Here is a 71,670-nt window from a genome sequence, read left to right on the forward strand (position 1 = left end):
GGTGCGCCGGGTTCCTTATCTGCCCGAACGCAGGCAGCCGGCTAGCCGGGGAAGGAATCCTACCGCGGACTCCGCGGGCTGGGCCCCACGCACCTGCCGCGCGCCAATCACAGGCCGGCGCGCAGGGGCGCACGCGCCGCAGCCCTGGGCGGGGCCTCCGAGGCTCCCGCATCTCCCCCGCCCCGTCGGCGTCGCCCGGTCCTGAGTGGCCTGCGGGGATGACGTGCGAGGCCGCCTGGGCCTATGGCGGCGGAGCCGGCCGGCGGCTTGGCGGAAGTGGTGTGGGGGAGGCGGCCCGCAGTGCAGGGGCGGCGCGGGGCGGCGCGGAGCGGCGTGGGGCTGCTGACGGGTCGCGGCTCCGGGAACATGGCTCGCTTCGCTTTGACTGTTGTCCGGCAGTGAGTATGGCTGTGGTAGGGGGCCTTTCTCTCTTCCTTGAGTGTATTGGAGCGGGCGAAGGGAACACGGGTCTGCCCCCCTCTCCCCTCCCTGCTCGCTCCGCCCGGGGAGGGCTGGCTTGGAAGCGCTTTTCCCGGGGCGCTTGCCCTGGGGCCGTCTCGTGTCGCCCCTCGTCTCACCCCAGCAGCGCCGAGGGAGGACGGCAGGTCTTAGATAGCTGCGTCCCGTGTTTCAGATAAAGCGAGACCCGGAGGAGCAAGGGATCGGGGTTCGTAGGCACTTGGTGGCTGCACCCAAAACGGTGCCAGACATGTCCACAGACTTGTCTGGGCACCGTTTTTGCTCCCCGGCAGGTTGCAAAGAGTTTGTAGAATTGCTCGTCCGTGGCTGATGCTTGTGATGCCGGCTGCCTTCTGCTATCCTCTCTGTTTCTGAGGTTCCCCCTCGTTTCCCCAGTCAGCCAGCCCCCCTGGCACATATATGAGACTTCTTTCCTTTCCCCAGAGGTTACAGTTCTGGGAGAGAAAAGAGGGTCACAACTCTGATCTCAGCAGACCGTATCATCCTAAATAAATGTTTTTTATCATCATAACATTACACGGAGCTGAATGCTGATAGGTCTTCATGTTTCTTATCTTTTTTTATCAACATGTATTTGCCAAGTGTTAACGGGAGATGAGATGAAAATCAGGGTAGTTAAGAGCATAGATTTTTCTTTTTCTTTTTTTTTTTGCGAGATAGAGCTCGCTCTGTCTGTCACCCAGGCTGGAGTGCGGTGGCGCTATCTCTGTTCACTGCAACCTCCCGCCTCCCGGGTTCAAGCGATTCTCCTGCCTCAGCCTCCCGAGTAGCTGGGATTACAGGCATGCGCCACCATGCCCGACGGATTTTTGTATTTTTAGTAGAGACGCGGTTTCACCATGTTGGCCAGGCAGGTCTCGAAATCCTGACCTTAAGTGATCCGCCCATCTCGGCCTCCCAAAGTGTTGGGATTACAGGCGTGAGCCACCGCGCCCTGCTAAGAGCACAGATTTTTCAGGCAAGGTAGACCTCGGTTGGAATCTGTTCTCTAGCTAAGAGCCAGGTAGCCTGGACTTAAGTTTCCTGATATGCAAATGATAGTGCCTATCTCACTATTTTAATGTGAGAATTAAATGGGGGACAGGTAAAGTGTATGATGCAACAGGGGAAGAAATATATCTGAGAAATAACTTCTATAAAGACAGCTCCAATAAAAGTGCAGTTTATTCCCAAATACGAACGTATAGTTTAGCACACCAGCATTTTGTGTGGGTACTATGTGCCAGTAGACTGGATCATACAGATAAATAACATACCATTTCTGCATTCAAGCTCACAAGGGACATTAATATGATTTAACTTTGTCAATTGACTTGAACTGCTATCTTTTCTGGCCTGTCCTTCCTTTATAAGAAAGATAATCTTAAGAATCCTCTAAAATTGTCCGTTTGGGATTAGCAGGATTTTAATGGCTACCTTAGAAATCTAGTTCCTCCCTATCTCTTCTCCCACCCCTTTCGGTTGTATAGAATGCCTTGGGAGAATTCTTAACTTACTAAAGGTCATACAGCTAACTGGTAGCAGAACAGGAACTAGAGGCCTGATCACCCTTTCTTCCAATGTTAGAGCACTTTCTAGATGCCTGACCCAGCCAGCCCAGTGTCATATTTATAATTGAAACTCAGACCATCAAGGTGGTTCACCCCTGTAATCCTAGCACATTGGGAGGCGGAAGTGGGTGGATCCCTTGAGCACAGGAGTTCAAGACCAGCCTGGGCAACATGGTGAAACCTCCTCTCTACCAAAAAAAAGCTGAGTGTAGTGGTGTATGCCTGTGAACCCAGCTAATAGGGAGGCTGAGGCAGGAAGATCACTTGGATCACGTGAGCCTGGGAAGTCAGGGCTATAGTGAGCTGTGATTGGGCCACTGCACCCCAGCCTAGGTGACACAGTGAGACCCTGTCTCAAAAAGAAAAAAAAAAAAAAAAGAAAACTCAGAAGTTGTACAATATTTGGGTTAAGGCAACCCCTAAAAAGATGATTCCTATTTAGATTCTTAATAGACAACAGTCATACAAATGTGGATTTTATTCCCTTCCTGCTGCTTAAAAAGGGTTTGATTCCGGAGGCCCTCATAGGAATCATTTAAAAAATAAGTCTTAATACACTGTTGTAATTAAAACCTGACAGTTTAGTGAGTTAAGGACTGATATCCTCGTTTTTCACATGAGGCAGCTGAGACAGACACCTTCTAACTTGCTTAAAGTCACATGGCACGTTGAGGAAGTAGGAGTTTAACCAAAGCAACTTTACCACTCACCGTCTTTTGTTTCCTACTTAATGTGTACCTGGTATTTGTAGATTACTTGAACATCACCAGCCGTTTTTGAGGCTACTGTTTATTCTCTTAATATAATTGTGTGGAGTTATGACAATAGTTTATTTTGTTCTGTTTTATGTGTAGGAAGATGGAGTGAGAGTGTTGAAATAATTGATAGGGCTGGTCCAATGCTTTCCTGTCTGGACCATCCCTCCTCTTGTCTTCAGAGTTCTCAAAACCAAAACCTGGTGATTCTTTCAGGAAAAGAAGTGATTTTCAATTTGACTCATTATCACCATAGTTAAATGTAATGACTTTTTGAAGAGTTAGAGAATTTTATTGGACTTACCTCTTCAGATAATGCAAAAAAATCTTGAAAGCAATTTAAGTTCAACAGAACCCATTAGGAATCTTGTGCTGTTCCTGTATGTGGTTTATCTTTCTTCATACTTCGACATGGAAGTACCAGTGTGTATCATTTCTGGAATAGACTGCCCAAGGTTCCAGAATTTAAGTCTATCATCATTGTCAGACTATAACTTCTCATGATCTTATGGCACAGCATTGTTGAAAACTCCAACACGTGTAGTTGGCATTACCATCACCTATCCAGCACTATTGAAGGGTCTGGTTCCTTGAAATGTTATTTGTAGGTGTTTGCAGTTAGTCCCAGGCAAAACCATCCATTTCACTTCCTTTTTTTTTCTGGCAGGGCGGGGGAGATATGTGTGCCTTTATTAGCTGAGCCACTACTTGAGGGGGATGAAGCGGGAGGAGTGGGTGGCCCTGAGGTCGGGCCGGCAGTGCCTCACTGGCTCGTAGGTGATGGAGAACTCGCCCAGGTAGTGGCCGATCATCTCTGGCTTGATCTCCACCTGGTTGAAGGTCTTGCCGTTGTAGACGCCCACCATGCTGCCCACCATCTCGGGCGGGATGATCATGTCCCCCAGGTGCGTCTTCACTACTTCCGGCTTCTCCACTTCCGGCTTCGTGGCCTCGCCCAGGCGCTTGGGCAGCGAGTGCTGTTTCCGCCGCAGGCCCGGGTTCAGCTTCCGCCGCTGGCACGCACTGTACGGTTGCATCAGCTGCTGGTGAGACGTGTCCAGCTGCTGGTCCGAGTCCACGCCCCGATAGGTGAATTTGCGGAACGTCAGCTTCTGCTCTACCTCTGCCATCTTGCCGGATCCTCAGAAAAGTTCATTTCGATTTTTAGGCAGCTCTTAAAACTTTAATATTTTTTGGCAAACTAAATTTAATTTACTTTTAATGATTTAAAAATGCATTAGTAAAGTTTTTTTGTTTTTGCTTTTTTATTTATTTTTTTTTTTGAGAAGGAGTTTCACTCTTGTTACCCAGGCTGGAGTGCAATGGCAAGATCTCGGCTCGCCACAACCTCCGCCTCCTGGGTTCCAGCGATTCTCCTGCCTCAGCCTCCCAGTAGCTGCGATTACAGGCATGCGCCGCCACGCCCGGCTACTTTTTACTTTTAGTAGAGTTGGGGTTTCTCTATATTGGTCAGGCTGGTCTCGAACTCCCGACCTCAGGTTATCTGCCCACCTCGGCCTCCCAGAGTGTTGGGATTACAGGCGTGAGCCACCGCACCTGGCCGAATTAGTAAAGTTATTGACAGCAAGACTCATTTGGTTTTCTTACTGTACTTCTGTTGGCAGTTACTTTTTGTGTAAGGCTAATAATCGTTCTGTATATTAATAAAGCAAGCAAATACTATTAGGTAATCTGTAATTTAGTACTTTTATAAAGCTAATACTGTTATAAAATTTTAATGCTTTATAAAAGTATAAAGGTACTTTGTACAGATACTTTATAAAGATCAAGGACAGCCAAAAGTCCTGTAATCCCAGCGCTTTGGGAGGCCGAGGCGGGTGGATCACCTGAGGCCAGGAGTTGAAGACCAGCCTGGCCCACGTGGTGAAACCTCGTCCGTACTAAAAATACAAAAAATTAGCCGGGCGTGGTGGCGGGCGCCTCTAAATCCCAGCCCCTCCGAAGGCTGAGGCAGGAGAATCTCTTGAACCCGAGAGGCGGAGGTTGCAGTGAGCCCAGATTGCGCCATTGCACTCCAGCCAATGAGTGAAAACTCCGTCTCAAAAAAAAAAAAGGACAGCCAAAAGTCTTTTGTTACTAGCTCTTGAAATTTTCTGTATTTGCAAATGAATTTATTAGTGTAAAGGAATTAGGACTAAGCTGTATTCGTGATACCGGGTGAGGGTTTACATTTTCATTTACACTAAAAAACATCTATTTTGAAAACTTGACTCAAATTTACACTGATTTCCCATGATTTGTCCCTCCTTTGTAGCAAACTGAGTATTGTGTGTTGAATTTGAATTCCTTAAAAGGAATTAAGGGAAATCGAGCTTTCTATATGATTTTTGAAGCAATGCTGCAGAGTATAAATCCAGACTAAGAAGATAAAATATCTTTTAAGTAAGAACTGGGAGATAACCTACAAAGTGAATGATGTATATTTGTAGGTCCTATAAATGGCTGATCCTAAGACTTAACATCTTGGCATAAGCCCTTGGATTCCTGCAGAGTCAGGTTTCTGTTTTGGAAATGGACCACACTGCAGATTTTGAAAATGAGTGGTGTTATTCCTGACTCCTTCAAAATATATCCCTCTGACCTTTCAGCTTCGTTCACCTTCTCTGCTGCTATCGCAAGTCAGACTTGGTTAAGGGAAATAGATTAATAATAAAACTGTTTTAGCCATCAACTTTCCCTTTCCATTCCCCAAGCATACTAATTAAACAGTTACTTCAAGGATTTATATAAACCTCTCAATAAAGCTGATAAAAGCTGTAAAATTAAATATTTATGAAAGCTTTTGGAAAAAAATCTATTTTTGGATTCCTACTCTTTAATATTTATAAAGTGATTTGAACGCAGAAATGCCAAATAGAACTAAACCGAATGCTGTGAGTGTTAATACTGTTGAGTCTGCAGCAGCCTCTGTTGATATACGGCTAAACGAAGCCTTCATTATGTCGCAGCGGTTATGCTGCTTTCACTGAAAATCGTTAGATGGTGGGGCAGTACTTTTACGAAACTATCAAATTTCTGGGATTCCATTTTTTAGAAAGTGGCATTTTGACAATATAAACCTTTGTTTTAATTTGAATCTTTCATTATCTACTTTGATTACATAAAAATGCTGAGTTAATCTTTTGAGCGAGTATACAAAAGGTAATCATCTCTGCCAAATTTCTGTGATTTGTAAATACTGAGTTTTTTGGTGGCTCTCACATGATTTCTTGGTTGGTAGATTATTAAATTTCTTCTCACCCCTGATTTCAAAATGAGGGTGTGTCTGGCTTGGCTGGAAATTGTATTAGCTATGTTAAAAGAAAAACTTCACACAAATTAGACTTTGTTTATTTGAGCAAAGAAATGATTCATAGATCAGGCAGCGCCTAAACAAGTAAAGCTTCAGAGTGCTCAACCCAGCGACATAGGCAGGCAGTATTTATAGACAGAGAAGGGAAGTGACATGGCCAGGCGTGGTGGCTCACACCTATAAACCCGGCACTTTGGGAGGCCAAGGCAGGAGGATCACCTTAGGTCTGGAGTTCGAGACCAGCCTGGCCAACATGGTGGGAAACTGTGTCTCTACTAAACATACAAAATTAGCTGGACGTGGTGGCACTTGCCTGTAATCCCAGCTATTTGGGAGGCTGAGGCAGGAGAATCGCTTGAACCCTGGAGTTGGAGATTGCAGTGAGCCAAGATCACACCACTGCACTCCAGCCTGGGCTGCATAGTGAGACCCTATCAGGAAAAAAAAAAAAAAAGAAAGAAAGGATGTGTCATATAGAAGTAGCCTGATTGGTTACAGCTCCACTTTGCCTTATTGGGACATGTCTGAGCAGTTTGCAGCCCATAATTGGCTGAAAGCTCAGCTGCCATGATTGGCTGAGACTTGGTTCTTATTACAGGAATATACTCTCAAATTATGTTGTAGTTTGTTTACATATTAAGTTAGGTGACAGCTCCCTAGGCATGGAGGCAGTTTTAGGCCAGGTTTAATTTAAGGGCTACAAGCCACTGTCTAATGAGGATGTTATTTGTATTAAAATAACAGATATTTTGTTCTTGGTCTCAGCAAGATTTTGAGGCTGAGACAGGAAGTGAATCCAATACATGGTAACTATTTTCTAGATTAAAAATGACAGGTTCCCCGTGTTTGCGCTGAATGCTTCTGCTTTATCCATCTGAATGGTAGAGGTTAATAACCTCTTTCATGCCCATTTTTTAAGATTCTGAATGACTTTTGGAGTGTAGGAAGTAGTTTTTTTTTGTTGTTGTTGTTGTTTTGAGTTGAAGTCTCGCTTTTGTCGCCCAGGCTGGAGTGCAGTGGCACGATCTGGCTCACCGCAACCTCTGCCTCCCGGGTTCAAGTAATTCTTCTGCCTCAGCCTCCCGAGTATCTGGGATTACAGGTGCCTGCCACCATGCCTGGCTAATTTTTGTATTTTTAGTAGACACGGGGTTCCATCATGTTGGCTAGGATGGTCTTGAACTCCTGACCTCAGGCGATCCACCCTCCTTAGCCTCCCAAAGTGCTGGGTTTATAGGCGTGAGCCACTGCACCTGGCCTAGGAAATCTTTTATTAATTTTAACAACAATGATAATGGCAAATCAGTGCAGTTGGTTTTTACCAAGGTATAAATAGTTCTACGTAACTTTTTTTTTTTTTTTTGGAGACAGAGTCTTGCTCTGTCGCCTAGGCTGGAGTGCAGTGGCATGATCTTGGCTCACTGCAACCTCTGCCTCCTGGATTCGAGCGATTCTTCTGCCTCAGCCTCCTGAGTAGCTGGGACTACAGGCGCGCACCACCATGCCTGGCTAATTTTTGTACTTTTAGTAGAGACGGAGTTTCACCATATTGGCCAGGCAGGTCTTGAACTCCTCACCTCGTGATCTGCCCACCTCGGCCTCCCAAAGTGCTGGGATTACAGGCATGAGCCACCACGCCTGGCCAGTTCTGTGTAATTGTATTTCTTTATCATACATTTATTTTTTAAGCTAATACATCTGCATATTTAGAAACCAAAACAATTCTCCCTAGTCTTCCTCTTCTCCCCTCAACCAGTAGGTGACCAAGTTTATTAGTTTCATGTTTATCCTTTCATTGTTTCTTTGTGCATCTCCATATGTTTATTTTCCCTCCTTTCTAAAAAGGTAGCTTTCTTTTTATATTATTCTATACCTTGCTTTTTCTACTTAATCATATATCTTGGTGAGCGTTCCGTATCTACATATAATCTCTCTCTTTAAAGGACACATTTGCATAGGATTCCATTAGGTAGATATGTCACTGTTTATTTGTTAATATAAGTAATGGTTATTTTGGCCACAGTTAAGGAAACTAATTTCCTTGTTAACGGACATTTGGGTTGTTTATAATCTGTTGCTACTAGAAATAATACTGTAGCTAATGATCTTTTTTTTTTTTTTTTTTTTTTTTTTGTGAGATAGGGTCTCGCTCTGTCACCCATACTGGAGTGCAGTGGTGTGATCGCAGCTCACTGCAACCTCTGCCTCCCGAGCTTAAGCAATTCTCATGCCTCAGTCTCCCAAGTAGCTGGGATTACAGGCACCCGCCACCACACCTGGCTAATATTTGTGTTTTTAGTGGAGACGGGGTTTCACCATGTTGACCAGGCTGGTCTTGAACTCCTGACCTCAAGTGATCCATACTCACCTCAGCCTCCCAAAGTACTGGGATTACAGGCGTGAGCCACCACACCTGGCCGCGAATGATAATGGTCTTTTAAATATGAGTGAATTCAGTTATTCCCAGTAATTGGGTTATTGGATAAAAGGGTAAACAGATTTGTCATTTTGATAGATATTTTCAGATGACCCTCTCTAGGCAAAAGTACATTCATGAAGTTCTGTCATTTCCCAGGATTTTCTCCAGACCCTGGACATGTTGAGGGTATGCAGTCCCTGCTTGTGCCTTTCAGGAACTGGAGCCAGGATAGACATAGAGCTACAAAGTCAGTTAGCACACAGATGAAAACTTACGTCGGTAGTGCCAGGGGACAGTGGGAGCATAGAGTGTGGGTATTAAATAGAGTAGGTAGATGGGGAATGGTACCGGGGAGGGAGACCACCTAAAGGAACCCGGTCTTGTGTTGGGTCTTAAAGAACATTTGTATTGGCCAAAGCCAGCAGTCTGCATCTTGGCGGAGGTTGGCACACAGCTGTCTTTGTAAACAGGCAGCAAGATTCCAGGCCGAGGCCTGAGCTTATGATTCTGACTTCCAGGTCTGGTAGATTTTTTTTCTACATCTGAGTAAATCAATCCTTTGTAACATTTTAATTATTACAAACTAGTGCTTCACTTAAAAACAATGGAACGATCATTTTCCATCGAAATCAAGGAAATGCAAATTAAAATCAAAGTGGGATGAATTGTTCAGGTACCAGATTGGCACAGATTGAAGAAACCTTACACCACTGAGTCTTGTTGAGGGTGGTATACCACACCACAGGGTGGTGTGACTTGCTGTGACACTTTGGCATTACCTAATAAAGCTGGGTATTTGCATACCTTATGGCCCAGCAATTCTAGTGCTAGGTTGGGTCAGCAAACATTTAAGTAGCGCTCAAATCTCAACTGAATTCTCCTTGATTCTACTTCATGTATTTGACAAGTGCATTTATTGTTAACCTGTTCTGCTGTCTGTCCAGTCTTGCCTATGCACTTCCGGCCCTCCCCCCCCCCCCCGCCCCCACCCCCGCCAGCCTCAGTAACCCCAGTTATTTTGTGACAAAGTTTCCAGTTCTTTTACCCTGCTGGTTGCTTCAGGTTGCTTTGATTTGTTTTGGTATTTTAGTTTTTAAAAGTGTAGTACTCAAACCTCAGTTCAGTGTGCAGTTGGTCTGCAAGATAGCCGTCAGTACTACAAAAAATAACTGCTGAAGGCCTAGGAACTAAGAGAAGGCGGGGTTCTGAAGGTTTGTGGACTTCTCTCGCATTCCATTCAGATTCTCTTTCACTTGCTCATTCAGTCCAGCAATGAAGAGACTGACTCTCACGTTTTTGGTCCTGCTGCCAGTGAGAGTAGTTTCGATCAATATATTTCTTTTAACAACATTATTTGGCTAAAATGGTATTTCCATTATATTTTTTAGTAGGATTTTCCATTTGCAATCCACTTAAGATTGGTTCCTGATCTATATGTTTTAGTTTGGAGTAGTTTGAAGTTCTTAGCTGTTCATTAAAGAAGATGATTGCAAATATTAGTTTAGAATAAATTGTTTTTTATGGGTTGGATTATGAAGTATGTTACAAGTTTCATATGATGTCTTTATTAGTATAATCACACTTCATTGCTCATTTTTTTCCTCCTCTCAAAAATAGTATAATTTGGCTAATAAGGTTCTCCTTCTCTTTCTATTTTAGTGGAGAAACAAGATTTAACAAGGAGAAGATAATTCAAGGTTGGTATAATCCGATTGTTATTTTAGCTCTCACCCTCGTGTTAATAAGATGTGTGAGTTAAGCAGATTTGGTGGGGTGGGGTAGACTGGGGGCAGCTCCATTGTGAATTGGGATTACAGAATCAAAACATCATAACCACAGAAATACGATCAGAAATATGGTCAGGGCTGTTAGTAACCAGGAGGAATAAATCTCTCAAGTGAACTGGGTGTGAAGTACAGTTCTCCAAGTTATTCTTTATGTATAGCTTCAAAGTGGTTCTGTCAGCTGATTAATTATATTGGGTCTGGGTGTCTTAAAATATAACTGTCTGGATTTGAAATTATTCTATATTTGGAAGCATGAAGTTCACTGACCAGTGTTAATGGTATTTTTTCTGCTAAGATAGTTATTTTAGTTTTAGTAGTAATAAAGGTTTTAAAAAAGAACTATTTTCATATGTGGTTGTTACTTTATTCTGAAGAGATTCTTTCTCCCTTTTTCTGTTAATTTGGACTCAGATCTTTTATTTGCCCTGTGATCCAGCTAGTCTGGCTTTTTAAGAATATCTTGGGTGAACTTTTGGCCAGACATGCTATTTCTATGCTGTGATTATAAAAGCTTTTAGTTTTATTTTTTTGGTTAGGGACTTCTGGGGTTTACAAAAACTGATTTTCATATTCCATGAGCCTGACTCCCTTTTATGGACACTAACTGGTCTGATTCTCAAAGGAACCTTTGTTTTCAGACAAAATATGCCCCACCCAGGTTATCCTTTGGACTGAGGCCTCTTACCACCTGGCCTTTGGTATTGCTCACTTCTCTTCTTTCCTAAGACATTGACAGTAGAACGTCAAGAAAGTTTTTGTGTTCACACTTGTTTTAGGTTTGTGTTCTTTTCCTGACCTTGTCAATTGGATGCTTTAGTTCTTTAAGTTATAGCCTTTTGTGTGTAAGCATTCAAGGCTCATATATTCCTTTTTTTTTTTTTTTTTTTTTGAGGGTCTCATTCTGCCACTCCAGCTGGAGTACAGTGGCACGATCTGAGCTCACTGCACCCTCTGCCCCTCGGGTTCAAGCAATTTCTCATGCCTCAGCCTCCTGAGTAGCTGGGATTACAGGCGCACGTCACCATGACCAGCTAATTTTTCTATTTTTGGTAGAGATGGGGTTTCACCATGTTGACCGGGCTGGTCTTGAACTCCTGACCTCAGGTGATCTGCCTGCCTCGGTGTCCCAGAGTGCTGAGATTACAGGTGTGAGCCACTGGACCGGTCCTCAAGGCTTATATATTTCTAAGCACTGTTTTTGTTTGCATGCCCATAGTTTTGACACGTGGTAATGTGGTAAGCATTCAGCACTAAGTATTTTAAATTCCCATTGAGTGACTTCCATTGTAAATGCTTTTGTGTTCTGTCAGTATGGTTTATTTGATGATACTTCTTTGAAATGTGTTAATTATGGTCAGTTTTTATAATTCTTCCATTGTATGCTTCAGAAAAATCTATAATCCCTCACTGTTGGGACTGGAGTTATATATCAAATAATCAGCCTTCTTGATTTTGTTTTTCAAATCTTACACACTTTATTAACTTTATAAATGCACTAGTTTGCCTGCATGTCCTAAATATCAATTTATGAGTGCAGTATTTTTAATTCCCTGCTGCGGTGGCCAGTTTGCCCTTTAATAGTTGAAATTCTATCCATTTTTGGTTTCTGTGTTCTGCTTTTGTACAGATTGAGGTTATTTTATTAGGCTTATACAAGTTTAAATGATTACATCTGAGTAAATGGGATCATTGATTTTTTTATAGTGGTCCCCAAATCCTGAGACTTTTGTCATAAAGTCTTACTTTTCTGATAGTAATATAGCTACTTGAGCTGTTTTGGAGATGGAATTTCACTGGAATGTATTTTTCCATCTCATTCCTTTCACCCTTTGTGTGTACTCATGTTTAAGTGTTATCTCATAAATAGTATGTAGCTACATTTTGGCTCTTTTAAAAATATATATAATTTGTCTTTCTTTTTTTTTTTTTGAGACAGAGTCTTGCTCTGTCGCCCAGGGTGGACTGCAGTGGTGCGATCTCGGCTCACTGCAGCCTCTGCCTCCCGGCTTCGAGCAGTTCTGCTGCCCCAGCCTCCCGAGTAGCTGGGATTACAGGTGCTCGCTGCCACACGTGGTTACTTTTTGTCTGTTCGTTTGTTTATTTATTTATTTATTTATTTATTTTGAGATGGAGTCTCATTCTGTCACCCAGGTTGGAGTGCAATGGCGTGATCTCGGCTCCTGCAACCTCTGCCTCCCGGGTTCAAGTGATTCTCCTGTCTCAGCCTCCCGAGTAGCTGGGATTACAGGTGTGTGCCACCAGGCCCGGCTAATTTTTGTATTTTTAGTAGAGACGGAGTTTCACCACGTTGGTCAGGCTGGTCTTGAACTTCTGACTTCGTGATCCACCCATCCTGGCCTCCAAAAGTGCTGGGATTACAGGTGTGAGCCACCATGCCTGACCTAATTTTTGTATTTTTAGTAGAGACGGGGTTTCACCATGTTGGCCAGGCAGGTCTCGAACTCCTGACCTCAGGTGATCCACCTGCCTTGGCCTCCCAAAGTGTGGGAATTACAGGCGTGAGCCACCACGCCTGGCCTAGAATTTGTCTTTTGACTAGCAGTAGTGGCTGTTTGCCTTTATTCTGATCACTGATGTGTTTTGATTTTTTTTCTTTGTTGTTGTTTCCCCCTTCTTTTTCTAGTCTTTCTTTTTTATCTTACCTGCTTTTACTTCTTAAGTGCTTGGTTTTTTCCTGTTCAACACTCTCTTACTTTCCCCACTACCTTTGAGTTGATGTACCATTTCCATTCTTTTCATGGTTATCTTAAAAGTTTTACCCTCATACCTGTCTTAGCCAGGGCTGCTGTAACAGAGTATCATGGACTCAGTGGCTTGAACAGTACACAGTTCTAGAGACTGAGAATTCCAAGATCAGGGTGCCAGCAGATCCAGTGTCTGTGGAGGGCCTGATTCCTGGTTTGCAGACTGCTGTCCTCTGGTTAATATCCTCACATGGCAGAGAGAGAGAACGAGAGCACTTATAAGGACACTAATCCTGTTCATGAAGGCTCCATCCTAGGATCTAATCACCTCCCAAAGGCCTGCCTCCTAATACCATCACATTGAGGGTTAGTATATCAACATTTGAATTTTGGGGGGACACATTCACTCTGACAGTACCTAATAAAGTATAATATTAATATCCCCTCTTCCAAAAAATACAAATAACTTGTCTAGTAGCTTAGTCCTGTCTTTTTTTAATTGCTTGAGGTAGACGACATTATCTTCATTTGTTTAGATGGCATTTAAATTTATGAATATATTTGCAAGTTTCTCTGCTCCTCATTTGTTTTCATCTCAGACCATTTCTGAAGTACATTCTTTGAAAAGTCCTCTAGTGTATATAGAGCAGCTGGTGGTAAACGCAGTGGCTTCAGTCAGTACACACTTTGAACTGGTGATTCTCTCAGCCCTTGGAAGATAGCATTCTGCAGTTTTTGGTTCCATTTTTCCTGGTAAGAGGTTTCTGTCAGCTAAATGGTGTTCCATGGTAGGAAATAGGTCTTTCTCTGTAACTTCGTTTAAACTCTTCAATTTTGGTATTCTTCAGTTTCTCATAACGTATCTAGGAGGGTTTTTTTTGTTAAATTTATTCTGCTTGATTTTCATGTGTTTTCTTATTCTGTGAAATTCTCAGCTATTTTCTTTTCATATTCCTCTCCTTCATTTTTTCTATTCCTTTTTTTTTTTTTTTTTTTGATACGGAATTTCACTCTTGTTGCCCAGGCTGGAGTGCTGTGGTGTGATCTCGGCTCACTGTAACCTCCGCCTCCTGGGCTCAAGCAATTTTCCTGCCTCAGCCTCCCAAGTAGCTGGGATTACAGGTGTGCTCCACCACGCCCAGCTAATTTTGTATTTTTAGTAGAGACAGGATTTCTCCATGTTGGCCAAGCTGGTCTCAAACTCCTGACCTGGAGTGATCCACCCACCTCGGCCTCCCAAAGTGTTGGGATTGCAGGCATGAGCCAGCATGCCCAGCCATTTTTTTTTCTGTTCTTTTAGCGTTCCAATTAGATGCATGTTATAAACTGAATGTTTTTCTTCCCAAAAGTTACATGTTGAAATCATAACTCCCAATATGATGACATTAGGAGGTGGGGTCTTTGGGCGGTCATTAGGCCACAAGGGTGCAGCCTTCATGAATGGAATTTATGCGAGAGACACCGGAGAGCTCCTTCCTCTTTGTGCCATGGGAGCACTGAAGGAGAAGTCAGCAGCCTGTAATGTGGAGAGGGCCCTCACCAGAACCCAACCATGATGGTACCCTCATCTCAAACTTCCAGCCTCCAGAACTGTGAGAAATAAATATCTGTTGTTAATAAGCCACCCAGTCTGTAGTACTTTGTTATAGCAACTAAGACAATGCATCATTAGGAATTCTCATTCTTTCCTTTGGAACTCTTGATGTATCTGAGCTGTGTTCTATCTCCTTGTATCTGTGCTGTGTACTGGGCAATACCTTCTGCCCTGTCTGAGTTCATTAAACCTCCTTTCATCCAAGCCTCTGTTTATCCATCAAGGGGCCCCCCCCCCAGCCCCTGGCAATTCTGATTTTTATTATTAAAAGATCTATTTGGTGATTTTAGAAAACTGTCTGCTTATTTTTGATGCTTACTGTTAATTGCTTGTTTTTGTGATTCTGTCTTTATGTTTTATTCATAGTCATTGTAAAGTCCATATTTGCTGATTTCAACGTCTGAAGTTTTGATGGGTGGCTTTGGTTTATGATAGATTATTTTCTTGTGTGTTGAATCTTTGGCTAAACAATTACTTGTTCTAAATTAGTGGAAAACCTGTTAGCCTCTTTTGAGAATGATTTGCTCTGAAAAGGATTTGTATTTTATTTTACCACAGGCCTGAGGCTGCACGTTAAGTCTCCTTACAGGAGCCCTTGCTCCCAAGAATTTTGTGTTTAGTCTTCCCGCTTGCCGTCCGCTCCAGCAGGCCTCCTCCCCTAGCCCCACCAGCCCGTCCTGATAGCCCACCACCGTCATTTTCTTCATGTTGGTTTCACAGTTGAGCGCAGGGTTTTGGGGTTGCTTTGCTTTGTCCCTTGGAGATTTTTTATACGTTCTGTGGGCCCAGCAATGCAGCACACACACACACACAGACACACACACAAACATACACACACACAGACACACACACACACACAAACATACACACACACAGACACACACACATACACAGACACACACACACATAGACACACACACACAAACATACACATACACACACAGACACACACACACAGACACACCATTTAGATCTTTTGTTGTAGGAGGTCCCTTCAGAGTGTCCAGTCAGCCGTTATCCTGGAAATAGAGGTTTCAAAGCATTTTTTAAATGAAAAAGGAAAAGAAAGGGAGGGAGGAAGGAAAGAGGAAAAGTAATACCATTATAATACTGAGCATTTGGATGATGGGAATGAAGAAGGAAAAAACTTTTAGATGATGGTCCTACCGTCCCAACACATTACCTGTAAGATCAGAGCCAATTATTGAAGAGATGGGCAAACATAAAAGAGGGAAAAGCTAAGACATTTGTGTCTCATCATCACCTAATTCCCATTAGGCAAGCATTCTTTTGGAAAATAATTGAATACCTGAGCCTTTATAGACTTACAACTTACTTTTACTTGCTAATAACTCCCTGAAAAGTTATGTGGAAAAGTCCTTAAAAAAATCTTTCATTAAAATATAGATAAATGCAGCCTATATTTTCTACATGTGATTTATACATCTCTTATATGTAGTTTTGAATGTTATTGTTCCTCTTCTTAATATATCACAGGACAAGGAGTAGATGTACCTCTTTCAGAAACTGGATTTAGACAAGCAGCAGCTGCTGGTATATTTCTGAATAATGTGAAGTTTACTCATGCTTTCTCCAGTGATCTCATGAGGACAAAGCAGGTAAATTTTTTAATTTATTTGTTTTGAGACAGAGCCTCACTCTGTGCCCAGGCTAGAGTACAGTGGTGCAGTCTCTGTTCACTGCGACCTCCATCTCCTGGGTTCAAGTGATTCTCATGCCTCAGCCTCCCAAATAGCTGGGATTACAGGTGTGTGCCACCACACCTGGCTGATTTTTGTAATTTTAGTAGAGATGGCGTTTTACCATGTTGCTAGTCTCAAACTCCTAACCTCAGGTGATCCACCCGCCTTAGCCTCCCAAAGTGCTGAGATTACAGGCGTGAACCACCACGCTCAGCAACAGGTGAGTTTAGAGTTAAGGTCTAATATGATGTACCAAAAGTCTCAACAATTGTATAATCTTGAAAAATCTGCTACCAGAGTCTGTAGGGAATTAAACCCCACACAGACATGACCTTCCTCAACAGAACTTATTTATTTTAATTTTATTTTGTACTTTTTTAAAAAAATAATTTTTAAATTAGAGTAGCCTAGAAAAAAATGTCTAACAAGAATATAAATAAGCTATTATGAGACAGCAGGGAGAAATGACAGGAGAAATTAACCCACCGTGACATCAGGTATTATGATTACCTGATAGAGTAAGAAACCACCGTGTCACTGTAAAGAAATAAAAGACTTGTTAGAAATATCTTCAGGGAGCAGATTAAACTGTTGTTGGAATTTCATCTCCCCCATAAACAGTTAGAAAATGTGACAAAATATGCGAAACCGCTGTTTTCAGACATTAGACTTCGGGCATTGTGGGCCTATGATGCCTGAATGAAGTGGAACAAAGAAGGTGAGCCCTAGGAGTGTCCTGGTTTTCTGGCTGAAGCAATTTCCAGACTCTGGTAGGCGAAGCCAAGTAGAGCTTAGAGGTCTCGGTGAGTTAAGGAGACAAAACTTGGAATTTGGGGAGGTTAATTTTTACATAACTAAAATTTGTGGGTCAGAGTACTGGAAGAAAGAGGTGGATAGAGAGAGAACTCTAGAAATACGTACAAGAATCTCCTTAAATTGAAACATTTCTTGAAACAAATGATAATTGAAACACAACATACCAAAACTTGTGGGATCCAGCAAAAACATTAGGGAAGTTTATAGCTATAAGGGCCTACATCAAAAGAAGAAAAACTCCAAATAAACATCTCACAATGCATCTTAAAGAACTAGAAAAGCCACTTTGGGAGGCCGGGATGGGAGGATTGCCTGAGCTCAGGAGTTCAAGACCAGCCTGGGCAACATGGTGAAACACTGTCTCCACTGAAATAACAAATCAGCCCGGCGTGGTGGCAGGTGCCTGTAATCCAATCCCAGCTACTCAGGAGGCCAAGGCATGAGAATTGCTTGAACCTGGGAGGCAGAGGCTGCAGTGAGCTGAGACTGTGCCACTGCACTCCAGCCTGGGCAATAAAGCAAAACCTTGTCTTTAAAAAAAAAAAAAAAAAAAAAAAAAGAAAGAACTGGAAAAGCAAGAGTAAACCAAACCCAAAATTATTAGAAGAAGAAAAATAATAATGATCAGAGTACAAATAATTGAAATTGAAATGAAAACTCCAAAAGATCAGTGAAATGATAAATTGGTATTTTGAAGGTAAAATTGACAGACCTTTAGGTAGACTTAACTAAAAACAATAAAGATCCAAATAGATAATATCAGATGTAAAAGGAGATATTACAACCAGTATCTCAGAAATTCAAAGGAGCATTAAGGGCTACTATCAGCAACTGTATGCCAAAAAATTGGAAAGTCTAGAGGAAATGCACAGATTCCTAGACACAAGCATCCTACCAATATTGAACCAGGAAGAAATCCAAAGCCTAAACAGGATAATAACAAGTAACAAGATTGAAGCCATTATAAAAGTCTCCCAGTAAAGAAGAGTCTGGGACCTGATGGCTTCACTGCTGAATTCTACCAAACATCTAAAGTACTAATACCAATCCTACTCAAACTATTCCATAAAATAGAGGAGGAAGGAATACTTCCAAACTTATTCTATGAGGCCTGTAGTATCCTGATACCAAAACCAGACAAAGACACATTAAAAGAAGAAAACTACAGGTCACTATTCCTGATGAAGATTGATGCAAAAATCCTTAACAAAATACTAGCAAACCAAATTCAACAATACCGTTAGAAAGATCATTCTTCCTGACCAAGTGGAATTAATCTCAGGGATGCAAGGATGGTTCAACATAAACAAATGAATCAATGTGATACATCATATCAACAGAATAAAGGACAGAAACCATATGATCATTTCAATTGAGACTGAAAAAACATTTGATGAAATTTAACATCCCTTCATGATGAAAACCCAAAAACAACCTAGGTATAGAAGTAACAATATAAAACAATACAATAAAAGCCTCAACACAATAAAAGCCATATGCAATAGACCCACAGCTTGTATCATAGTGAGTGAGGAGAAACTGAAAGCCTTTCCTCTAAGATCTAGAACAAGACAAGGAGGCCCATTGTCACCACTGTTATTCAACATAGTACTGGAAGTATTAGCTAGAGCAATCAGACAAGAGAAAGAAATAAAGAACATTTAAATTGGAAAGGAAGAAATCAAAATTATCCTTGTTTGCAGATTATATGATCTTATATTTGGAAAAACTTGAAAACTCCACCAAAAAACAGTTAGAACTGATACGTTTGGCAAAGTTGCAGGATACAAAACAATGTACAAAAATCAGTAGCATTTGAATATGCCAACAATTCTTTTTCAACAATCTGAAAAAGAAATTAAGAAGTAATCTCATTTACAGTAGCCACAAATAAAATTAAATACTCAGGAATTAACTTAACCAAAGAAATGAAAGAGCTCCACAAGGAAAACTATAAGACACTGATGAAAGAAGTTGAAGAGGACAACAAAAAAATGGAAAGATATTCTATGTTCATGGATTAGAAGAGTCAATATTGTTAAAATGTTCATACATTTTAGCAGTCTACAGATTCAATGCAATTTCTATCAAACTACCAATGACATTCTTCACAGAAGTAGAAAACAGCATCCTAAAATTTATGTGGAACTACAAAAGACCCAGAATAGTCAAAGCCATCCTTAGCAAAAACAACAAAACTGGAAGAATCACATTACCGGACTTCAAATTATACAAAGAGCTATAGAAACCAAAATAGCGTGGCACTTACATAAAAACAGACACATAGCCAGTGGATCAGAATAGAGAACCCGGAAACAAATCCATACATCTGCAGCAAATTCATTTTTGATGAAGATGCCAAGAAGATACATTAGGAGAGTCTCTTCAATAAATAGTGCTTGGAAAACTGGATATCCATATACAGAAGAATGAAACTAGGCCCCTGTCTTTCTCCATGTATAAATATCAAATAAAAATGGATTGAAGACTTAAATCTAAGACCTTAGACTATGAAACTACTACAATAAAACATTGGGGAAACTCTCAAGAACATTGTTCTGGCCAGAGATTTCTTGAGCAATACACTGCAAGCACAGGCAACCAAAGCAAAAATGGACAAATGGGATCACATCAAGTTTAAAAGCTTTGGTGCAGCAAAGGAATCAGTCAGCAAAGTGAAGAGACAACCCACAGAATGGGAGAAAATATTTGTAAACTACCCATCTGACAAGGGATTAATAGCCAGAGTATAGATGGAGCTCAAACAACTTTATAGGAAAAAAATGTAATAATCCAATTAAAAATGGGCAAGATGGCCGGGCGCGGTGGCTCAAGCCTGTAATCCCAGCACTTTGGGAGGCCGAGGCGGGCGGATCACGAGGTCAGGAGATCGAGACCATCCTGGCTAACACGGTGAAACCCTGTCTCTACTAAAAATACAAAAAACTAGCCGGGCGTGGTGGCGGGCGCCTGTAGTCCCAGCTACTCGGAGGTTGAGGCAGGAGAATGGCCTGAACCTGGGAGGCGGAGCTTGCAGTGAGCCGAGATCGCGCCACTGCACTCCAGCCTGGGTGACACAGCGCGAGACTCCGTCTCAAAAAAAAAAGGGCAAGATGTCTGAATAGGTGTTTCTCAAAAGAAGACATACAAATGACAAAGAGACATATGAAAAGGTGCTCATCATTGGTAATCAGAGAAATGCAATGCAGACTACAATGAGATACCATTTTACCCCAGTTAAAATGGCTTTTATCCAAAAGACAGGCAATAACACATGCAGGCAAGGCTGTGGAGAAAAGGGAACCCTTGTACACTGTTGGTGGGAATGGGAATTAGGACGACCACTGTGAAAAACTGTTTGGAAGGAGGTTCCTCAGAAAGCTACAAACAGAGCTACCGTGTGATCCAGAAGTCCCACTGCTAGGTAGGTATGTTCCCAAAGAAAGGAAATCAGGATATTGACGAGATACCTGCACTCCCGTGTTTATTGCAGCACTTTTTACAATAGCCAAGATTTGGAAATAACCCAAATGTCCATTAGCAGATGAATGAAAAAAGGAAATGTACACACACACACACACAGTGAAGTACTTTTCAGCCACAAAAGAGTGAGATCCTGTCATTTGCAACAACATGGATGGAATTGGAGGTCATTAAGTGAAGTAAGCCAGGCACAGAAAGACAGACTTGCCATGTTCTCACTTATTTGTTGGAGCAAAAAATTAAAACAGTTGAACTCATGGAGATCGGGAGTAGAAGGATGGTGACCAGAGTCTGGGAAAGGTAGTAGGGCGAGGTGTTGGGGAAGTGGGGATGGTTAATGCGTACAAAAAGAAAGAATGAATAAGACCTAGTATTTGATAACACAACAGGGCGGCTATAGTCAATAATAATTTAATTGCACATTTGAAAATAACTAAAAGGATATAACTGGATTGTTCGTAACAGAAAGGATAAATGCTTATGGGGATGTATACCCTGATGACCGGGATGTGATTGTCATGCATTGCATGCCTGTATCCAGGTGTCTCATATGCCCCATAAATACATACATTTACTGTATACCCACAAAAATTAAAGATTAAAAACAGAAAAAAGTCAAAAAATGGAAACCTCAGTGGAAGTACTAAATTATAGATCATACACAGCTAAAGTGATCATTAACTCATAGATAAATACGTGATAATAACCTAAATGTAGCACAGTGTGATAGATTTAAAATATGAGAGTTTAGCTGGGCACAGTGGCTGGGACCTGAAATCCCAGCACTTTGGGAGGCCAAAGCGGGAAGATCACTTCAGCCAGGAGTTTGAGACCAGCCTGGGCAACATAGAGACCTCGTCTCTACAAAAACTAAAAAAGTTAGCTGCGTGTAGTGGCACTTGCCTGTAGTCCCAGCTGCTTGGGAGGCTGAGGTGGGAGGATCACTTGAGCCCAGGGAGTTGAGGCTGTAGTGAATCGTGACTGTGTCACTTCACTCCAGTCTGGGTGACAGAGCGAGACCCTGTCTGAAAAAAAAAGTCCCTTTAAAAAATAAATAAAATATGAGCGTTTAGAAGACATGAAGAGCATGATGAGAAGTTCTGGTGTCATTCAGAAGGAGATAGCAGAAAGAATGGGGAATGGGGAGGAAGAGGTGATATTCAGAGGTTATAGAATATTGACAATTTTACAGAATTGTTGAAAGACAGATCCAAGAAGTGTACCAAATCCCAACCAGGATAAATAAAAAAGAAACCCATATCTACATTAATTATAGCAAAATTACAAGACTCTAAAGAATAAGGAGGAAAAAAATCATCCATTAAAGACCATTAGTTAGGCTTTCAGCAAATTTGTTCATATTGATGATTTCTTTATTGTGCTGAGAAATAATAAGGATTAACCTAGAGTTTTATACCCAGCAAGATTTTTTTCTGCTGTGTAGGTGAAATGACATTTCAGACAAAGAGATCCTGAAGTAACTTTGAAAGGAAAAATGAAAAAGAAGGAAAATAATTCCAGAAGGGAGATCTGAGTTTCAGAATACAATAGTGAACAAAGAAATTGGTAAAGGTATAGGAAAATGCAAGGAAATATTGACAATACATGTAAAACAGTATGCTGATGATGTCTAATTTGTCGGGAAATGTGTTTTTAAAAAAGGCAGATCATGGACCTAAATTATTTCCAGAGTTTTGCAAATACAGGGTCACTTTTCAATCAAAAATCGCTAGACATACAATGAGAAGGAAATGCGAATAAAAATGAGCTAAAGACAACAAACAGCCACATGACTTACCTGATGGAGTTATCAGACACGAGCTTTAAAGTAACTATATTTTTGTATAGGTGCAAGATGTAGAATTTCAGCAGAGAACTATAAAAAATAAACTGTAAAAAAGAACCAAATACAAATTCTAGAACTGAAAATACAATTGGAATTAAGGCTCAATGGATGGGTTTAACAACAGTTTAGACATATTTGAATGGCGAATTAAGGAGCTAGAACAGGGATTAGTAAACATTGTCTGCAAAGAGCCAGATAGTAATTTTTTTAGGGTTTATAGTCTACACAGTCTTGTTACACCTGTTCAAGTCTGCGGTTATAGCAAGAAAGCAGCCATCGACCATGCGTAAATGAATGCTGTGGCTGTGTCCCAGTAAAATACTTGATTTGCAAAAGCAGATGATGGTCTGAATTGTGCTGACTTCTGAACTAGAAGATAGATTAGAAGAGAATATCAAAATCAGGAATGAAGAGACACGGATGCGCAACTTTTGCAAAGGAAAATCATTTCTAATTTCTTTTTTTTTTTGAGATGGATTCTCATTCTGTCGCCCAGGCTGGAGTGCAGTAGCGCGATCTCGGCTCACTGCAACCTCAGCCTCCCGAGTTCAAGCGATTCTCCTGCCTCAGCCTCCCGAGTAGCTGGGACTACAGGCGCGAGCCACCACATCCGGCTAATTTTTTGTATTTTTAGTAGAGATAGGGTTTCACCACGTTGGCCAGGATGGTCTCGATCTCCTGACCTCATGACCCACCCACCTTGGCCTCCAAAAGTGCTGGGATTACAGGCGTGAGCCACTGTGCCTGGCTCTAGTTCTTTTTTATTCACTAAGATGACATAGATTCTTTCAGTGTTTCCACCAGAATGGTGATTGTTTTTATTAAAAAAAGGAACAATTGTCTTGATTTTCAGACCATGCATGGAATTTTGGAGAAAAGCAAAGTTTGCAAAGATATGACAGTAAAGTATGATTCAAGACTTCGGGAAAGGGTAAGTAACTTATTTACATATTATTCTTCACCATAAATTATCAGTTAGCCACCGCAGTTTGTCACTTGGCTAAAAGTTAAATGCATTTCTGCTAGGGATTTTCAATCAGTGAAAATATTTAAGAATCTACCATATGACAGTCACTGTTACATGCCCTCATATATAGCATCTTATTATTAAAATCAAGCAAGATAAGCATCTTAAGGTATAAAAGAAGGCACACTCATAAGAACTTAACACAGTATAGAAGAGTTTAAAGGTGAAAAATACGGATATTGCATAATTTATGTAACCTAGCTACTGCTGATGGACAGCTAGGTTTTCACTAGATTCCCGCTGATGTAAATAATGTTAAACTAAACATCTTTGTAGTTAATTCATTGTAGACCTGTGTATTTCTAGAAATGGACATCAGTGAGTGTGTACTTTTTTTAAGGCTTTTATATACATATTGCCAAGTTGCTTTCCAGAAAACCTGTGCCAATTTATAGTCCCATGAATGACCTAGGAGAAAGTTTTGTTTTTTTACACCAACAATTGGTATTATTAGACTCTGTGGTTTCCCAGTTTAATAGCTTAAGAATGGTGCCATGTGGCTGGCATGGTGGCCTGTCATCTCAGCACTTTGGGAGGCTGAGGTGGGCAGATCACTTGAGTTCCGGAGATTGAGACCATCCTGGCTAACATGGTAAAACGCCATCTTTACTAAAAATACAAAAAATTAGCCAGGTGTGGTGGCACGTGCCCAGCTACTCAGGAGGCTGAGGCAGGAGAATCGTTTGAACCCGGGAGGCGGAGGTTGCAGTGAGCTGAGATGGCACCACAGCACTCCAGCCTGGGTGACAGAGCGAGACTCTGTCTCAAAAAAAAAAGGAAAAAAAAAGAAATAGATCTCTCATGTTAATGTCTTAAAACTCAACTTCCTTATAACTATGGTGATATATTTATTTAGCTATTTCATAGTGCTGTCATTGGGATCAAATGGGATAATATATGTGGATGGGAGGTGGCTGAGTTGGTACCTTTTGCATGTTAATCTCTAGTCCTACAATCTGTGCAAATCTCTGTATTTATGTGTTCAATAAATTCCCACCATCTACTTAAGATTGCTTAGCAAGTTATTTTAAAATAACCCGTTTGGACATAGTGTGCAACTCAATATTTCAGTTATATTTTCTAAGGTTCATGGCCCTCTACCGAGGACATTCTCATTATCAGTTCAGAGGAGATACAATAAATGAAGTGGAGGAGATTTAGCTTATTCCTGAGATGAATGTTCTAAATTTGCCATAAACATAAACTTAATTGTTATATTGCAGTCTCCTTTGAGAAACATGTTATCTATTGGATTATTTCAGAAATACGGGGTTGTAGAAGGCAAAGCGCTAAGTGAGCTGAGGGCCATGGCCAAAGCAGCCAGGGAGGAGTGCCCTGTGTTTACACCGCCCGGAGGAGAGACGCTGGACCAGGTATGTGGCACTGCTGATGTCAGAGTGGTTGAATTAAGACTCATAAATGAGATGTTTTGGAATTTTAGCTAAGTAGTTTGAAAGTTGCTTGGTTCATTCTCTTTTCCTTTTTAAATTATCTATTTACTTAGCAAATTATTCTTTTCTATTTAAAATCTTATTTATTTTTCAGTTGCCTTTGTCATTACTGATAATGGACTTAAGGAAAGGTGTTATTGGATGGTACTTCTAAAAAAGACCTTTGAATATGAAGCAGTGGCTTAGTGGTGGGAGTGGAGTTCAAAGAGGGTGATTGGCAAGTCACTCGAGGTGAAATAACTCAAAACATGAAGTCTTCAGGCCTCCGCTGCCGCCTCAGCTCTGTTCGTGATGGCATCCCTGTGCTTGCATTTCTTCTCTGCTGCCTCCCCAGCTCGGTTCATGATGGCAGCCCTGTGCTTGCATTTCTTCCTCCGTTGCCGCCTCAGCTCGGTTCATGATGGCAGCCCTGTGCTTGCATTTCTTCCTCTGCTGCCTCCTCAGCTCTGTTCCTGATGGCATCCCTGTGCTTGCATTTCTTCCTCCACTGCCTCCTCAGCTCGGTTCATGATGGCAGCCCTGTGCTTGCATTTCTTCAGGGTTCTGCTTTGAATTGCATTATTGGTGATTCCCCCAACCCACCACCACCTCCTTAATCTTTATCTTAATTTTCTTGAAAATACATTACTTTAGTAAGGGAAGGATTTGTTGCTGCTGTTGTTCCAGTGGCACTGAAGCGCCAGAGACAGCTTCCTGTTAGCACTGTTTTATGAGTTTCTGTTGGCTTGTAGGTTTCCCTAACTAGACCGTGAGTGCTTTGAAGTCAGGAATTGGGAATTGTATCTTCTTCATCTTGGTCTGCATGGTGCTTTCATAGTTCCAGAAATGTGGTGGATACTTATATACATATATATGTCCCTGAAACTACTGATTGAAGGAATAGAAATGTAGATTGAGATTCTTCTGTTTGTGTAGTACTTGGCATTCAATATTAGAAAAAAATCCAGTCAGTTATGTTCTATGTTAACATTTTAAGGAAATCATTAATGGCACTTTATTTTGACTTTTATTTCTTTTCTTGTAGGTGAAAATGCGTGGAATAGACTTTTTTGAATTTCTTTGTCAGCTAATCCTGAAAGAAGCAGATCAAAAAGAACAGTTTTCCCAAGGATCTCCAGGCAACTGTCTGGAAACTTCTTTGGCAGAGATATTTCCTTTAGGAAAAAATCGCAGCTCTGAAGTTAATTCAGACAGTGGTGTTCCAGGATTAGCAGCCAGTGTCTTAGTTGTGAGTCACGGTGCTTACATGAGAAGTCTGTTTGATTATTTTCTGACTGACCTTAAGTGTTCCTTACCAGCCACTCTGCGCAGATCCGAAGTTATGTCAGTTACTCCCAATACAGGGATGAGTCTCTTTATCATAAACTTTGAGGAAGGAAGAGAAGTTAAACCAACGGTTCAGTGTATTTGTATGAACCTACAGGATCATCTAAATGGACTGACTGAAACTCGCTAAGGTTAAATCTGCATCAAAATTTAACCATTTTGAGCCTCGGAAGAGAGTGCCATTGGCTTTATTTACCTCTCTCTCCTCTGCTAGTGCTGATTTGGAAACAGTTAAAAGCCAATTTTTAGCTCAAATGGAATCATAGCCACATAAAACTTTAACGGACAACTATATAGAATTAACTTATTTTGTCTAAGTACAGTTGTCGTTTTCCAGAATAATTTTACCAGCCTGCTATGTGTCATCTCTGGATTGCACATGGATGATGAAAGAACTCAGTATTGAAAGTTGGGGGATTAGTAACCTCGTTAACAACGGTTTCTTTTTCATTTTAGCCTGTTCTAATGGCTGTTGGTAAGATACTGGTTTTTTTTAGTATCTCATCCAGTGCTTGGAAGAAAGAATGGTTTATAATTCCCAATACATGTTTATATTGACTATGTGTTGTATTTTTAAAATCCTTTAAATAAAAAATCCTTACAAGTTTATGTAAAGCAAAATAACACTAACATGTTTTACATATAAATCAACTGTTGGAATATTTTATTCTAGAGGGCTTGAAATGTGGATGAATACAGATTATGATTACAGAATGGTCTGGGGGAAGAAGTTAAAACATTTGATTTAAATACAAGAAAGAAGGAATCTTGGAGCAGAAGATAAAAGAACAGCCTTTTCTAAACAATACCTTGCAAAAGTCAAGTCAGTGGAAACCAGGAAAGCCAAAAAAAAAAACGAAGAATATCCACTTGCTTCTTATCTAACCTATAGGCTGAAGAATTTCCAGTTTGAGGAAGGCTCTAAAGAAAGTAAACAGTTAACAGTACACCACACAGTAATCTCAGAATAAAAGAGGGACCTTCTTTGTAAAGAATGGTGCTCTAGGCCGGGCTCAGTGACTCACACCTGTAATCCCAGCACTTTGGGAGGCTGAGGCGGACGGATCACAAGGTCAGGAGTTCAAGACCAGCCTGGCCAACATGGTGAAACCCTGTCTCTACTAAAAATACAAAAATTAGCCAGGCGTGGTGGCAGGCGCCTGTAATCCCAGCTACTTGGGAGGTTGAGGCTGGAGAATCGCTTGAACCCGGGAGGCGGAGGTTGCAGTGAGCCGAGATCGCACCGCTTCACTCCAGCCTGGGTGACAGAGGGGATGACAGAGGGTTCTGTGGGGGTGGGGAGTGGAGGTGGGTAGCGGGGTAGAATGGTTATTTTATGGCAGGTATAGGTGAGGTTGCCTCTTCTTTCCACCAGATGGCACTGGAGAAAAGGGATTTTGATTAACTTAATTTTATACACAAGATTGGTCTTTGAGAAATCTTTATCTAAATGAAGAAACTGTTTTACATGTAGTTCGCTTTTAAGTCACCATGTTGCTAAATGCTGTGAGTCTCAATTTTAAGGAGGATTAATACTAAAGTTGTCAGGTAAGGCTATAATCACATATAGTCAAAATTTACTTTGACATCATTTTAAATCATATGTAAAATTCAGTATTATATTGTTCTTAGTGTGTCTAGCGCTACCAGTTTTCTACCAGTATTGAAACAGGGCACGTATTTGAGCATCAGAGGAAGTATACTGTAAATAAATATTTGAAAAATAAGCAAAAAGGACAGATAATAATTATCTCCATTCCCACCATACTGAAGTAATCTTTCCATTTTTTTTTAAAAAGAAACAAAACATAGAGATAAAAGTAGAGTTTTCTTTAACCAGTTCTCACAGTCCTGTTGCCTCCAGAGGCAGCCACTGCAGTGAGTCTGTGTATATGTTCATCTGTTCCTTACATTTTCACCTAGTGTCTGGAAGGAGATGGTATCATTTTGGTGCTTTAAAAATAAATATCAAGCCATCTGTGTTCTTTATTTTTACTTATATCTTGGAGGCATCTCTGTGTTGATATATATAGATCAGTTAATTATAACCACTGTATTCTATTAAATATAGCACATTTTTGTTTATTCTGTTAGCAGGCATTTAGGTATACTCTTTTTTGAGACAGAGTCTCTCTCTGTTGCCTAGGCTGGAGTGCAATGGCGTGATCTTGGCTCACTGCAACCTCCGCCTCTTGGATTCAACCAATTCTTGTGCCTCAGCCTCCTGAGTAGCTACAGGCATGCACCACCACGCCTGGCCTGGTTTTTTTTTTTTTTTTTTTAGTAGAGACGGGGTTTCGCCAGGTTGGCCAGGCTGGTCTTAAACTTCTCACCTCAGGTGATCCACCTGCCTTGGCCTCCCAAAGTGCTGGAATTGTAGGCATGAGCCACCGTGCCTGGCCTATGATGCATTTTTTTTTTATATGTGTTCTCAATTTTTAAGACAAACCAATATACCTTATCCTTTTTGGGTTGTTTTTGGTGTGTATCTTTAAGAAGACTTCTCTACCGTGAGGTCATACAGTAATCTCTCCTTATAGTTTTTGAGAACTTCTGAATGTCAAATCTTGAACTTAAACTTTGCTTTTTATAGTATAATGTAAGAATTTAATTTTTTTTTCATGTGGTTGAAACAGTTATCCCAACACCATTATAAAGACTGTACTTTCTTGGCCGGGAGTGGTGGCTCAAGCCTGTAATCACAGCACTTTGGGAGGCCGAGACGGGCGGATCACGAGGTCAGGAGATCGAGACCATCCTGGCTAACACGGTGAAACCCCGTCTCTACTAAAAATACAAAAAACTAGCCAGGCGAGGTGGTGGGCCCCTGTAGTCCCAGCTACTCGGGAGGCTGAGGCAGGAGAATGGGGTAAACCCGGGAGGCGGAGCTTGCAGTGAGCTGAGATCCGGCCACTGCACTCCAGCCTGGGCGACAGAGCGAGACTCCGTCTCAAAAAAAAAAAAGACTGTAGTTTCCCAATTGGTTTGTGATGTGTGCTCTTAGGCCTCACACACCCTCATTTGCTAAGAGTCTGTGACTCTGTTCTATTTTAGTTATCTATGTATTCCCTTATTAGTGTCATACTTAGTGACTGTGGCTTTGCAGCTGAGTATCTTGAAGGGTGGATACTTCCTCTTGTTCATTTTTAAAGTTGTCTTAACTATTTGTGCACTTTTATTCCATGTAAATTTTGGAATTAATTGGTTGATTTGCAGAAAAATTGTGTTACAAATTTTATTGGAGTCACATGCGTCTCTTCATTTACGTAGTTATTCAATACTTATTTTTTGAGCATGGCACATACATGCCAGGCTATTTTAAGAACTATTACTGGCCGGGCGCGGTGGCTCAAGCCTGTAATCCCAGCACTTTGGGAGGCCGAGGCGGGTGGATCACGAGGTCAGGGGATCGAGACTATCCTGGCTAACATGGTGAAACCCCGTCTCTACTAAAAATACAAAAAACTAGCCGGGCGCGGTAGCGGGCGCCTGTAGTCCCAGCTACTTGGGAGGCTGAGGCGGGAGAATGGCGTGAACCCGGGGGGCGGAGCTTGCAGTGAGCCAAGATCGCGCCACTGCACTCCAGCCTGGGAGACACAGTGAGACTCCGTCCCAAAAAAAAAAAAAAAAAAAAAAAAAAGAACTATTACAACTGTGATAAAGCTGTGAATATGTAGCAAGGAACCAAAACACAAAGTCTCTATCCTTGTGGAACTTTTGTTCTGTCAGAGAAGACAGTGTGTTGGCTCACATTGTGGTCAGTGCTGTTGAGCAAAATAGGGCAGAGTAAGGGGGATGGAGACTGGCGGGAGGAATGCTGCTTTATCCAGGATGGGCAGGGAGGACTCGATGATGTCTGTACTGAAGGAAGGAAGATCTGCTGCTCTGGGGAGAGGAGCAGCATGGAAGGAGTAGAGTGCAGAGGCCATGAGGAGGGATCAGGCTTGACTCCTTTGAGCAAGGGGAATGGGAGAGTGATGGGAGAAGAGGACAGGCCACATGACCTGGTGGCCTGTGCTGAGGCTTTGGGCTTTCACTCAAGTGAGATGAGATGCCATGGGCCAATTTGGGCAGAGTGATGTGATCAGACTTGTTTCAGTAGGACCACCCTGCTTGCAATGTGGAGAGCAGGCTGTAGGGGGTGCTATAGGAGCACAAGGCTGGAGGCAGGGAAGATGGCAGCACTGGCTGTTGGGCCATTTGAAGAAGCAAGGACAGGGATGTTGGCAGGGACCAGGCCAGAGTGCCTCCAATGGCTGACCAAGGAGCCTGCACATTGAATTTCTAGGTTAGCTTAGGATTTGTCATCCTCCCATCTGTGAATGTCATAGAGCTCTCACTTTGCCTGAGTCTTTTATCCAATGAAGGTTTATTTGTAATATTTTCCCTGGTTTTTGTTTGTTTTTAAACAAACGAATTTTTTAAGAGACTTAATTTTGTAAGAGAAACTTCAGTTTCCCAGCAAAAGTGAGAGGAAGATACAAAGATTTCCCATCTGTCCCCTGCCCCCACACATGCATAACTTCTCCCACTGCCAACATCCCCCACCAGACTAGTGCATTGGTCACCATTGGTGAGCCCACACTGACACATCAACCTCACCTGAAATCCATAGTTTACATTAGGGTTCACTCTTGGCGTGGCATGATCTGTGGGTTTGGACAAATGTATGAAGACATGTATTCCGCCGTCATAGTATCATGCAGAGTATTTTCACCGCTCTAAAAGTCCTCTGTGTTCCACCCACTCATCTTTCCCCACTTGTCTTGCCTGTTTCTGTTAGGTTTAGTCCGAGGCCTAGCAGAAGGAATGGGCAGAAGTTTCCAGTTCCAGGCTTCACCCCAGGCTCACAGCTTCAAGCATAGCCTGTTGCTTAGACTCCCTTGCACCTGGAGTCGAAACCATGGCTCCCATTCACCTGCCTCTTATTTTCCTGTCCTTCCCACTCCTACTATTCATCTCCATTTTTGGATGAGGATTCTCCTTTATTTCGTTTTAACTAAAAACCTGTTTTAGCTAGCATCTTTATTCTAACCAACATCTTTAAATGCTATGTGTCATACTCAGCAAAGACATGCTCATATTAGGGGAAGCACATAAAGTAAGATGTCCCTGAGAGAACAGTGCATCTCACACTCATTCCATGGCTTAGGCTTATGCAGGAAGTGCAGTATTTGGCCATATCACTTAAGTAAAGATGCTTATATTTTGTATACTTGTATGCATATTACATTTACAAGTAGTTAAATTCGTGTAAGTTAAATGGTTCTATTGTATGTCTTCACTATATTAAGGCCAGTCACAACTTAATTGAAATGGATCATCCTAGGTGAATCCACCGGGCGCAATTATCAGCCCCATTAAGCACAGACACAGGAGATGCAAAGGAAAGAAGTGTTCAGTAGAGCGGGGGTGCCGTGCTGAGTGCCTGCTGTCAGACGGAGTACTCACCAGTTTGGAAATTAAATGAGGCTCCTAGAAAACATCCTTGTTTTATGTAAATGCTGCTTTTTACCCCTCTTTCTTTGGGCCCCATCAATTTGGAAGTACAGCTTTCAGATTGAAATAGATGTCAGTTCTTTTGTCTTCAAACAAGTTGCTCAAGTAGGTCATCATGACAGGTAACTACCAGTGCTTTAAAAACTTCAGGATTTCCCCCCACAGTTCTCAATCGCTTGGTTCATTGTTCAGCAGTATGGCCTAAGGGGGTGATTTGTTCATTGATAAGTGACAGGGCAGGGACACTGGAAAGATCTATTGTCAGAAGGCCTGGATTCAAGTTCAAGGCCTGGTTCTTAGTCATTTTGTGACTAAGCAACTGTCTTTAAATCGCTGAGCTGGCCGGGTGCGGTGGCTGACGCCGGTAATCCCAGCACTTTGGGAGGCCTAGGCAGGCAGATCATGAGGTCAGGAGATCGAGACCATCCTGGCTAACAGTGAAACCCTGTCTCTACTAAAAATAGAAAAAATTAGCCGGGCATGGTGGCAGGTGCCTGTAGTCCCAGCTACTCGGGAGCCTGAGGCAGGAGAATGGTGTGAACCTGGGAGGGGAGCTTGCAGTGAGCCAAGATCGTGCCACTGCACTCCCGCCTGGGCGATGGAGCAAGACTCCGTCTCAAAAAAAAAAAAAAAAAAAACAACAACAACAACACTGAGCTACTGTATCCTCATAGAGAATAATTACAGAAACGTGTATGTGCATGTGTTTTGGTAATCTTTTATTTTGGAGTTATCAAACCTACAGAAAAGTTGCAAGAACAGTAGAAGGAATGGCTATATACTCTTCACACTTACTCACCACTTGCTTACATGTTGTCCCACTTGCTTGGCCATTTTTTTTCTCTCCCTCTGTTTTCCCCTGAAACATTGGAGAGTAACTTTGAGTCCTCATACTCTTCCCCTACAAAATTTCACTGTGTGTTTCCTGAGATCAAGGATGTTCTTATATATAACCCAGAATAAATATCAGAGTCAGGAAATTTGACATTGATATTGCCTATTAGCTAATCCAAAGACCATATTTAAATTCTGTCAATTATTTTGTTGATGTACCTGTGGGGGGTTTTTTTTTTCCCTGAATCAATCCAATCAATCAGGACTGTGTGTTGTGTTGCATTTAGTTGTCATGTGTCTTCATGTCCTTCCATCTACTCCTTTGCCTTCCTTTGCTCTTCTTTTTTCTGCCACCATCTGTCTAACCAGATGAACTCTGTCTTTCTTGACCTTGTTACTTTTTAAAAAATAGGTGAGTTCTTGTGTTTTTTTCCTGATGTACCCTCATTATTAGATTTGGATTGTATACTTTTGTCAGAAGCAGCCCAGAAAGGATGTGTCCTTGGTCATGTCAGGAGGGACAAAATGTTATATCAATATATCTGGTTCCTCATTAAACTTGCAACTATTCTTTTAGCCTTTATTATTTATTTTCTGACTCTTTTTAAATTTTTTCATTTAGCCAACTCACACCATGACTCTACTTTTGCTTCTGTATTAGTTGGCATTCTGTACTAAGAGAGCTCTCCCTTCTTGCTTGCTTATTTATGTCGGTATGAACTCAGAAGTTCTTATTCAGGGGCTTATACTACAGTACTCTTAGTATTTTATGGTTACACAGTCCCAACTTTGTCCTGTGGGAACCCTTTCAGGCTGGCTCTTATGTTCTGGTGACATAATCTCATCATTCTTTAAGTACTTACTTTCTGGTATTAACAGTATGCTCCAGACTCATTCTTCCCAAACCCCAGCCCCAGAATCAGCTTTTTCTCTAAAGAGCCCTGGTTCTTTGGAAATGAAATTAAAGACACCTGGTATACATGGTATTTAGAAACCAAGATCTGGGTGCTGGGGTGCTCATTACTAATTGTGCCTTTTAAAAAAATTACTGCATTGAATTCCAATGCGTAAATATACAACAGTTTGTTTATTCTTCTATTGATGAACACAAGGACCATTTCTAGTTTGGAGCTATTATGAATAAAGCTGCTATAAATATTTTTACAAGTCTTTTTGTGGACATATGTTTTCATTTCTCTTGGGTAAATAATCTAGGAGTGGAATTGCTGAGTTACAGGTTATATGTTGGTATATGTTTAGTTTTATAAGAAACTTGCCAGATCTTTTTCCATGGTGGTTGTACCATTTCATGCTTATCAACAATGAGTTCTAGGTGCTTCACACCCTTGCCAACATTTGTTATCATTTTTTTTTTTTTTTTTTTTGAGACAGAGTCTGGCTCTGTAGCCCAGGCTAGAGTGCAGTGGCCGGATCTCAGCTCACTGCAAGCTCCGCCTCCCGGGTTCACGCCATTCTCCGGCCTCAGCCTCCCGAGTAGCTGGGGCTACAGGCGCCCGCCACCTCGCCTGGCTAGTTTTTTGTATTTCTTAGTAGAGACGGGGTTTGCACCGTGTTAGCCAGGATGGTCTCGATCTCCTGACCTCGTGATCCACCCGTCTCGGCCTCCCAAAGTGCTGGGATTACAGGCTTGAGCCACCGCGCCCGGCCATCATTTTTTAAAATTTTAGCCATTCTGATTGTTGTATGGTAGTATATCACTGCAATTTTAACTGATGATATGGAATGCTTTTTAATGTACAGTTCTTATTGATCATTCAGCTTTCTTTGTGAAATGTGTATTAAAATCTTATCCATTAAAAAAATGGTGTCATCTTTTTATTTTTGAGTTGTAGGAGTTCTTTATATGTTTTGGGTATACAAGTTCTTTGCTGTCTGTGTGTGTGTGTGTGTGTGTGTGTGTGTGTGTGTGTGTATACACATGTATCTGCATATATTATATATAATTTCATTCCAGGCTATATATTTATTATAAAATATAATTTTATTCTACCATTTATCAAATTTTTTAAGTTGTTGATTTTCATAAGACTGATTTACCATTGTGTTTGTTTTATGATCATTGCTTGCTTTATCTAAGAAATTTTTGTCTATCCCCTGGTCGTGGAAACTGTTTTCTTCTAGAAGATTTGTGATTTATAAGTTTTATATTTAGGTCTTGATCCATCTGGAATTTTTGTGTATGGTGTGAGGTAGCAGGTTGAGGCTTATGGTTGTTTACCTGGATATCAAATTGTTCTAGCAGCATTTGTTGAAAAGACTTTTCTTTTCCCTTGAATTTATTTGGTTCTTTTGTCATAAGTCAACATATTGTGTAAGTGTTGATGTATTGATGGGCTCCTTATTTTATTCCATTTACCTTTTTGTGTATCCATATGCAAATATCACATTGTCCTGATTATTCTACATTCATAGCAAGTCTTGAAATCAAGTGTATAAGTCACCTATGTACTTGTTCTTTTTCAGGGTTGTTTTGGCTCATTGCAGGTCCTTTGTATTTCCACGTAAATTTTTAAAAAATAGACTTTTTAGAGCAGTTTTTAGGTTTATGAAAAATTGAGACAATATGCAGAGTTCCCATACACCTGCATCCAGTGTCGTCTGTTATTAACATCTTACGTTAATAAATTGATATTGACACATTATTAACCAAAGTCCATAGATTATTCAGTTTTCCTTAGTTTTCACCTAACAGCATGTTTCTATTCCAGAATCCCATCCAGGATATCACATTACATTTAGTTTTCATGTCGTCTTAGGTTCCTCGTGTGTGTGTGTGTGTGTGTGTGTGTGTGTGTGTGTGTGTATACACATTTCATTACCCTTGCTTTTTTAATGTGGAAAATATACATAACAGAATTTACCAAATCAACTATTTTTAAGTAGACAGTTCCGTGTCATTAGATACATTCACATCGTTGTGCACCTACTGTTGCTTTTTAAAAAAATTGACAGATAATTGTACATATTTATGGGGTATAGAGTGATATTTTGATAACTGTATACAACATGTAGTGATCAAATTAGGGTAATTGGCATATCCATCACCTCAAATGTTGCTCATTTCTTTGTGTTGGAACATTCAAAATCCTCTTTTCTAGCTATTTGAAAATGTACAATAAAGTATTGCTAACCATAGTCACCACACAGTGCGATAGAACACTAGAATTTATTCCTTCTATCTCACTATAGTTTGGTGCCCATTGATCAGCCTCTTCCCATCCGTCTTCTCCCCTTTCCAGCCCCTGACTATTCTTCTGTTGGATCAACTTTGTTCGCTCCCACATATGAGCGAGATCGTGCAGTGTTTGTCTTTCTGTGCTTAGACTCCTCTTGGCTGTTAACAGTTGCTCAGACTTTGTTTTTTTTAATGACCCTGGGAGTTTGAGAAGTGCTAGTCGGGTGTTTTGTAGGATGACTCTGTTGGAATTTGTCTGATATTTTTCTCATCATTAGACTGGGGTTATTGAAAAGTAAAGTCCTTCCCTTCCCTTCCCTCCCCTCTCATCCAGTCCCCTCCGCTCCCCTCCTCTCTCCTCCCCTCCCCTCCCCTCCCTTCCCTTCCCTTTTAGTTTTGCCCTTGTCGCCCAGGCTGGAGTACAGTGGCACGATCTCGGCTCACAACTGCAACGTCTACCTCTTGGGTTCAAGTGATTCTCCTGCCTCAACCTCCCAAGTAGCTGGGATTACAGGCATGCAGCACCACCCAGCTAATTTTGTATTTTTAGTAGCGATGGTGTTTCTCCATGTTGGTGAGGCTAGTCTTAAACTCCTGACCTCAGGTGATCCACCTGCCTCAGCCTCCCAAAGTGCTGGGATTATAGGCGTGAGCCACTGCACCCGCCTGTAAAGTTCCATTTTCATTACATCATATCAAGGGTAGATGCTATAAATACGACTTGTTTCATTTGATTGTTGATGTTGACTTTGATCACTTGGCTAAAGTAGTGTTTGTCATGTTTCTCTCTTGTAAAGCTATTCTTTTTTTCTGTCTTTCCATACAGTACTTGTGGAAGAAAGTCAGGAAGTCACTGTGCACGCAAGGAGTAGGGATTTGTGATCTTTCTTTTTGAGGAGGGTGTATCTAGAAGTTATTTGGAATTCTTCATGCGATTTTCATGATGTTTTTTCTTATTATCTTATTTATGTATTTATTTATTCAATCATTTATATCATTTTGGACTTGTGAATAGTTATTTTATACTTTGGGTTATAATCCCATGCTACTTTTTGTTGTTGTTTCTCAGATTGCTCCAGGTTTAGCCATTGGAAGCTCTTTCAGTTGGCTCTTGTGTTCCTTTGAAATACCCCCATCAACTTGGCTTGTTTTTATTGTTGTTGCTGTTGTTTTAACACAGATGTACTTTCTGTCAGTACTAGACACTCCAGGCTCCTCTTGCATATTTTGTGTCCCATTCCTAGAACCAGCCATTTCTTCAAGGCGCTGTGGTTCCTTTTATTAGAGAACAGTTTTAAGAAACCAAGACGGGAGCTAGGTGTGCTCGTTACTGTTGAGGTGTTGTTTCTTTAGGCCCTCTCAGCTAACAGAACAAGGAAATACATGTGTGTATACTAATCCACGTATGTATACGTAGCTATAAATATTTCTGTATGTGACCATCTGTATTCATCAATGTAATGCTTATGTGCAGTTCCTTTTGGCCGTTAGTCTTGGAGACTTCACTCATTTCCAAAATTACTTAGGTCAGTCAGCATCTTTCCACACCACCCCAGTGAGGTGGTTTTATGCACGTGTAATATAGTTAGATTACCTTGTTCCATATACATTTTTAAGTCAGCTTGTTCATTTCTATTTTAAAAAGGCTGCTGAGAATGTACTTGTGGAATAATTGACATTTTAACAAGACTGAGTCCTCCAAATCAGTATCTCTCTCGATATAACGAATTTTTCTTATGGGTGTTTTGTAATATTTATGTATGACATTAAATTCGTCCCTAATTATTTTATGTTTTTGTTTATTCCTATTTTATGCTTACGACCCTGTTATAAATTGAATTTTTACATTTTAATTTACTTTTCAGTGTTTGCTGCTGGTATATAATTTTGTGTGTGTGTGTGTGTGTGTGTGTGTGTAGCTAAATTTACATGTTATTTTTAGCTGTAGTTGAGTTCTGGTAATTGCTTTGTGGATACCCTAGGACTTTCTACGTAGACAATCATGTCCTCCCAAAGTAGAGACGTTTTTGTATCTGTATGCCATTTGTTTCTTGCCTTATCGCACTGCCTAAGACCTCCAGCAGAATTAAATAAAAGTACAAGTTGAGCATCCCTAATTCAAAAGTTTGAAATCCTAAATGCTCCAAAATTCAAAACTTTTTGAGCACTGACATGAGACAGTGATACCTTTGCTTTCTGATGGTTTAATGTATACAAACTTTGTTTCATGAACAAAATTATTCAAAATATTGTACAAAATTACCATCAGATATAAGGTACATATGAAATGTAAATGAATTTCATGTTTAGACTTGGATTGCATCCCTAAGAATATCTCATTATGTATTTATAAAATCTGAAAAAGTAAAAAATGCAAAATGCTTTTGGTTCCAAGCATTTTAGAAAAGGGAAACTCAATCCACAATGAAAGAAAACATTTTTGCTTATTCCTAATTTCAGATCAGGCTGTGAGGCTGTCTTAAGATACGATGTTCGCTGTAGGTTTTTCCTAGATGTATTTTATCAGGTGGAGAAAGTTCTCTGACAGTCCTAGTTTGCTGAGAGTTTTTGTCATAAATAAATATTAAACTTTGTCTAATTTTTCCTGTGTCTATTGAACTGATACTATTTTTCTTCTTTATTTCATTAATATCTTGAATTACATTTTAAAATGTTAAATCAATCTTTCATACTATTTGGAATGAACTCGTATTATTAAAATTTTTATATATTGTTGGATTTGGTTTGCTCTATTTTGTTAAATATTTTTGTATCTGTGTTCACAAAGATTTTTAATTTGTAGTTTTTTTTTTTTTTTTTTTTTTTTGTCATTTCTTTGCCACATTTGGAAGTCAAAGTTGTTTTGTCATTATATACCAGGTTAAGAGGTGATAATGCTCTGGAAAATTTTGGGTAGGATTGGCTGAAATGTTTAGTAGAATTTGCTGCTGAAACTATCTGAATTTGGAATTTTGTTTATGGGAATTTTTTGATAATTTAACTTTTAAAATAGGAGGTATTCAGATTTTCTGTGTCATCTTGTGTCAGTTTTTATAAATTTAGATTTTTCAAGTACTTTATCTTTCATCGAAATTGTCAAATTTATTGTCACAAAGTTATTTTTAATGTTCACTTATTGTCTTTTTAATTTATTTCGTGATATCCCCCTGCTATTTTTCTGTTTTAAATATTTAAAACGATTTATTTACTTATTTAGTTTTCACTCTATTGCCCAACCTGGAGTACAGTGGCGCGATCTCAGCTCACTGTACCTCTGCCTCCCGAGTTCAAGCGATTCTCCAGTCTCAGCCTCCCAAGTAGCTGGGACTACAGGTGCCTGCCAGCATGCCTGGCTAATTTTTATAATTTTAGTGGAGACAGGGTTTCACCATGTTGACCAGCCTGGTCTCGAATTCTTGGTCTCAAGTGATCCACCCGCTTCAGCCTCCCAAAGTGCTGGGTTATTCAGGTGTGAGCCACCACACCCGCCCCCCTCTGTCATTTTTCATACTGGTATTTTGTATTTTCTCTTTTCCTTAATATTCTTGGCAAATAATTTTTCAGTTCTATTAATTTTTTCTTGAAACCAACCTTTCTGTTGTCTCTTTTCTAATTCATTGATTTCTGTTCTTATATCCTCTGTCTACTTATTTGGGACCTCATTTGTTTTTTTATGTCCTCCTAGAGTCTTAATGAATAATCTTAGATTGATTTTAACCTTCTCTCTTTTTATATATAAGTTTTTAAATTATAGAGCTTTTCTAAGCACTGCTTTAGCTGTGTATCATAAAGTTTGGTATGTTATATTTTTATTGTCATTTAGTTAGATGTACTTTCTAATTTTATTTTTGATTTGCTCTTTGATTCATGTATTATTTATAAATGTACTATTTGTTTGAAAATATTTGGGGATTTTTTTCAAATAGCTTGGTCATTTCCAATTTAATGGCAGGAGAGAATATTCTGTAAGATTTTGAAATTTTCAGTGAATTGAGACTTCTCAGCCAAGCATATAATCTATTTTGATGACTGTTTAATTTGTACTCAGAAAGAGAATGTATTCTGTAGTTGTTGGATTTCGTGGTCTACACATGTCAACTAAATGAAGTTAGTTAATAATGTTGTTCAGATATCTGTATCCTCACTAATTTTTTGTGTATTTGCTTAATTACTGAGAGAGGGGTGTTCACATTTCTAAGATTTGGACTTGTCTATTTTTTCAGTTTTGTCAGTTTTCTTCATGTATTTTATTGCTTTGTTTTTAGGGACATGAGTTGTTAGGAGTTTTATGTCTTCCTGATGAATTAGCCCATTTATTATTATGAATTGTTCCTCTATTTATGCAGTATTCCTTCACTTGAAGCCTATTCTCTATGATATTAATATAGTAAGTTCATATTTTTTATATTGAATGTCTTCACTATATATCTTTCCACTCTTTAAGTGTGTGTTTTGTACAAAACATATAGTTGGGTATTTTTTTTAATCCAGCTTGACCATTCCTGTTTTTAGTTATAGTGTTTGGCCCATTTACATTTAATGTAACTATTGCTATAATTTGGTTTGGTCTGTCATTTTTCTGTTTGTCCCATTTGATTTTTATTCTACTGCTCCTCCTTTTCTTCTCTTCTTTGGAATAATTGAATTTTCTTTAGTATCCTATTTTAATATCTCTATTGACTTTTTACCTACACCTCTTTTAATTATTATTATTTTTAAATTTTTTGTTTTTAGAGACAGGGTCTGACTCTGTCACCAAGTTGAAGTGCAGTGGTATGATCATAGCTCACTGCAACCTCTGCTTCCCAGGCTCAAGTGATTCTCCAGCCTCAGCCTCCTGAGAAGCCAGGACTACAGGTGCATATCACCACTCTTGACTTATTATTGTGATTATTTTAGTGGTTGCTTTAGGGACTACAATATGCATCCTTAATTTATCACAGTCTAGAGTTAATATTGTATGATTTTTACATACAGTGTTATAATCTTGTAACCATATTGTTTCATTTATCCCTCCCATCCTGTGTGGGAGTTTTGCCTTATATATTACATCTATATGTGTTACAAAACCTGCATACAGTGTTATAATTTTTGCCTTAAGCAGTGTCTTAGTGAAATCGGGGAAGAAGGTATACAATATATATAGTTTAAATGTATTCACACATTTAATGATGGTTTTCTTTCTGTAATTCTAAATGTCCATCTGGTGTTACTCCTTTTCAGCATGGCGATAATTTCTCTCCATTTTTATTCCACCTTAATTTTGAAGGATATTTTTGCTGTATGTGTAATTCTGGGTAGGTAGCTTTTTATTTTCTTTCAACCTTTTCAATGCGTCATTCCATTGTTTTCTAGTTTCCACTGTTACGACGAGACATCCACCACTATTATAGCTGGTCCTCTATATATAAAGTGTCATTTGTCTACAGTAGCTTTCAGATTTTCTGTTTATTTTTGATTTTTAACAGTTTGACTACAGTATACGTAATTGTGATCTTTGCATTTGTCTTGCTTGGAGTTTTCTGAGCTTCTTGTATTAGTACACTTGTTTTTAACCAATAATTGGGAAATTTTCAGCCACCATATCTTCACATATTTTTTACTCCCCAATTCTTTATGCTCCTTTTCTTCTGGGACTCAACTTACTCATATATTGGACAGCTTAATAAGGTCTCACAGATCATTGAGGTTCTACTCATTTTTAGAAAACTTATTCTCTGTTAGGTAAGGTAATTTAAATTAGCTTTCTTTATCTTTAGATCATCTTACTAGTTTCTAGTGATAGCATTTTCTCTTGACTGTGCACATGTTTTTTTCCTATTCTCATGTTCAGTTGTTTTATTTTACTGTTACTGATTGTATAGGATACCATGTATTAAGTCTGAATCATGTCCTCTTCCTTTAAAAGGTGTTAAGTTCTATTCTGGCAGTCAGTGAAATTATTGGCAGATCCTTGTAGTTTTGCCAGGATTGGTATAATTCTCTCTTACAGCAAGTCTATTTCAGTTTTGAATTTAGTTTTAGGATATACTCCTTGCCTCTGGGGCTTAGTCTTATAAGAACAGCCTTTTGAGTTCTGAGGCACTCAGTAAGTTCTCTTTACCCAGGTTTGGTTGGATTTGTAACGTGTTTCAACATTGCATAGCCTCTGGTATTGCTCGCTGTCTATCTTCTACTGCTGTAGCAGGCAATCTTTGTGGGACTCACTCTATCTTACCCTGTGCATGTGCTCCCCAGTCTTTGGCCAAGGACCTGTAGTGAATGCTCATGTGCGTATGTAAAGTCTCTCCTTTTCATAGTTCCCTCTGAAAGAAGGAACTCTGGGAACACCAATCTCAGAATGTAGATTCATTCTCTTGGTGTCCTGCTATCAAATCTCACAGGACAGTAACACTGTATATGTGTTAAGTGCATAGCATTTGGTTTACTGAAATGCTGATGTGGTTGTGTTGGTGTGTAGTTTTCAAATAAAAATTCCCTCTTAAAACACGGCTGGACGCGGGGGCTCACGCCTGTAATCCTAGCATTTCGGGAGGCTGAGACGGGTATATCACAAGGTCAGGAGTTCGAGACCACCCTGGCCAAGATGGTGAAACACTGTCTCTACTAAAATTACAAAAATTAGCCAGGCATGGTGGCAGGCGCCTATAATCCCAGCTACTTGGGAGGCTGAGGCAGGAGAATTGCTTGAATCCGGAGGTTGCAGTGAGCCGAGATCGTGCCACTGCACTCCAGCCTGGGTGACAGAGCAAGACTCCGTCTTAAAAAAAAAAAGAAAACAAAACACTTTAGGGTTAGAATCATCAGAAATCCAATATTGATAAAACTTAAATAATTCTGTCCAGATCAATTAAAATTGTTGAGTCTGCTTATGAATGGAAGAAATCTTTGAAAAATTTAAAATTCTAACATATTTTTTTTCAATTTTGCCTTCTCTGGATTTCCCTAATGTTCCCCTCCCATAATCCTTTTTATTCTCATATTCCAATGTGCTTTTAAGTAATACTACAAAGAGAATAAGCTAACAGAAGCTGAGATAAATTTTATTTTTATTTTAAACAGAAGAAAGGAAAAAGGGGGTTACATTTTTATAAATATCTATAAATACAGAAGGATAGGCAAACTTCCAAATAAATAAATAAATATTGCCACATGATGAGGGATATAAGAAATTGTAGGAACTATTATGGCTTTGCCATAAAGAAAACCCCTGATGATCGTGTTGAGTTTGTGAGATTACAGCCAGTTTTCCACCAACATCCTTTTGGGACCTTTCACTGGGGAGCCTCCAATAGCTATTATGCAGGATAATATTTCCAACAGGAAATGAAAACAGAAATATTAAAATATTTGCCATGCATGGCTATATACTATTATACATAGTTTTACTGTTTCAGAATAGGAATAGGAACCAATCCTTCAACTTCAGCTTAAAACCATCAGGTCAAAACAGTTGCCCAATGTTTCTCTGATAACTAGAAAGAATAGATCAAAGTATAAGGTTAGTACGTGATGGCAGTGAGAAAAAAAAAAGGTGACTGGGAAGAAGCTGTTGTTGAATCGACTTTGCTTGTTAATATTCTGTCCTTTAGGTGGTCATTTCAAGAGAGGTAGGAAAACGGAGTCCCCTTACGGGAAGAACCGCAGTAAGGGGGTAAGGCTGGGATGAGAGCTGACCGTCAGGCCCACCTGCCTGGTGCTCCTCTGCGCCTCTCCTGCTTGCTCTGGGAAGCTTTGTTTCCTCCAGATAGCACTGGGGCTCCTGGGACTGAAAGCCGACTTCATCTAATGCACCAAGAATTTCCAAGGGGATTGAGACCCAGATGTGTCAGCCTAGGAGTGTTTTAACGAATCCAAGAGCCACTGCTGCTGCAGAGCCCTAGAGACCACAGTCAAGAACCTGACCATGTGGTTGCTTTTTCATAACTTCTGTAACATATCCCCTGATTATTGGATTTCTTTCCCCCTGAGTCCTTGATGCCACTTCATTTAGAGGAAAGCACACGGTTTTTCAGTCCACAGAAAACCTAACCCAGAGCGGCCCCAGTCTCTCAAGGCCCCCTTCTCAGTCACGTTTTTGTAGTTTGTTCAGAATGGATTCCTACTCAACCTGGAAGTACAGCCTTAATTAAATGCCTCTTAGGAGAGTTGGAATTTATTTCCACTTTGAAAAGCAAATCCTAGCAGGGTAGATTTTCATGAACCAATATAAAAGCTATTCCTTAGACCACATTTTCAAAAACCAGAGATGGGGCCAAAAGGTGAGGCTGTATCATGAGTCACTTGGGAACAGAGTGGGGCCATTCTGGGCCCTCTGGCTGTGGCTGCAGAGAGGGAGACGGCGAGACACAGGGTGCCCACCCTGTAGGGAGGCTGAGTTTTCTATTATGATTCCTGCCTCAGTCCAGCAAGCATCAAGTTTACTTGTCAAGTTTTCACCAGCCTACCACCGGTCTTTTGACAGCTCTTCCCCAGAGATGCTCAAGGAAGAACGAAGGCTTGAAAGTAGTGTTTTCATCAACTTGCCCCGTTCAGTTGTTAAGGTTTGCACACTCAAATGCCAGTGGGATCGGGGCACGTAACATAAATGCACAGGGCAGTGGGGAATCTTCTGGGACCTCTGGATCGCCTCTTCCCCCACACCTTCAAAGTCCTGAGCTCAGGAACCCACTGCTTTGTTTGTTTGTTTGTTTGTTTTTTTGCTTAAAGGTGATAAAGAAGAGAGGCACAGGGAAGAGAAATATGTTGGGAGAGACCCCTTCTCTCTACCTTAATGAAGGGGAAATTTCTAGTTTACCTGTTGGGGTTTCCTATTCGGAAAGGTGTTCTATGTGGAGTGAGGAAGGTGGTGCAACCCCATGACTTGGGCCTCAAAGGTTGATTCTCACAGGACCTCCTGTGGAAGGGACCCCAGAGAAGCAGCAAATTCCATCCATTGCCCCTGTCACCTTTCCCATCCTCGGAACGTCAAGGGAGCTGGTTCTTGGGAAGAGCTGCTATGCTGAGGGATGGGTTAAAGAGGGTGCCCTTCCAGCGACCCTAGATGAACTTGGGGAAGGGGCGGCAGCCTTCCGGGCCCGTTCCCCCAGCATGCGTGTTCACCCGACCGCCCCTGACCACCCCTAACGGGTCGCTGGCCGCCGGGCTGTTGTCCTCGGCGCTCGGGAGCTCCTGTGAGCAGGAGGCCGGGGCCGGGGTCATCCGGGCCCGGGGCTTCAGCACGTTCAGGGGGTCCCGCTCCGAGTCGTCCTCGGCACTCCGGGTGTGCCGCCGTGGTCTGGGGGTGTTGAAGTGGATGAGGGGGATCTCGTTCCTCCGGGACAGGAACTGGGAGTAGGGGGGTGGGTTCATGCCTGGCAGGAAGGCCCTCTTCGCCCGGCCCAGACTGACCAGAAAGTGATGCTGAGGAGAGTGGTAGACGTCGTAGCCGTTCTCCAGCGTCCAGTGTCGGAACCTGCAGTTCTCCGGGTTGAAATAGTGCTGGAAGGGCAAGAGCGAGCCACGTGAAGGCTGGCCCGTGGGGGCCCACCCACCCCCCGCTCCTCCTGGGGCCACACGCTTGTGCCAGCCGGCCTGAAGCCCTGAAGGGCTGAGGGCGTTGAGCCTTCACCCCTTTGTTCCCTGCTGGGGTCAAGTGGTTCTGATTAATGCTCAAGCCCTGACTATAGTTCCCCCTTTCAGAGACTAGACTACTGGGGCCTGCGCTTACTGCCTGGAGGCCCGGGCTGGCCTGGCCTGTGGTTTTCCTGGAGTAGGCACCACCTCCTCCTTCCCGCCCTCTACCTATTCCAAGTCTCTGCTGGCTGAAAATTGGCTTGGGTTTGTCTCCTTGCTGGAGAAAGGAGAGTGGATGGAGTTTGTAGGGTCAAACATGAATGAGGGCACTGAGGGGATTGGAGACATGAACTTTGCTGACAGATGAGCTGGGTTTGAATCCTCTACCACTAGTACTGGGTTTTACTGAGTGCTCCACAAAGGCCTTTGCATGTTATTTCTTTTTCTTTTTTTTTTTTTGAGACGTTGTCTCGCTGTGTCGCCCAGGCTGGAGTGCAGTGGCCGCATCTCGGCTCACTGCAAGCTCCACCTCCCGGGTTCACGCCATTCTCCCGCCTCAGCCTCCCGAGTAGCTGGGACTACAGGCACCCGCCACCACGCCCGGCTAGTTTTTTTTTTTTTTTTTGTATTTTTAGTAGAGACGGGGTTTCACCATGTTAGCCAGGACGGTCTCGATCTCCTGACCTCGTGATCCACCCGCCTCGGCCTCCCAAAGTGCTGGGATTACAGGCTTGAGCCACCGCGCCCGGCCTGCATGTTATTTCTTTTAATCCTCAAACTCCACAAAGTAAGCAGTTTACAGACCAGGACTGTCTACGTGCCTAGATGGGTTCAAGAGATGTTTAGTTAGTTACCTATATTTCAACAGTTGTTCAACTGATTTTTTTTCTTTTCCTACTCTAGCCAGACACTATTGTAGGGGCTGGGATGCAGCAGAAAGCAAAACAGAAAGTCTTTGTTCTTGTGGAGTTTCTTGTGGGCAAGAGTGGTGGTAAGAGAATCCTGAGATAAGCAGTCCTACTATTTGACTATCTCAAAATCCTCGAAAAGAGGCCAACAGCCTTTAGTTTGGGAAATCCTTTGCTTACCAATCCGAACGAATAACGATCACAATTGGGGCAGGAGTTATTAATTAAAAATCTTTAACTGGAGGGAGATTCACAGGTCACATGGTCTATTCCACTTCACTTTTTCCAAGTGAAAATGCTGAAGTTTGGAGAAGTGAGGAGATTTACCTAAAGTCACAGCTAGTCCCAGAACCAAGAAGACACCAATGGCTTTTCACCCTTTTCTAATGCACTTTACAACGTGAATTGACATGACTCGAGGACCTGCGACTACATACCAGGGCCTGTGCTAGATCCAAAAATGGGTTCCAGTGGGCAGTGCAGACTAGGGGCTGAGAGCCTGGGATCTGGAGCCAGACTGCCTAAGTTCAAACCCCAGCTATTAAACCTGAGCGTTCAATACCTGGACCGCATGAAGCATCAGTGGAAACAGGTCACCAGGGTACACTGCATATGGAATTGTTAAGCTAGAAAAGTCTATGTCCTGTCAAAGAAATTAGGTTAATTGTTTGCATATGGTGACCAACACAAAAAAGAAACTCACTGATCCAAAAATGTTGCCTCTGAAATCCATGCAGAGGTATCTTCTGCTCATCACACCTGTAATCACCACAAAGCCAGCATCCTCTGATCTGATCATCAGGGCACCTATGGAGAAAACCAGGCAGGGGAGACTCATTGAGCATCCAGTTCCCACCTTCAAGCACCTCCTGAAAACCCACCTTCATGAAACCTCCCTGGATTGATTTTTAAGGGTGATGATGACTTCCACACCCCTAAATTCAGCCTCATTTCTACATATTCAGCGTTGCTTCTGACATTCTCTCTTGCCCCCAGCACGTATACAGTCATTCACCTCCTGCTTCATCTTGCTGCCTGTATGGGGCACTCTGAGCTCCTGGCATTCTCCTACCTGTGCTGAACACATGTTTCTCTCTCTCTACCTATTTTCCCTTTTGCCTTACTAATGCCTTTGAATGTTTGTGGTGATAGTTACATTCTTCCATGCCTTCTATTTTGTGATTTTTAAATCTATGCTGAGATGTCTTTCAAGGATCCAGCTTGTCCACAGAGTCTGATTCTCCACCTGGATGTCTGTGTAATCGTCTAATACTAATCAGTCAACACCCAGTATGTGTACAGAACGGTGTTAGAGTTGATCTCCCTCTTCCTTCTCTACTTATTGAAGTCACTCATTCTTCAAGACCAGGCTCAGGCGTCACCATCTCTATGAAGCCTTTCCTCATCTTCCCATTCAAAATCAGTTGTTCTTTCTTCTCAGCTCCTCAGGACAATGCCTTCGCCTCTATTACAGCATGTATTCCATTTACCTTGCTTTAACTGAGTTTACCTATCTAGCGCCTTCCTTAGAGTGAGCTACTTAGGAACAGAGGGTATAACTGTTTATGTTGAATCAATACCAGTGATGGATGGAATTTTCTTCTTGGGCTTTTCTTGGGTTGGTTGTCATTTTCTCACTTGGTGGTGACCCCTCCAGGTACAGTCCCTCATAGACTTTCAGTGTCCCCTCTCAAAAGCTAGTCTCCGACAAGAGTCTGAAACCCATTCACATGACCTACCTCTTAAGTAATTGATAATGGCTTTAAGTGTGCTTTCTGTTTTGTGGCAAAGGCACAATTAGACCATATACTAGTGTAACATGAGTGATAATTCAGCAAGACTTCTTCCCCAAATGTTGTTTAATTACCTGACATCTTCTGTTAAAAATCATTACTTTAGGTCTTTGGGGCCACTTCCGGTTGCCTATCACAGAAATTTCCAGCTGCATCTCATGTGACCTCACAGCCCCCAGGGAGGCAGCTAGACTCCCATGCAGGGATTCAAATTCCTCTTCTGCAACTGTAGCTTGGAGAGGTTGTGAATGCCCAATGTCTGTGCCTAGCAAGTGATGGAGCCTCCTAGGGGTTATTGAAAGCCCAAAGCTCCTCTCCCATCCCACGCAGGCTCAATACAAGGACCTTTGAGGAAAATAAGCAGCAATAATTCGATACTAGCTCAGCAGAAATCATGATAGGGGCTGAAATTGGAATGACATGGAACAGAGGGAATGAGAGTGGAGACAAGCCCCAGAAAGGTGAGAAAGGAAGAGGGCCAAAGAGAGAAGTTAATTTGTTTGAAAGTTTGGCTGAGGAGAAACTTGAGGGAAGCTTCCAGAAGGTGGACTGGGGTATGACAGGCACAAAGGATGCTTAAATTCCTCCACAGTGGTGTCTGCCTATGTGTCTCAAATGTATGGCTAGTTTTGTGGTAAACCTTTGGAGAAACATAAGGAACGTGAAAGAAATGATTTTTGTTCTGGAGACTTTTCAGTCTAATTGGGAAAAAATTACATTTAGTAATGGTCTTTGAGTGGTTGCACTCTAAGCACTTTACATATTTTAAATTCTCAAAACAAATGTTATATTGTTAGTACTAATTATTATTATTATTATTATTAGTAGTAGTAGTAGTAGCAGCAATATCCTAATTAAGTGATAAGGAAACTAAGGCAGGATTGAAACTCAGGTCAGAGACATCTTCCTACTATGCGGTAGCAAACCTCCAGCAGAAATCACTAAGAGTCTGAGAAGACAACATCAAATGCTAAAATACATGCTGCAGGCAGTGAGGACAAGGAGTCACGGCACCGCTGAGGGCTCAGGGAAGAGGCACTGAGCCAGGCACCAAGAACTGGGGAACTTGGATTTTGGTCCCAACTGTGCCACTTGCTGACCTTGCAGTCTTGGGCAACTTATTGCTCTAGCCTCAGTTTCCTCAGCTGTGAAATAGAACAATAGTTGTCCTGCCTACTTCATAGGGTGATGATCAAATGGGATAATGGTGGTAAAAGTGACTCGAAAGTGTCGCACGAACAGAGGACATCACGTGGCGTCTTCTGACCTGCTGTTTATGCCGGGCCCAGGCCTTGACAGGCGTGCTGGCCTGATGCTTGGGGTCAGTGTGGGCAGTGCGTATGGCCCATGTGGTCCCGGTCTCCAGAGCCAGTCCCCCTAGAAAACCTCTGGCAGTGGCTGAGGAACTGTGAACAGCTGGTACAGAGGGACACAGACTCTTCCGTCAAACAGTGTGAGTCAATGTGAAAGTGTAGAAAACGTGAGAGTCACAGTTTCTTTCCTTTGCGCTTTCAAAAGGCATCTTTACGCAGTCTGCACAGATTCACGGGAGAATTTTGCAGAAGGAAGGCACAAACCAGTGACTGCCGGAGCCCCCCGCCCCGCCTGTTGGAGCTGAGCAGGCTGAATGGACTTTGCCTTCAATGACGGAGCTGTCTGCATGTGTGTAACCTTGGAGCTGTCTGCATGCGTGTGACCTTGGAGCTGTCTGCATGCGTGTGACCTTGGGGCTGTCTGCATGTGTGTGACCTTGGAAGAGCGTGGGATTTGGGGTCAAGATGTCCTCTAGGTCTTTTACTCCCTGTCTGACCTTCAGCCAGTGATTTAAGTTCTTTAACTCTCGTTTTTTCACATATAAAATGAGGATGGCAGAAACATTTACTTACCTCATTTGGTCCTCTTGAAGACATAATGAGATAATGTTTTTATCTTTTAGAAAGTACTTCCTAAATGCTAGTAAGTTTTACTATGACCGCTTTGCCTCAACCTCTGCTTATACAAGTAGGAAATTATCTACTCCGTTCTACTCTTGTGGCCAGTAAGTGATAAATAAGATGATAGCAGTGAAGTGCTTTGAGCACCTCAAAATAAAAATGTATGAAGAAGGCTTAAGGAGCCCAACAGTAACTCAGCTTCAAGTAAAGAAAGTTCCTGTGGGGAAGATGGAGGAAGTGAAAATGTCAGGATCTAGGATGTGATATTACCGGGGCAATAAACATCTCTGTCTTGCTGGTTCCATATAATGAGGATAAAGGGGAGTCAGAGGATGGCCTTGTTCATGAAACAGGTGATAGGGACATCAGAGGGGTACCTGGCAGCAGCGCTTGTGAGTCCCAAGGGGGCTTGAAGAATCTGGTAGGCAGGAGATAATTTCATTTTGTCAAGTCCAATGACCCAAAGATGGGTCGTGCACTCAACTCTTAAGAATTTCTTACAGCAAAATAATAAGATGAATCAGAATTCACTAGAAATGGATAATTAGGAGTGGAAAAAATACCCCTCACATTTTAGGTTTCCGTCAGTGTAAAAACATTGCTTAACAGTCACTGATGAGGTCATTACAAATCCTTCACCAGACATTTAATTAGTTGTGAGTCTTATCTACGTGCATTAATCTTTCCTCTTTCTTTTTACGTAACTTTTTTTTTTTTTTTGAGATGGAGTCTCGCTCTGTCGCCCAGGCTGGAGCACAGTGATGTGATCTCAGCTCACTGCAACCTCCGCCTCCTGGGTTCAAGCAATTCTCCTGCCTCAGCCTCCCAAGTAGCTGGGATTACAGGCACGCACCACCACGCCCAGCTAATTTTTGTATTTTTAGTAGAGACAGGGTTTCCCCATGTTGGCCAGGCTGGTCTTTAACCCCTGACTTCAAGTGATTCTCCTGCCTTGGCCTCCCAAGGTGCTGGGATTATATGCATGAGCCACCACACCTGGCCTCTTTTGGGTAACTTTTAATTGTATTGTGTAATTTTTTTCCTGCACTTTTTTCCCCCCATAATACAAGTGACAACTGATTTAACAGTACAAAAAGTTATCTACATAGACTAGGAAAAGCAGATCTCTCTCCCACTCCCCTGACCCTAAGTTCCCCTCCCCGTATTCGCGTTTAACTCTTTAAAGATGCAATGTTTAGCTAGTGCCTGTGTCTAAGAAAACAAAACCGTATTTCTATTTTTAAAGATCTGAAGTCAATTCCATTTGTTTTGCTGCCTCTCAATCCTTTTAATTCAACCAGCACTCAGTGATCCCTTGGGGCCTGATACGAGGTGGGTTTTCAAGGAAAAGGTCTACAGTTCAGACTGCCAGCCCAGGAGGTCGACTCTTCACACTCACTCCCCACCGTAGCCAGCCTGTTCTGTTCTACCCTAATTCTTGTTCAGGAGGAAACGTCTTTAAGGAGTTCCTTTCAGCAATGGGATTCCAGGATTCGAGACAAGTTGTGTAAACACTCTCTAGTTGGATGCCGCCCTTTCCATCTAAGAGAATCAAAATAATTTACCATCATCTACTATTCTGCATTTTAAATCACATAGAGTCTTGAATTAGAGTAAGAGTGGCCGCCCCATGAGAGGCGCAAAGTCGCATTTCCTAAAAGTCTGGTAGTGAGCTGGCTGACAAGGCAGGACGACAGACCACAAGGTCCTTGAGGGGTTGTGTCTTACTTTTCAGTCACAGAGCTTGATAGAATGCCAGGCACATTGTAGATCCTGTTAAATATCCATTGAATAAAATGAACAACACTTTGGGTTCATCAAGTATATCCAGATTTAATTGAAATTTTTGCCACGAGACTCAAACTTGGTTTCCAAGATGTTGACTCCTGAGTCTTACTATATCCTCTAGAGTTCTGGAACCTGTTTGGTATTTGGAGAGAACTTTTCTCTCTTCTTTTATCTCCTATCAATATGCATCTAGCACTTGAGGAGGTTTAAACTGTCAATTTCGCATGTCATATATCTTGCAACTTAATTTTGCATGTTATATATCTTGCAACCAGGTTTAAGGACCTTTGGTTCCTAGAAGAATAAATGCCTCACACACAGCATGGTCACAGCAAAAATAATTAACTTATTACAACAATAAAAGGCAAATCATAATTCCTATGTTTTCTTTAGTTAGAGATTGTCTAATTTTTCTTTCCCTTAATTTGAGCTATATTGGATCAGTTTGCATTTTTATATATCCTTAGAGGTATTTTCACATGTTTTCTTAAAATAGAAGATCCAGCCTTTTTCAATATCCCTGCTCCTACCACATTACCCCTTATATAGGTGCGCACAAAGTGGCCCTCATTTGAATCATTGCTAATGGATTGATTATTGTGGATTGTGATCCAATTCTCCACAAACCTGATCTTTAAAAACATTCCAGTTGTCTCACGTTGCCAATAAGTTTCTAACTAGCTTGACTTGCTACTGACTGGACACCTCTCAGTTCCACGGAGAAGAATCACCAATGCGTACTGGGTACCGGGGTACCTGAGTATCTGAAACAGCCTTTAAACCTGTTAAAGTTTAAAGGTTGGATGGTGGATGCATGGACAAATGAATGGGTGGATGGGTTGTATACTTGGCCATTCTCACCAAGACAACATTCCTGGACAGTCTGTGTTTAATACATTTTTCCAAGAATTTTTATAAGGCCAGAATTGGAAAGAGCCCCCAGATTTATCTATTACAATCTGGGTATGACCCGGGAATCTTCTTTCCAACCTGCCTAGTTAACCCAGCCTGAAGTCCAGGAGCTGAAACTTAGTGTCTGTTGATCTGCCTGGCTTCTTTTTCTCTTAGACTCCTTGCTTTTCTTTCAGTACATTTTCTGAATCTTTTGATGGGGCAAAGGGAATATGGCTCCTACTGTGGGAAGGGTTTTAGTTTAAACAAAAAGTATGCATGTTAGAAAAACCAGCAAATACTAATTAGGAGAGTGACAGAATCTTCCCCTAAGATTTAAATACACACACACACAAAAACACACACACACACACACACACAGACAATAAGTGGTTCCTGGGCAGAAAGCTTGGAGGGTTGGATTAGCCCTCCAGTCTAGTCCCCAACCTCCCCAAGTCCCCTGTAGATGGACAACAGGGGCGCACCCCTTCTTCCCAGCTTGAAGTCCTACTCACTGTAGATGGTCTGATGGGGTGCGCCATCCACGTGGCCATTCTTGTGGATCTGCAGGTGGTAGCTGTTCCTGGCTGTGGCTGTGTACAGGTGGATCAGGCCACCCCAGCTGGAGCCGAGCAATGGGGAGGCATTGGGATAGGCTCTGATGACGCTCATGCTGCAGACGCTGCACAAGGCACAGACCCAGAGCCTGAGGCGGGCCCCCAACATCACGCTCTGCTCTGAGTGGCTGGTGCTGAGATTGAAACCTGACACTCCTGTCCGGACTCTCCTGGCCCAGGCCTCACTGGCCTTTTCCTTCTCCCTTGCAAGTAGCTGGTGTGAGGATCCTAGACTGAATTCCCTCCTTTTTGCCATCAGACTTTTAAAGGGTAGCAGTGTGACATCAAACAGGAAAAACTCCACTGTCCACATCCTCTGTGTTGTAATCAGCCCATTGAAAGAGACTGCAGAGACCCCGGAGACGCACGGAAGGCACGTCGGTTCCAGACACACACACCCCCCTCAATTTCAAGCCAACGCTCCAAAAAAATGAATGACGCGTGGGCAAAAGTTATCTGCCGCTCTGGGCTGTCTGTTGACCTGTCCCACGTCCATCAGGAAATGCGAAGGCAGCCAGCGGTTCCCAAAAAAAATCCAGCTTCAGTCAAGCAGTCAACCGACTCCTAGGCAATTAATCTCCCGTCGAGTTTACTTATTTTGGTTTTCTTTAAATTCCAATCAGCAAGTATGTATCCAGTGCTTAATCTATGAGCAGGATTCGGTGGCTAGCTTGTAGGATATAGAGATACAAGACACCGTCAGGCAGATGGCATCCTCTGAGAACCCCCAGTTCGTGAAAGATGGGAGCTGGGAGCAGGGGCACAAAAACCAAAGTTGCCATTTTGGGAAGATTTTGAAATGGAAGAAAAAGAAGCAAGGTCTTGAGGTCACTGAACATGCCAAGGTTCGATTTCTCAATTTCCCTAGTTTGGACTATCGAGGACAACTAAATGAATAGTCTCTCCAGGAGTAAGGAGACCCGTTCAGAGACCTCATGGGGATTGGAAAGGCTGCTGGCTGAGCACTGGGAATCCGAGCCTCAGGACAGGGTGTCCCCACATTTAGTGTCTGTACATGAGTGCTCAGCTTGGTGCTGGATGCCTGCCTGCAGATGCTGTTCACAGTGCGCCCTCTGGGAAGCTACACCTCATGTTGGGGGGAATAGTCCTGGCACGCACAGTCTAAAGGGGAGCAACCTACTGCAACATACACCCAAAAAAATACCCAAGGAGACTGCTCCTCTTCCAGTTTGCCATGTACTGAGTACATGCCATGTACAGGCATCAAGCTAGACATCACATACAAGTTGATATAGGAGACAGCTAGATGTGATTCCTATCTCGAGGAGCTCAAATCTAATGCAGGAGGCAGATAAAAATAAGTAACCGTAATACAAAATGAGTGCAAGCATACAGGTATAGACAGAAAGAAATGGCATCTGTTACCCTACATTTGTGCAGTTTTTTTTTATAGTTTACAAAGCATTTTCACATCTATTAGCTCATCTGAACCTCACTGCCACTCTGTGAGAGGGGCACACCATGCATTATCAAGATTTTAATACTTTACATGAAGAAATGGAGATCTCAGTTTTTCCCTGTCCAAAGGCACAAAGCAAATAAATGGTAGAGCCAGGACAGGATTTTCTCCTTCCCCAGGCTGCTTCTCCAACGAATCACAGCAATAACTAACACTCATGGAGAGCTTACTGTTCCACTTACTGCTCTAAGCGCTTTACTTGTGGTCACCCATTTCATCCTCAGAATAACTCTTTGAGGAGATGCTGTTATTTTCTTTATATAGATCAGGAAACCAATGCACACGGTTTAAGTAACTTGCCTAGAGATAGAAAGGTAACACGTGGAAGAGGTTGGATTTGAATCCAGGTCTGGACCCAAGACCTCCTAAGCACTTTTCAAGATGTCCAAACCCACACAACATGCTAGAGCTAAAGCCATGAGAGCCAGGAGCTTGGTAAGAAAGTGCAGGTGGCAAAACAGTCCTCTATCATTCTCTAGAAACCCAGGCTTTTAGGCAGGATGAATCTGTAGGTCACATGGTGCTTGTCTCCCCAGGGTTGAATGGAGGAAGTATGACATGACATGTTTATATGTAAAACAGTCTTCTTTGCTAATGGCCACAGAATGGATTATAAATATCCTGCCACGTCTTAGCTAATTGAAGAAATAGCTAGCTTTCTTTGAGAATTGAGATGCAAATCGCTTAGGAACATTTGCCCTGCATTTCTTCTTCTGGCTGTGAAAGGTAAAGCGATAGGAAGTAACTCTAAAGCAATAAGCAGCAATTGAGAACCTTCTCCGTGTACGAGATGAAAGGGAGGGCGAAGGTCTACAAAGCAGGACTAACTTATCCAGGGGTTTGCAGTGTAACCGAGCGGGGAACATCTTTGTTCAATACAAGGCACTGTGTGGGAGGAGCTTCATTACTAGGACCAAATTAGTGAAGATGTGGTACTATATTTATAAACCATTCTGTGGCCATTACTAAAGAAGCCTACTTTATACATACACATTTAATGTCATTCATCTTCTAAACAACCCTGGGGAGACAAGCACTATGTACCCTAGAGATTCACCCCGGGTAAAGGCCTGGGTTTACGAGAGAGTAACAGAGGAGTGCTTTGCTGCCTGCACTTTCTTACCAAGCTCCTTCACAAAGAAAGAAAGGTTGACCAGGCGCGGTGGCTCACGCCTGTAATCCCAGCACTTTGGGAGGCCGAGGTGGGCAGATCGCTTGAGGTCAGGAGTTCGAGACCAGCCTGGCCAACGTGGTGAAGCCCTGTCTAAAACCCGTGTAGTAGAAACCCTGTCTCTACTAAAAATACAAAAAATTAGCTGGGTGTATTGGTGCACGCCTGTAATCTCAGCTACCTGGGAGGCTGAGGCAGGAGAATCACTTGAACTGGGAGGTGAAGATTGCAGTGAGTAGAGATTGCACCACTGCACTCACACACACACACACACACACACACACACACACACACACACACACGTCATGGTGGGTGGACGCCTTGGTCAAGGAGGGCTTTGAGGGAATGAGAGAACTGAGGGAGCTTTGTAGGATACGCAGGGAAAGGATTTCCCTAGTACCTGCCAAGCATGGTGGAGAGGGAGCGCAGGTGTCTTGGGATAAGTCCACAGCCGTTGGGTCATTCCCTTAGCTCCTGGAAGGACTGAGGAAGGGGCTCCTCCGTGGCCACTTCGGCTTGTCTTATGAGGAAAGAGAGCCCTGTGCCAGCTTACCCACCTGTGCCAGCTTACCCACCTGTGCCCGCTTACCCACATCCAAAGGCTGTCTTCCAAGAAGAGGCCCTGTGTGCTTAGCACGTGGCTCTAATGGCAGAGTCCAGTCCAGAGGAGTAGATTTATTTTTAAGGAGGATGGGAGGAGACGCAGCATTTCCCACTTGGAGAGAGTAAAGGAAGGCACAAGAATCTCAGACTAACTCTGCCCATTTGAGATGGGGAAACATTGAGAGTGGAATTGAGGATTTGCTCATTGGAACACAGAGACGGCAGAACGTCCAGCTCCTGGCTGAACTCCCTACCAGTGGCTTCCAAATCTGGTTGCTCACTGAAATTACCTGTGGAGCTTTAAAGCCATAATTGCCCCAGGACTAATCTTAGACCTACTGAATCTGCAGGAGCAAAAGCCAGTTATCTGTACTTTATTCAAAGCCACCTGGGAGATTCTTATTCTCCACACCAGACGGGGCTGATACTAAAGTACTTACCAATAAACAGGCTTTGAGCGCCAACCACACATCAAGCACTGGAAACAGGACACAGAGACCAAGGCCCTCTTCAGGGGCTGGCTCAACTTCCCATTCCCTTCTAGGATGTCCAGCCTAACTGCAGGTCAAGATGTCAATGAGCCTTTCTAGGGAATTTAGTACTGAATGCTAAATCAGTACCCTGTGCTGACAAGTATCCTGTCCTTGAGCCCAGTGCATGGTCTCCTCTGAAGCTCTAGTGGGTAAGAGAAGGGAGAGGCCAGGAGATGTTGGTTCCTGCCCGTTGCACCTAGAGGGCACTCCTCCGTCACAGTTCAGGTCCAAGGGTCTGGGAACCAGTGTGACCTTAGGAGCCCAAAGAGAAACACAGATACCAGCTGTGAGCAGGAAGCCCGGGGAGGAGGCCCTGGGTTTGTACTGCTTGGATGTCACTGTCCTTGGTTCCCAGGTAGCTACCTGAACACAGCAGATAGGCTGGTCCCATGGCAGGCAGAGGAACCTGTTGTCTCCAGCCTGGCCTGGAAGCCCTTCTCTGGCATCAAGAGGATTTGCCCCGGGAGCTGTGTGGAAGCATCAAGTCTAGTCCCTGCATTTACACTCATAGAATCAAGGCTCTTAGTGTAGATAAGGGCCTACAAGAATCTGTAAGAATCTGTATTCCGGCTGGGCACAGTGGCTCACGCCTGTAATCCCAGCACTTTGGGAGGCCGAGGCGGGCGGATCACCTGAGGTCAGGAGTTTGAGATCAGCCTGACCAACATGGTGAAACCCTGTCTCTACTAAAAATACAAAATTAGCTGGGCGTGGTGGCACATGCCTGTAATCCCAGCTACTGAGGAGGCTGAGGCAGGAGAATCGCTTGAACGTGGGAGGTGGAGGTTGCGGTGAGCCCAGATTGCGCCATTGCACTCCAGCCTGGGGCAACAAGAGTAAATCTCTGTCTCACCAAAAAAAAGAATCTGTATTCCGGCCGGGAATGGTGGTTCACGCCTATAATCCCAACACTTTGAGACACTGAGGCGGGTGGATTGCTTGAGCCCAGGAGTTTGAGACCAGCCTGGGCAACATGATGAAACCCTGTCTCTGCAAAAATTAGCGAGCATGGGTGCATGCCTGTAGTCCAAGCTGCTCGGGAGGCTGAGGCAGGAGAATTACTCGAACCTGGGAGGCAGAGGTTGCAGTAAGCTGAGATTGCACCACTGCACTCCATCCTGGGTGACAGAATAAGGCCCTGTCAAAAAAAAAAAAAAAAAAAAAGGAAAAGAAAAGAAAAAATCTGTATTCCTGCAAGTTCATTACTTTCCTTCATCTCCTGACTTCTTTTTATCAGCATCTGCTCTCAGAAGGTCCTGAAGAAGATTATCTCACCCAGATCATATTCACTCAATGTAAAGACTTGGCAATAATTTTCAAACAATAACATCAACTTCATTGTCCTTACCTATGATGAAAAAATGTCAGAGGAATCAAGGAAAACAAAAAGCTGGGAGATAGGAAAGAAAGTGGTCTCATGGTGGCTCGCAGATTTCTTTTCTTTTTGAGACCCTGGAAGGACCTGGCAGGCCTCTGCTCCCTGTCACTTCACTCCTCCTGAGTCTGTCTCCACCATCTCAGTAACGGTGTCCCTGCTCTCTTGCTTTCTCAGAGCATTACACGTCATCCAGACCTCCAATGTTCAGGGAGATGGATATCTAAGCCATCCAGAACAAAAAATTTTTTTTTTGGCTTCTTGAAGTTCTCTGGAGAGGTGCCATTCCTGTGTCTCATCTGAAAATGCCATCCCAACATCATCTTGACAGCGAAAACGTGCTTCCCTATAGCCAATCTGATTCTCTCTTGCTTTAATGCGTCCACTCGATCAACACATAACTTTTTATGGAAAGCCTGTTATATGGCTACTACCTTGTAGAAAATCTTTAGAGAAGTCTGAAAATGAAAAGGTACAGTCCTGATCTTCAGGGAATTTGCAATTTACTAGGCAGAATATTCTTTGCATTTGTCCAGCACTTCACAGCCCTTAAAGTACACTCACATCTATTGTCTCTTCTGAGGCTCAGAACGGTCCTATGGGCAGGTCTGGGGGCTGTCGGGGATGACTTTTCCACAAGGATCCCGGCTCCTGATACACACATTCCATATCGTAGGAATTGAAAGAAAAGAGAGAAAAAACCCATTATTTTTAAAAATCTGTTTTTATTAGAAAGTAGATCAATGCAGAAATGAATAAGTAGAAAGTGAACATCCAGTATAGTTTGTACCCTCTAGAGGTAAAATGTTATCGAAGACAAATTATAGGTTTAGGGCACATATATAAAATACACATTATATTTAATATAATAAAATACATTAATATATTGCTAATAATACAAGTTAATAAAATATATAATATATTAAACATTTAATAAAATATGCATATATTTATATTTATGTCTTGCTAAATATCTATATGTTTAACATTATATATTAATACTAAACTGCATATTATATATATTTAAGTATATATATACTTAAATATGCACTTTTATTTTAAAATTAAAAAAATTTTTTGCATCTAGTAGCCAGAAAAATACGCACTTTTAAAAGACAAAGTTGAGGGCATACCGTATATAATATAAACCCACTTTGTCCGTTGAAATCTATTTTGACCACCTTTCCAGGTCAGTATGCCTATCTTTACCTCATTCTTTTAAATTACTCCATTCCATTGTATTTGAGAGTGGTCAGCTCTTCTGAAAGCTTCATTTCCTTCCAAGCTCTGCCCCAGAGGCTTCTGTGGTTGTTCCCCAGGCCACAGGGCTTTATATTTACATGTACGTGTATATACATATACACACCCATTATATACATGCGCATGCATACATATATACAGACACATACACACATATACATATAATAATGGCCCTGCATGGGATGGCACTGGTGGCTGGGGTTACCACAGTTCTCTGCCACATCAAGAACTTACCCCCTTTTAGTCTAGAACAAATACCTCCCATAGAATCAATCTCCAGTTCCCTTCTTTCCCTCCAAATGACATGTTCCAATTTCTCTTCCCCGAGACAAAATTTCCAGCTTATTTTTGTCATGGCAGCCTTTCTAAAATAAAGGCCCACGGGAGGGTTTGTCTTCAGGGCAGCCCTTCTCCAGAGGGCAAGGGAGCCTGGAACTCCAGCAGTGGGGGGACATCAAGGCCTGGAGAGGGGTTCGAATCCACAGAAAATGTGGAGGTGCTTCTCCACGGTTCAGCTGGGGATAGTTTTCATTTCTGCCACGATAGCCAATAAATCTCCACACTTTCAGTGATCTTGTAAAGAGCACACTTGTTAATTTATAAATATTGCCACTGAGAGCTGGTAATGACTGCCGATGACAAGGTGACAAGGATGGGCGTAGAAGTGCAGTTTACCGAAGCCTTTGGAAAACAAGCTTCGATTTTCAAACGCGTAATATAAAATGTTGCGTTATATGAGGCCATGCATTAGGCCATTATCCTAAGCAAACTAATGCAGAAACAGAAAACCAAAGGCCACATGTTCTCACTCATAAGTGGGAGCTACACACTGGGGATGCATGGACATAACGATGGGAACAATAGACACTGGGGACTACTAGTGGGGGAGGGTAGGAGAGAGGAAAGGCCTGAAAACTACCTATTGAGTACTATGCTCACTACTTGGGTGACGGGTTCAATCATTCCTCAGACCTCAGCATCACATAATATGACCTTGTAGCAAACCTGCACACGAACCCCCGATTCTAAAATAAAAGTTGAAAAAAAATGCTGGGGGGAATGGCTGGAAACCAACAGAAACAGAAAAACCAAAGGGCTAATCAACGGCAGGTGCAGACGAGAGAAGCCAGCCAGGAGCTAATTACATCAGCCAATGACATAATTACAGGCAAGAGCATCACTGGCAAGTGCCCCGCACAGTAAGTGTGGCCCTGTAAGATGTTAGGGGCTACAGCTGAATACGGCTGATATGCTATACGCTGTCATTCATGGGTCGTTAGTTGTCACTTGGTCCACTGCCTGAGACAGCTGCACAATAGGAGAACTGAGCACAGGGAGGGCACACAAAGTCAAGGACTGGGGCACAGGGTTGTTTGGAGCAGTGGCACGCTTCTGTACGATGCTGTGGGTACATGGCACTATGCATTTGTCAAAACCCGTGGAACTGTACGACACAAAGAGTAGACCCTAATGCAAATGGCAGACTTTAGTTAATAACAATGCTTCAGTAGTGTTTCATCAGTGACAACAAAGGCACCACACTGATGCAAGATGTGAAGAGGGGAAATTGTGTGCAGAGCAGGGAGAAGGAATACGTGGGACCTCATGCTTTCTGCTTCAATTTTCTGTAACCTGTAACTGCTCTGAAAAATAAAGTCTATCCAAAAAATGAGAGCAAAATTCAGCAAAATGGCGAGCAAGATGAACAAAATGGTGTTTGCTCAGTAGGTGTCCAATATTTCATCACTGCCTGGAGTTATTCATTCCAGGATCAGATCAGGGAGATGTGCCACAGCAGCATATATTTCACCGCGCACAGTTACCTTTCGGTCCTTTAAAACAAGACAAAAGAACATTTCTCGCCCATCCCTCTCACGTGGGTTAGCTTCGCCACATGGTCCACCCGCCTCGGCCTCCCAAAATGCTGGGTTTACAGGTGTGTGCCACCGCCCCCTTTTAATGAATTAATTTTATTTAATTAAAAGTAATGGAAAAATTAAAAATAATTAATTAAAAGTAATGGCAAAAGCAGTTTTTTGTTTTTGTTTTTTTTTAGACGTGTCTATGCAGCCTTAGGCAAGTGACTCCTCTCTTGCACTTGCTCTCCCATCTTTGAACTGGGGAGGGGGACATGTGGATGAAGTCATCGGTGAAGCTCCTCTCAGCTGCTGCAGTCTGGAGGTAAGATGCTGTCTCGTCGTCCAGCTTCCCCAAACTGTTTGCTTTATCTCCAGCTACAGTTGATCATCTACACAGGAGTTACCCACCTGGTCCATGGCGACTGGGAGTGGTTACATTCTCTGCTGGTGGATTTGTTTCTCTCTCTCTGCTTTGCTTAAAATGTCCACACTGGGTTAGGGATAAACTTAAGGAAGGCATAGTCCTTTAATCTAATACATATTATTAGATTATATATTTTTATAATGTAACGTTACAGGTACCTATGACAGCGCAACAGATTTCCTCAATAGCAAATCTAAATATACACATGGAACCTTCACCCTGCTTCCCAAAAGGAAATACAAATGGCTTCTGTAATATTAGGAAATCCATGGTCTTGCTCTCTCAACTTTGGTGCCCATAACCTGAAGCTCATTTTGCCAGGAGAAAAACAGGCTAAAGCACCTCAGGGGCCCTCAGCTGGGGAGTCCTAGAAAACTGAAGGTCGTAGCAGAACTGGAGAGCAAAGGCCGTTGAAGTCCAGGCCATTGATCAGTAGCTGCAGCCTCAACTCCCTTTTCCTTCCCTCTCAACCCCTCACCCCCTCACCCCCTCCTCTTTTCCGCCAACGCACTCTTTTTCCTGGAAACCTTCTCCTGGCCTCCACTGCTACAGCTTGTGGGAGATAAGACATGTGTCCCACGGGTGGGGGAGGCCAAGCCTGTGTGAGTGATTTTACAAAAGGTTCACTTTGGGTGATAAGAACAGGGTTATGACTGTTCTGCTTAGAGCTCAGCCAGGGAAGAGGGGGACAGTTTTGAAGGAAGGTTTCTCAGTGGAAGATTTGTTCATTTGTTTCCTCCCTCCCGAAACCCTACAAATATTCTTACTTGCAGGAGTCTCCTTAACTCTCTTTTCTTTCTCTCCATCACTCTTCACCCTCCAAGAAAAATGTATTTTCACTTTATATTAGAATGGTGCTTTTTAACTTTTCGAAATATGTTTATAATGGTTGTCTCATAGAAATACTGTACTTGGACAGGCACTTCTCCCAAGCTGTTATTCCTACAAGTCATTGTGAAGCCAAGGCTCCCTTTGGCTGGCCAGACTAGGGCATTTATGATACTTACTGGAGGAACCAAGAGTCCCAGCCTCAATGTCCCCACCCAGGGCCCCTCCAGGTCTCCTCTTGGGGCTTTTTGAATCAGAACCCCACCCGTTTTCTGAACTTGGGAGACTTGTATCTCCTCCCTCTGTTTCTTCTCCTTCCTTTCCTACCAATGCCCCCAAACCGGAGTGACCCAGGAGTCTCTTCTCCCCACCCTCCTCTTTGTATGAGCCATGAAAACAGAATCTAAGAGTTGGACATTGGGAACCCTGGGGATCATCATCCTCGCCTGTTTTTATGAGGTTGGTGCAAAAGTAATTGCAGTTTTTGCCGTTACTTTTAATTAATTATTCTTAATTTTTCCATTACTTTTAATTAAATAAAATTAATTAATTAAAAGGGTGCAGTGTCTGACACCTGTCATCCCAGCACTTTGGGCGGCCGAGGCGGGTAGATCACTTGAGGTTAGGTGTTCGAGACCAACCTGGCCAACATGGCAAAACCCTGTCTCTACAAAAAATACAAAAATTAGCCAGGCGTGTTGGCATGTGCCTGTAGCCCCAAGGACTCAGAAGGCTGAGGCACGAGAATTGCTTGAACCTGGGAGGAAGAGGTTGCAGTGAGTTGACATCAGGCCACTGCAATCCCGCCTGGGCGACAGAGCAACACTCTGTCTCAAAAATAAATAAATAAATAAATAAATAAATAAATAAATAAATAAAGTAATGGCAAAAACTGCAACTTGTGTAGTGACCTAATACAAGATGAAAACTGAGGTCTCCAGAGCGATTTGCCCAAGGTTACAAGGCCAAGTTGAGGGCAGAGCTTAGAATTAGAATCAGGTTTCTGACCCTGAGCACAGAGGCCCTTCCAGCACCCCTCACTACGGTAATTCATTTGAACATACTCACCGGAAGGGAATCAGCCACCTGGGCTCTGAGGCTGCCTCAGGACTAGCAGGTGACTTTTCGTCTGCCCCACACAGGCATCTCACCCCCGTCTGTGCCACCTGGAATATGCGTGCTGTGGAGATCATGGAAGCCACACTTTGGCACTGGAGGAGTCCTTTGCACACAGACCCCTCCTGGCCTCCTTAGTCCTAGCACTGCCCAGGGAGCAGTGGAGCTTGACTTCCCATAACTTCATGGCCCTCATCTCAGGGGTGTGAACTCCTTTTAGCGCCTACAGGGAAGCTTTCGGAATCATTTCTTGCACAATTGTTTTGTCTCCAGCCCTGATCTTTCCCATACGAACTCACATCATGGAGTGGCAAGAGTTGAGCCAGGAGTCTTGGAAGCCGTCTTCACCCTCCCCTCTGTGGGTCTCGTTTCTGGCCTTTGTTGAATACAGAGATTCAACTAGCAGAGGTGTTCCTTCAGGCGGATCCAGCTCCGAAACCTGTGTGCCTCAACCTTCCGTCACGGCTGCACTAACTATTGCCTCAGCATTATCATTTCCAGACCCAGAAATCAAGCTTCTAGAGTTAAAAATATATATATGGCCTTCTTTACAGATGTCTAAGAATTTGTGTCTTGGTTGAGGCATTCCTACAGTCTCTAGAGACCTCCACTATCCTCAAACTAATCTCACTTTTTCTGGGGGTAGGAGGGAATTACTATTATTTTTGATTCTAAGGTAGAGCTTCCTGAACTATATGCTCTGGAAGCTGCCATGGGGGTAAGAGAGGCATACAGACAGTGACGCTCTGAGCCTGCAGTTGCTGAAATCTGGGCTGATGGATTGCCTCTGGAGTCAGGAGTGGCCTCTGTGCCCTAAAAATACTCTCTCTTTTTTTTTTTTTTTGAGATGGAGTCTCGCTGTGTCACCCAGGCTGGAGTTCAGTGGCTGGATCTTGGCTCACTGCAAGCTCCGCCTCCCGGGTTCACACCATTCTCCTGCCTCAGCCTCCCAAGTAGTGGGACTACAGGCGCCCGCCACCACTCCCAGCTAATTTTTTGTATTTTTAGTAGAGACGGGGTTTCACCGTGTTAGCCAGGATGGTCTCGATCTCCTGACCTCGTGATCCACCCACGTCGGCCTCCCAAAGTGCTGAGATTACAGGCGTGAGCCACCGTGCCTGGCCAAAACATTCTCATTTTCTATGTGGGCCATGATGTGAAAAGATTGGAAAGCTGTTGAACCAAGGTCCACACACTAGCTACAGGTATAATAACAACCACAATGACAAAGTGCTTTTGCAGACCCACTCTGGGCTACATGACGCAGGCTGGGGCAGTATCATAACATGACATGTTTAAGTGACAAGCCCAAGATGACCTGTAATTGAAGCCGGGACTAGATCCTATGCCCTAAGTCGCGTGTATTGACATCCCTTACATTTGCAAATAACTTTCCTAACTGTACACTTTTTACAGAGTGTTCTCACAGGCATTCTCTTATTCTATCTTCCCCAAACCCCGTGAGATATGAAGAATCCTCATCTTTCATTTGAAGAAACTGAGGAACAATCTGTGACTTGCCTAAGAGTACACATTGAGTATGTGGCAGAACTGGGGGTCAAATCCAGATTTTCTTACTTTGAGTTCAGATCTTTGTCAATGACACCACAGCCCTCTTCTATGAATGTCCCTGTTTTCAAGGACATATTTTCAGGACTGAAGCCACCAGGATGGGCACATGACGGGCTAAGGGCAGGGACTAGGGGAGGGAGGGGAACTTGGTACATGGGGAACAAGTTCTATTCAGGGCGAGATTTGATATTTCTTTTCTAGGTGGAGGACGAAGGAGCAATGGTTAGAGCCTTTGGTTCCTCTGCCTGCAGTGCTCAGCCAGGCTGCTGTCTCCTCCTGTGAACCCACTCAATTCCTTGATCCCAAACCAGAGGGAAGGCAGTCATGCTTCCAAGGCTGGGATTCTGCCCGAGGAAGGAACAATGGAAACTTGGGACTGCAGAGGAGCCGTGTGTGTGTGTGTGTGTGTGTGTGTGTGAGTCCACACAGGCTGTCCAATCTGATCGGTGTTCAAAGGCTGCCCTAGAGGACCCAGCCCACCCTCTCAGGATGCCTGGGGCTTGTCACGCAGCCCACGTCGGGGAGCAGACATCCTGGTTCCCACTCACCTCGTTGGAGCCGGTGACCTAGGCCAGCCCACCACGTTTGGGACTCTGCACATCCGGACTGGTGTTATCTCGGGATCCTGGGACTCCTTGGCTCCCCTGCCCTGCCTCCTCCCTTCCCTGTGGACACGTAGCCACCACACACTTCTCGGAGGGCTATTTCTAGCCGAGGGGCCGGTCTTTCAGCCCCAGCCTGTCAGCTCCGGCCGTCTGTGTGCTGCAGCTGGGACAGGCGGCCTGACACATTGTGGGTTCAGCAGAATGCAGGATGTGGGGGCTTCCGGAGGCAGCATCCCCTCAGCCTGCTGGAGGTCAGGGTTGCTGAGAAGTGGGGGTGGGGGACAGACAGGATGCTCCTGCCGCGTGGTCAGGAGGAGGTGGGTGTCTATGGGAGAGGCTAGACCTCAGCCTCCTCACACCTCTAGCAGGTCTCCGACCCTCAGCAGCCCTCTCCCTGGCAAGAATCGTTTATTTGTCTTTAGTAGAGCAGACGGTGAACAGCCCTGTGGTTGAATGCAGGCCCTGGGTTAGACAATCTGCCTCAGAAGCCAAACCATGCCCTGTACCAGGTGTACCGTCTTTGTCGACTCACCTTGCTTCTCTGAGCCTCAGTTTCCTCATCTGTGGCAAAGGGAGTAATAGTACCTGCCTCATTATATTGTTGACAGGATTCAATAATATGACACTTATAATGCTTCATCTCACATGAAGTGCCCACATGTGAGCCCTGCTGGGTATGTGGTAAATGTTTCTTGTTGTTTTGTTGCTGTTGCTGTTGTTATTGTCCCTTTTCTAAACCCCACCCTCCTATCACAACTTCAGGTCATTCCACCAAGCCTCTCGCCTCCCAGCAGGATTCCTCACAGGTGGCCAAGAGAATTACTGCTATTTCAGACTGATTTCAGATACCTGGCACATTTTAGGGGCTTCATACGTTTTCACCAAATGAAGGAATAAATTCTTCCCTTAGGTGGACGTGCTGGAAAGAACACTGACCTTGCAATTAAAACAAAAACCAAAAACAAAGCCTGGGTTCGTTCTCAGCCATGCCACTTGGCCAGTGTTGTGATGTGGTAGAGGAAGCTCACTCAGTGTCCCTAAGTCCCCCACCTGTCACCCGAGGCCCTGGCTCCCACCTAGCCTCTTTCCTGGTTGGGAGGACAAACGTGCACAGGGTTGGCGCTGCTCTGTAAACCACACAGGGTTGTGCAGTTCAAGGCAGATTATTCTTTATCTTCAGCGATTTCACATTTCAGATTCCCCGCTCCAGAAAGAAAGATAGATCTGTGTTTTTTTTCTTTTTCTTTTTTTTTTGAGATGGAGTCTCGCCCTGTCACCAGGCTGGAGTGGAGTAGCACGATCTCGGCTTACTGCAACCTCTGCCTCCCAAGTTCAAGCAATTCTCCTGCCTCAGCCTCCCGAGGAGCTGGGACTACAGGTACACACCACTACACCCAGCTAATTTTTGTATTTTTCTAGTACAGACGGGGTTTCACCATGTTGGCCAGGATGGTCTCGATCTCCTGACTTCATGATCCACCTGCCTCAGCCTCCCAAAGTGCTGGGATTACAGGCGTGAACCACCATGCCTGGCCGATAAATCTGTTTTATTTAACTTTCTTTCAAGTTGCCATGTTCTCCACCAGTGCTGAGGTTTGCCTTAATGGTGCCACAGTCTCTTCCATCTTTTTTATTCTCTCCTTCAGAACATGGGTCTCCCTTCCTTCCAAGTTCAAGGAACTGAGCCAACTCACCCCATTAAGGAAGCCTTCCCCCACCAGCTTCACCCAAATCCAAGAACTCCATCCAACTCATCACCCAATGCTCCCTGTACAGAGGCATTGAGAATGACGTACTCTTTTCCCCTGAGTGTATTCTCATATTTTTGAGAAATTCGTTCACTTATTTGCCATAACTTTATGAGAATCATCCAGGCACCTTCCACCCTCCCTTGGTGTCTTTCTAAGCAAAGTCACATGATCTTGCTTGAACCGCACCACAGCAATCTGAGGGAAGTAAGCCTAGTCTTATTGCCTTCATTTTTCTAGGTGAGGTCATGGACACCTAAAAAGGGTTATCGACTGACCCAAGGTCTTATAGCCAATGCACTGTGCCCAGGTCTCCAGTTTCCTGTGCATTATGGCTGGGGGATCCTGAAGGTGACATTGGGGGTGTAACAGGATTCATCTGATGTGTCACCTAATGTGGGAACTCCAACTTGAGGTGTGATATATTTGAAGGTTCCAGTCCTCTTACTGGCTGTCATCTTGGACAAGCTACATGATGTCTCTGAGCTTAGTTAACATGTCTATAAAATGGGGATATAACATCTACCTCATATGCAACGTATCTGGCCCCTCATAGGTACCCAATATTTCCTTCCATTCCTTATATTTCCTCAAAGAACCCAACCATCCCTAAAAAGTGCATATTCATATTTCTATTCCCCCGCCCCACCATAAAGGTCTTTCAAGGTAAGGTGAACTGAAGATTTATCCAATTATTCAATGAGTCTACACTGGGTGCCTAGTATATACAAGATGCTGTGCTGGATTCAGAGATACTTGGATGAAAAAAAGACACTGTTCTTGCCTTCAGGGAGCTTCCAATATAATGGGGAAAAGCACCTGCTAAAGAGATAATTACTCTAAGTGTGATGTGTGCTGTGAAGGAGCAGGTGTTCCAAGGGCTCTGGGAGCTCAGCAGGAAGAGCCTCTAAATGGCCAGGGGAAGTGAAGTTGGGCTTTGCAGAGGGACTAACAGCCGAGCTGAGGTTTGAAGGACTAAGAGTTGCCCGAACGAGCAAGGTATGATAGAGGGGAGAGTAAAAAAGGAGAGATCATATGTGAAAAGGCACAGAGTCATGAAAGAATGTGACATCTTGGTACATCTGTAACAATTTCAATATAAACACAATGTAAAAGGAGGCATGGAGGCCGGGCGCAGTGGCTCACGCCCGTAATCCCAGCACTTTGGGAGGCCGAGGCAGGTGGATCACCTGAGGTCAGAAGTTTGAGACCAGCCTGGCCAACATGGTGAAACCCTGTCTATACTAAAAATACAAAAATTAGCCGGGTGTGGTGGTGGGCGCCTGTAGTCCCAGCTACTTGGGAGGCTGAGGCAGGAGAATGGCGTGAACCCGGGAGGCGGAGCTTGCAGTGAGCCGAGATCGTGCCACTGCACTCCAGCCTGGGTGACAGAGCAAGACTCCATCTCAAAAAAAAAAAAAAAAAAAAAAGAAAGAAAAAGGAGGCATGGAGTATTGGGAAACTGGGAAATTGGGGGAAAGGTGAACAGAGTTGGATTACACATGAACTTATGTGACATGTGAGGGGATTCGGATTGTAACCTTGAGCCTATGAGGACACGCTGGAAATTTTGAGCAGGAAATTAACATGACTAGACCTGTGTTTCAGATGATCACTGTGGTAGCCGTGTGGTGAATGAATTCAAAGTCATGTTCAATGAATGAACATGACTATATGCAGGGAGACCAATTAGAAAATTTCTGAAATATTTTAGATGAAAGATGGTAACAGGTTGAACTAAAGCGGGGTCATTTGAGGCTGGAATAAAAGGATTATCCAAGATCTTCAGAAAGAAGAAGTCATGGGAATAAATGATTGATTGTATTTGGGATTGGAGGAGCAGAGAGGGAGGAGTGAAGTGTGAGCCCTGGTCTCAGAGTCGAGTGCCTCCGGGAGGCTGCAAAATACTAGAAAGGAGAAGGACTGGAAGAAGGGATGAAGGGTTCAGCTTGGTTGGACTTGGAGTTCATTAAGAGATGTGTGGCTCTGGGGTAGAGATCAGGCCTGGTAGTAGAGAAATGGGAGAATGAGTTGTTTGCATAGAGGTGATAGTCAAAGAGATCTTAAAAAGAGATAATCCAGGGAGAGCACATGGACTAACAAAGGAGGACCCAGGATGAGAAATAGCAACATTTAAGAAGAGGATGGAGGAAGAGGCACTGACAAAGGAGACCAAGAATTGTTGCTCAGAGAGTTTCGGCTGAGAAACCTGAGTGCCTGATTCCTGGATTAACGTTGGTTGCCGTGGATTCCTGAAGGCTAGAAGATGTACAGTAGATGTCACCGGTGAGTGTGCTGCCTTTGTCATGAGCAGAACTTCTAGCCTGGTGAGCTCTGCTGGGTAGCGTGTGAATGCTAAGGGTCTCATAACTAATTTGGAATGTTGACTAAAGACAGACAGAAGGCAGTTTCTTCTCAATCTCTTTCCTCCAAGCTTCTACTCCTCCCCTTGGGGTTTTACCTTTCCAATTGCCAAAGGAGGAGATGAATACATGTATTTAAATAAATGAAAGATTGAAGGCTTCTTTCCTAAAGGCTTGAGCAGAGCTAATGTAGCCTCTTCTCCCTCTACCCTCCTTCCAGCCCCATCACAGTGGGCTAGACTTCTAAGGAGATAGGGAAGGAATAAAAGAGATCTTAGTGGCTGAGAAGAGGGCACGGTGAGATTCACCCACTGCCGCTTCCATGTAAAGTTCACTTATTCCTCCTACTGAAAAGCTCCAGCTGAGAGTATCAGGACCCCAGTGTATACCTCTAAAAGGAAGAAGCCCATTTTTCTATTGACTCATATCGCCTCCATTCCCTGGAGGTGGAGCTAAGAAGTCTTAAGCTCTCTTTAGAGCTCAGAATGTGTCCTTAATTATAAGGAATGGGGAAAGGAAAACAGGAGGGTAGGGTGTTAGGGAAGCCAGAGGAAGCAAGATTTCCAGAAAGAGGACATAAGAAACCGTGTCCAATGCTGCAGACAGGAGGCAGAGCTAAAGGACCAAATAATTTTTTATTTATGATTTTGCAATGAGCTGTTCTAATGGAGTAGGATTGGAGGCCAGATTGTGTAGGTTAAGGACAGAATGAGGAAAGAGAAAATTAAAATACAGAGTACGGACACGCTTTTGAAGTCTGGAATAGACAATGATAGGAAGGGACATAGAGTGACGTTCCAAGATAATTAGTTGAAAAACTCAAAAGAAAAATGCTGTAATCATCAGATCACCAAAAGAAATTTTTTGGAGAAGTATTGCTTCATTTATTTACTTCCATTTTTCTAATCATTGGGTCAGTTTCAGGAGGGTTTATAGGATAATGCATGACTGTCTTTTCAATCAGGGAAATGGAAAGCTAGGAACTACATTTTGAATTTAAAAATGATTTCCTCCTTAAATGTCCATGTAACTTTTTTTTTTTGAGACAAGTTTTTACTGTTGCTCAGGATGGTGCTGTCATGGCTCACTGCAGCTTCCACCTCCCTCCCCAGACTCAGATGGTCCTCCCACCTCAGCCTCCTGAGCAGCTGGGATCACAGGTGTGCGCCACCACACCCAGCTAATTTTTGTATTTTTAGTAGAGACGGGGTTTCGCCAGTTGGCCAGCTTGGTCTAGAACTCCTGGGCTCAAGTGGTCCACCTGCCTTGACCTCCCAAAGTGCTGGGATTACAGGCATGAGCCACCACGCCTGGCCCATGTACTTTATAGCCTGACAGGTTTGGCAAAATCAGAGGATTCGACTTAGGAAATAAAAACCAGTTGGTATATGCTGCTGTTTGTTGTCTTTGTTCTGTGATACAACTTCAACATATATATTCACCTAATATGTATTTAGGCTGGG

At 42.7% G+C, this 71,670-nt stretch overlaps 2 protein-coding genes and 1 pseudogene across 3 annotated transcripts; 1 reads left to right on the plus strand and 2 right to left on the minus strand.

Moving 5' to 3' along the window:
• The first annotated feature begins 228 nt into the window (after positions 1 to 228).
• Positions 229 to 26,992, plus strand: TIGAR (TP53 induced glycolysis regulatory phosphatase). Its single transcript, XM_003905822.5, has 6 exons — positions 229 to 398; positions 10,177 to 10,214; positions 16,101 to 16,222; positions 23,305 to 23,382; positions 24,741 to 24,851; positions 25,954 to 26,992. The coding sequence occupies exons 1-6, from the start codon at positions 244 to 246 to the stop codon at positions 26,383 to 26,385; spliced, it is 936 nt and encodes a 311-aa protein (XP_003905871.2). The 5' UTR covers positions 229 to 243; the 3' UTR covers positions 26,386 to 26,992.
• Positions 3,459 to 3,934, minus strand: LOC116268820 (annotated as a pseudogene). Its single transcript, XR_004175976.1, has one exon. The product of XR_004175976.1 is annotated as a 40S ribosomal protein S15 pseudogene (transcript).
• A 17,432-nt stretch (positions 26,993 to 44,424) lies between the features above and the next one.
• On the minus strand, positions 44,425 to 53,518 carry FGF23 (fibroblast growth factor 23). Its single transcript, XM_003905823.5, has 3 exons — positions 53,169 to 53,518; positions 46,951 to 47,054; positions 44,425 to 45,264 (listed from the first exon to the last, which is right to left on the minus strand). The coding sequence occupies exons 1-3, from the start codon at positions 53,377 to 53,379 to the stop codon at positions 44,824 to 44,826; spliced, it is 756 nt and encodes a 251-aa protein (XP_003905872.3). The 5' UTR covers positions 53,380 to 53,518; the 3' UTR covers positions 44,425 to 44,823.
• Positions 53,519 to 71,670: the final 18,152 nt, after the last annotated feature.

The sequence above is a fragment of the Papio anubis genome, chromosome 9 (assembly GCF_008728515.1).
Source record: "Papio anubis isolate 15944 chromosome 9, Panubis1.0, whole genome shotgun sequence".
Lineage (NCBI taxonomy): Eukaryota > Metazoa > Chordata > Mammalia > Primates > Cercopithecidae > Papio > Papio anubis.

Excerpts from the sequence above, each read along its gene's own strand:
- TIGAR (XM_003905822.5), top strand. The coding sequence starts at position 244 with ATGGCGGCGGAGCCGGCCGGCGGCTTGGCGGAAGTGGTGTGGGGGAGG. Across the intron at positions 23,383-24,740 it reads ATTCAAGACTTCGGGAAAGG|AAATACGGGGTTGTAGAAGG; the intron begins GTAAGTAACTTA and ends GGATTATTTCAG. Across the intron at positions 24,852-25,953 it reads GAGGAGAGACGCTGGACCAG|GTGAAAATGCGTGGAATAGA; the intron begins GTATGTGGCACT and ends CTTTTCTTGTAG.
- FGF23 (XM_003905823.5), bottom strand. The coding sequence starts at position 53,379 with ATGTTGGGGGCCCGCCTCAGGCTCTGGGTCTGTGCCTTGTGCAGCGTC. Across the intron at positions 47,055-53,168 it reads ACCCCATCAGACCATCTACA|GTGCCCTGATGATCAGATCA; the intron begins GTGAGTAGGACT and ends TTTTCTCCATAG. Across the intron at positions 45,265-46,950 it reads GAGGCAACATTTTTGGATCA|CACTATTTCAACCCGGAGAA; the intron begins GTGAGTTTCTTT and ends TTGCCCTTCCAG.